At 34.3% G+C, this 72,089-nt stretch overlaps 2 protein-coding genes across 2 annotated transcripts; both read right to left on the reverse strand.

The window, feature by feature from the left end:
* Nucleotides 1–497: 497 nt before the first annotated feature.
* Nucleotides 498–1,432, reverse strand: LOC119640735 (single-strand selective monofunctional uracil DNA glycosylase). Its single transcript, XM_038038939.1, has 2 exons — nucleotides 1,083–1,432; nucleotides 498–1,025 (listed from the first exon to the last, which is right to left on the reverse strand). The coding sequence occupies exons 1-2, from the start codon at nucleotides 1,392–1,394 to the stop codon at nucleotides 498–500; spliced, it is 840 nt and encodes a 279-aa protein (XP_037894867.1). The 5' UTR covers nucleotides 1,395–1,432.
* Nucleotides 1,433–7,532: 6,100 nt separating this feature from the next.
* Nucleotides 7,533–57,349, reverse strand: LOC119640737 (mucin-5AC). The gene is made up of 3 exons (XM_038038941.1): nucleotides 57,242–57,349; nucleotides 8,728–15,032; nucleotides 7,533–8,028 (listed from the first exon to the last, which is right to left on the reverse strand). Exons 1-3 carry the CDS (start codon nucleotides 57,285–57,287, stop codon nucleotides 7,741–7,743), a joined length of 6,639 nt encoding a protein of 2,212 aa, XP_037894869.1. The 5' UTR covers nucleotides 57,288–57,349; the 3' UTR covers nucleotides 7,533–7,740.
* Between the last annotated feature and the right edge of the window lie 14,740 nt (nucleotides 57,350–72,089).

The raw sequence follows: 72,089 nt of genomic DNA on the forward strand, positions 1-72,089 counted from the left end.
GCTTAAAACAAAAACGAGAATGACGATACTGATAGAGACATTACTATTAAATCTAAAGGATCATTGTTCAATCAGAATTAGGACTAGAATAATAAAGCACTTTCTCCCACTCTTGCAACTTCGTATTTGTTGTTCGTATGATGGCACTTTCCATATATTGTTTTTATGGTAGGGTAACACGTTTAAAACAACGCTGTGAAATTCTGTGATTTGTCAAGAAAATTATTCCTATTGAATTTTTTTTGTTGGGATTACATTTCATCTGTGAAGGTAGTTTTTTTTTTTAAACCTTTATTCTTCTTCTTTAAAAACATATGTTCTATTATTTCATTCTTCTTCTTCATTATTTTTGCCTTTAACAAAAAAATTAGCAATTGAATCTTCCACACAAAATTTGGTTGAAAAAGAAAAACAAAGCAATTTTGATGCAACTGTCGGGGAAAAAAGATTATTAATACAGGTGTAGCTTATGACTTGGACGGAACTTATATTTAATTTTACAGTTCTCCACGTATATATGGCAACAGTTGTTCGTTGTGAAACCATATCTCAGCCTTTTCTGGCCAATTTTGATTACCAACGGCTCTTGGACTCGGGTGCGGCAATTTCATAATACGTTTGTTTTGGCAATTTTCGGATTTTTTTAAACATTGGAATACGTAATCGCCTACAGCTACTATAATTTCGCAGTTCACTAATTGTACTAAAGATTCCAATGTCTCCAAACAAACGTGTAATATTTCTTGTTTGTAATCTCCTTTCAGTTCATTAGGTGTTATATTTTTACCATGTTTATCAAAATATATTAGGGGACAGAAATTGTACACAAAACATTGCTTGAAAAAAGTATCCAATGAACCGTCAGCTAGTTTTTCAAGTAATGGCCATAAACGTTTTCCACTAGGTTCTTCGGTAGTATGTTGTAAGCCATTTACAGGTCTTTTGGGGTGTGTTCCGTTGGGCTGCTCTACAAGGCCAGAAAGTTGCATTATGTATTTAACTGTAGTTATATTGCCAAAAGGAACCTACACGGATTTTTTTTTTTAAACTTTTCAATAAAAATTATATGTCTGTCCACTTACACCGGTTTGTCCCATTCCATTCGCGCCAGGATTCATGCCGACGAATAGAACCTTTTTGCAACCATTTAAATATTTTTTTAAATACTCGCAGTGCACTTCTTTGGCATATTCAACAGGGTTATAAATATATTGTATAGCAGGCGGTTTTGTCATTTTGGACAGTTTTTCATTTAATTCTAATTCAATTTCATAGAATTTTTGCCAAAATGGTTTAGCAAACAAAGAAGAGGTTTTACTCTCATCAGCAGCATCATTTTTCAAAGTTTTATTTTCTTTAGCTTTTGCTTGTTTTTGTAATTTTCTTTTCAGCATTTTTGCCGATATTAATATTTCGTTGAAGAATATTTCAACTGTCGCGTGCTTTTGTTTAGAGTCTTCCTTTAAAAATCTATAGTGTTGTAAATATTACTTAATTTGATGTTTTCTTCTTCTTCTTTGAAGTTTATCCGCATTGATAGCAAAAGAATAAAAATAATGGATCCAATAAAATTATAAATTATTGAAGCTTTTTTCGATTTCAACAAAAAAAAAAAAAACAAAATCTGTGCAATTCAAACACAACTTTTGAGGGGTTGCCTTTTTGGCGTTGACTTGTTTTGCAATAATAGATTTTCGTCTTTCTCTGCTCGATCATTACATGGCATTTAGTGTTTAATTCTAAATCGATCTAGATTTTTATTGACATCCTTTTTCCAATATTATATCTATATATAAATTATGATAAGCTGTCATCTTCAAATATAACCAGGGTATTGAAAGTGTTTTGAAGCAGTTTGGAATTGAAAGTGAGCCAAATTTGCCAGCGGATCCTCTCCTCTGATTGGGAAAGCAAGAAATTGGATTTTCCTTGTTTATATACTAGAGAAGAGAGCGATGAAAATTTTCGCGAAAATTCTACGCACGGTTTTGTAATAGTTGTAAAAACAAGTGAAAACATTATAGTCGGGCTAGGCCATAGAATACAAAAATTAGGTTTTGTTTTCATATGAACTTATTATTACGGAACTATATCTTAAAAATTACACCTCTTTGCAAATAAAGGCTTACTTTCCTTAAGAATGTTTGTGTCCAAAAGATTCAAAAATTGATATTCGTGTTCAAAATACACCACAATCAATTATACCCATATCACTTGTAATACAAGGTATATTAAGCTTGTTCGGATGTAACATGCAGAAGCGCTTAAGACAGACCCAGCTTTTATTATACCAATCGATTGAGCAACAGTTTCTAAATTGATCTAAGCCTGTCTGTCCCTTTGTCTGTCCGATTACTGTCCAAGTAAAATTGTGTTGAAACTTCAAGTCGCAATCTTTGAAATATTTTGATGAATTTTGGTAAACTGCTACTGTTATGAATCAAACAAAAAAAAAATTTTCAGGCAAATCCTTATACAGGGTAGGATGCAAAAATGGGCGTGATTCAAATTTTTCAGAGTTCATTTTTATATCAAATATTAATTATAAATCAATTTCCATTATAATATATTAAAATTTACACTTACCTACCCTAAAAGAGATCAGTTTTCGTGAAAGTCCTTATATGTGGTAGGAAAGAAATTAAGCCGAGAATGTACAGTTAATTTTCTTGTTTTTTTATATATAATAAATTACTGTTATAATCTGGTTTCCATTAGCAAAAATTGAAAATTAGACTTTTGTTTCTTATGAACAATATATGAGAAGGGGTGTTAATAAAATGCCAAGCCGATCGAAAATTTTTTTAGAATGCCGAAATGTCACTTTAGCGAGAAATTTTAAAAAGTCCAATTGGTCGAAAAATTGAACCGATCCAAACGCGACTTGTAGATTGAACAAAAATTTACATAGACAGATATCAGATGAACAGACAGGCTTGCGCAAAATCATTTTCTGAAAGGATTAAGATAATAAAGGCTGGGTTTGTATTAAGCCTTTCAATGCATAATCATTTTCTGAAAGGATTGAGATAATAAAAGGTGGGTTTGTATTAAGCCTTTCTGGGTGTTACATACGTCCGCACAAACTTAATATATCCTGTACCACAAGTGGTGTAAAGTATAATAAGAAAAATTTATCAAGAATTAGAATTTCATCTTTCCGACTTTTTTCCCTTTGCAACTAAAGAGAGCGACATTATTATTTTCTTACTTGTTATTACTTGTCTTTGGCTACCTTCTTAGAAGGTTATAATTTATAAGTAATGAAATTGACCGTGATCTGTTAGTTTCTTGTTCTTAATCTAGAGTTAGATTAAGTCTTGCAGGTTAAAGAATCGGCTTTGCTTGATTACAATTTTTTAAAGCTACAAAATTTCAATACGAAATGGCGCCAAAAAATTCAAACAATAATCTACAGTTCTTTATCAAGCTATCCAATGCCTGCTTCTATACGTTTACAACATAGGTGTCTTTAATAAAAGGAAGCAGTTTGAAAACGTGTACCTTGAAATTCAATTATCTATGTGTACACTTGTGTCTTGATGTAGAGCTTTTGTATGTGCCCACAATGTATATAATTCTTTAGTAAGAAACAAAAAACAAACCTTCGATTTCTTACTAACTATATAATAATAGAATAATAGAAATGATAATAAAACAGAAAATTTCTTTTATCTCTTGTTCCTCGTGGTGTTATTAATAATTTTTCCTCAAACTGATAAAAGTTACGAGTGCCAGTTCTACTGATATTTCTTTTGTTTGGCTATAATATAACAGTTTCCCACAAGAGCGCGAGTAAATTTTCCTAGACAACCACTGAATATAATCTTGTAGTAAAGATTTCTACCATTATAAACTTCAGTGCGTAAATTCCATTCCATGACGTTTCAAACTCAAAACAAAATTAATTTTGAATAATTTCATAAACCCACACACCCACATCACACAAAACCCTTTAATAAAATATTTCCAGGATAGAGTAGCAAAATACAATGAGCTGGAATGGGTAAAATCGAATGCCACGCCTATAAAAATTGTATAAAACTATTGAGGAGACGTACAAGGGGAGATGAATGCATATTTTTGATACATTTCTATAAAAAAGATTATATATTATATTTCAAGCCTTGTATGAATATATATGGAAAGAATTATCATTTTTTTTTGAAAATAGGGTAAAATCGAATGCCACGCCTATAAAAATTGTATAAAACTATTGAGGAGACGTACAAGGGGAGATGAATGCACATTTTTGATACATTTATCGAATCGCTTTAACTATGTGTTATCTATGTAATATATATCAAAAATGCAGGCGCAGCACACTATAATTTATTTTGATTTATTTTTTTAAAAGAGCAATGCCTCTCCCATTATAATATGCCTAAATCTTTTATTAGTTTGGGGAAAAAGAAATCCATTATTTTTTCGGTAGATGGCTGCACTGATAGATTTCTCGTAAAGTATCGATCAAACAATTTCCGATACTGTACATTTACATACTGTACATTTCGCAGTAAAAAAAATTCTTTTGCTGTTTTTTGTTTGGTGCATTCAGTTGTGAGTTACAGCGTGTTAAAAATGGAAGTGAACAAAGAGAAAATTCGGTACATTTTACAGTTTTTCTTTGGCAAAGGCGAAAATGCAAGCCAGGCGGCTAAAATTGTGAATGGTGTTTATGGTTCCGATACTGTAACAGCCAATTATGTGCAATTTTGGTTTCGTAGATTCCGCTCAGGAATTTTTGATGTTAAAGATGCACCTCGCACAGGTAGGCCGGTCGTTGAAAATGTCGATAAAATCGGAGAAATGATCGATGTTGACTGGCATGTTAGCAGTCGTAACATCGCCCAGGAGCTAAAAATCGACCATAAAACAGTTTTAAACCATTTACACAAAGCTGGATTCAAAAAGAAGCTCGATGTTTGGGTGCCACACCAATTAACAGAAAAAAATGATGAATCGAATTTCCATCTGCGAAGCCTTGGCCAAACGGAATGAGATAGACCCATTTCTTAAACGGATGGTGACTGGAGATGAGAAATGGATCACATACGATAACCCTGTGCGAAAACGATCGTGGTCAAAGAGCGGTGAAGCACCTCAAACGGTGGTCAAACCAGGACTAAGGCCAGGAAGGGATTATTTATTGTGAGTTGCTTCCATATGGCCAAACGCTAAATTCTGATCTCTACTGTCAACAACTGGACCGTTTGAAGATAGCGATTGACCAGAAACGGCCAGAATTGGCCAACAGTAGTGGTGTCGTGTTCCACCAGGACAACGCTATGCCACACACATCTACAGTGACTCGCCAGAAACTTCGGGAGCTTGGTTGGGAAGTTTTAATGCATGCGCCATACAGTCCGGACTTGGCACCAAGCGATTATCATCTTTTTCATGCATTGTAAAATTTCTTTAATGATAAAAAATTGGAATCTAGGGAGGATTGTGAAAATCGATTACTAGAGCTTTTTGCAAATAGAGACCAGGACTTCTATGAGAGAGGCATTTTGAAGTTACCGTTAAAATGGCAACAAATCATACAACAAAACGGTGCATATTTGACCCAAATCGGACAATCCGAAGCATGTTAAATAAGGTCCTGAAGTTCATATAAAAATAATGGATTTCTTTTTCCCCGAACTAATATTTCCACTGATAAAAAGAGAACAAAAAAAAAACACTAATTAAGAAGTCGAAAGAAGCTTGAAATTTGATGGATCGGTTTCACAAAATTTTATTTCAATTCCTTCATATACAGCGGAACCAAAAAGATAATACGTAAGGATATTACAGACGGGCGAGGGCGATCGTTGGGTTATTCACCCATTTAGGTAATAACGCTCCAAAAATTGTAGGTAATTTCTATGCAAAGTTCCACTTTTCGTAAAAGTTTTTGATAAAAAACTGGAAATTAGAATTTTTCATGGTAACCCTTATATATAGTAGGATGTAAAAAATAGACCCATTTCATCCAAATTCCCTTAATTTTTTTTTTTTAATTGCTAGTAAAGACTATGTCTTTATATATTATATGGAATGGGGCCCAAGAAATGAATCCACGTAGTTTAAATTTGATCCATTTAAGTTTTGTGTCAAACTACTATAATGAACGAATTTTAATTATAAAACGTTAACAATTAGGCCTTTCCTCACAATCCTGGTCCAAATTCGGCAAGATTGATATCTTTCTCAATTTACTATTATGAACCAATTTTTGTAATGAAACACTAAACATTATATCTTTTTGTTATGCCGTTAAAGATTCAGGTTCCGTAGGAACGGTTATATGCGAAGGGGTTCAAAAATGTTCCCAGCCGAACAAATTTATTCATTCCCACTTAGAATGTCGAAATACTATTATTCAATGACTGTTGTCGAATAATTTTAAAAATTACAATTCCAAATAAGGACCTTTTAAAATAGGGCGCTATGGGGGGAATGATCGAAAAAGTGGTCCGATCCGAGGCATTCTCAACAGCTTTTGTCCTTGGGTCAAAGCACATCATTGCGCTATATTTCATCAAAATATCCCAAGAATTGTGGCCTGTAGTTTGAACATACAAAAATACGTGGACAGACATTCTATGGACAGGTAGAAACGGATAGAAAAGCTTCATAAAAAGTTGGTCTGGGGTTACATACGTCCGCACAAGCTTAACATACCCCACAAGTGGTCTAGGATATGAGAAGCATGGTGATGAAATCAACATACACGGATTCAAATTCCAGTGCAGCGCGGTAGTCGTAGCTATTGCGAGTACTCAATCGGTGACGGTGTAACATTTACAGGACGGACTTTTAGGCTTATCCTATATATAAAGATTCAGTTTTCATAGGAATGGTCGTATGAGAGGGGATTTAAAAAAGTTGCCTCAGTCGAACCAAATTTGTCATATCAGCCTAGAATGTCCAATTACTGTTACAAAAAAAGAGATTTGTCGAGAAATTTTGAAAATTGCATTTTTTTCCATAAAATGATTTTTCATAATAGGGCGTTATATGGGGAGTGGACCGTTTCGAACCATGTTCAACAGCGTTTGGGCTTGGGTCAAACTACGTCAGCATACGAAATTTAATCAAAATAGATCGAAAATTGCGACCTGTAAGTTGAACACAAATTTAAATGGGCAGACAACACATGAAAAGACGGACAGACAGGCTCAGAAAATGATACTGAATACAATTTATTGATAACTCGACTTTTAAAGTTTATTTTAATTTAATTGTCATTTGCTTAAAGAAATGAAAAATTTTACACTTGCGATATACAATTAATATTTATTTAAAGTTTGACTTTTCTATGAACTATACGTAATACTAAAATAATTATGGCATGTAATTTAAATTAAAATTTTTAAATTATGTTTTATAAAAAAATTTCGTTGTTTATTGCATGTATTTTGTTATTTACTTATTTATTGATTTTTTTATCTTAGACTTTAGACTAATGTAACTGAGGCAATGCCAATTAGAATAAATACCAACACCAAAAATTTTTATTTGAGCATTTTACGCTTAATCCCCAAAACTAGAAAATTTGTTAAACTAATATGCAGGCATGCATGAATCGTTTGTTATGCCCTTAAATAGGATTTATTTAACTACGGTTACCGGTTGCGCTTTAGCCTAAACATTAAGGACGGAATATATCGCATGCACAACAAACAATTTATTTTTATTTTGCATTATGATTTAATCTTATTAAAGGAATTTAAACTATTTATAAGATTTTCACTATATTTTCATATTTCTACGTTTGCTGCCAATGTTAATCCATTCTACCGGTATTGAGTTATTAATTTCATATCTTGTTGTTGGGCAATTCGACAATTTATGAATACGTTCACAGCGTCGACTTATAGTCCAATATGCGAAACCCTTTGGACATCTATAAATTTGTCCTTCGACGCGTTGTGATTGTTGAGAGTATTCACATTTTATGAAAAGTTGACTACAGCTGTCGTCGTTTAATGGGAAGTGGCCTTCATTAGGGCATAGCGGTTGAGTAGAGCGCACTTTAATCTGTTGGGAAAATGATAAAATATATTTCTTCTTTTTTAACATTGTATTCAAGCTGAAGCGTTTATTTTATGTTAGTTGCCTTTAGCTACTAAGTCGACTTCGGATTGATAGCAAAAGAATCCGACCTTTCCTTTCCCGACATTTGATGGAAAGCTTAAGTAATCTTTGTGGTTTGATAGGATATTGAGATTATTTCATTGATGAAATTTTAAATTGGGTTTTATCTGACTGTTGTTGTATTAAGGGAAAAGTAACAATGCATTTTGAGGTGACATCTTGCAGGTATATATTCTAAACTTGTAAAAACAATTGAGTTTAAATTTCATATACACATATTTCATAAGTATTAACGTGATAGCGCATGTCTTCAGTTGATTTCGTAACACAATCCCAATTAAGAAAATTCAGTGCTTCTATTTTCATTTGCCTCAGAGTGGAGTTTTTCAAGATTTAGCTGAACGGACGAATATAACAAATTTGATACTTTTCGTTGGAACGTTGGCACTTACTAAGAATTATTTCGATTCATCAATAATAGCTACTAATTTATATGTCATCCGCTTGAGATAAACATATCCTCATTGTTTCGAAAATTACCAAAGTGGTGTCACTAAAACAGCTGGTTGGAATTTGGTTTAAAGTAGTCATTCTACGAACTTATTGAGTGATATGTCAGACTTTGCACTTGTTCGTACTCACCATGTGATTGTGTTTGTATTCATCGTGATATAACGTATTCACTAATTCAGTCTTTAATTGACAGTTGTCACCTTTGCGAGGAATGTCACAGCGGTTCAGTGATTCATGGAAAACTGTACTCTTAGGACATTCGAAAACTACAATACTGTGATCATAACTTTCAGGTACCTCTGTGCATTGATAAAACATATTGCAGTTTTTCGGATGACGTTTGAATCCCGTCGGACAAACGAAGAGGTATTGCCCTTCTTGTGTATCTGGGCATGGAATGGATGTGTTTGGCCTTTGAGTAGATGTGGTCTCCGGAATTGCAGTAGATGTAGTTTCTTTACCTTTGTCCGTCGTTGTAGTCTCAGGTTTAGAAATAGGTGTAGTCTCTTTAGGTCTTTCAGTAGTTGAAGTCTCTGGTTTGTAGGTAGTTGTGGTTTCTGCAGGTGCCTCGGTAGTTGTAGTTCCAGGTCTAGAAGTCGTTATAATGGTTGTAGTTTCCGGCGTATGGGTAGTTGTAGTTTCTGTGGCGTTTTCGGTAGTTGTATTTTCCGGGATAGCAGTAGAAGTAGTTTCTTCAGGTCTCGGTGGAGTTGTAGTCTCCGGCCTAGAAGTAGTCGTGGTTTCTTTAGGTGTCTCGGTAGTAGTTTCTGGTCTGTAGGTAGTTGTGGTGTCCTTAGGTTTATCGGTGGTTGTTGTATCTGGTCTATAAGTAGTTGTAGTCTCTTTAGGTTTCTCGGTGGTTGTGGTTTCCGGTCTGTAGGTAGTTGTAGTTTCCTTAGGTTTTTCAGTGGTAGTAGTTTCTGGTTTATAAGTAGTTGTGGTGTCCTTAGGTCTATTAGTAGTTGTGGTTTCCGGTCTATAGGTAGTTGTAGTGTCTTTAGATTTTTCAGTGGTAGTTGTTTCCGGTCTGTAAGTAGTTGTGGTTTCTTTAGGTCTCTCCGTAGATGTGATCTCCGGTCTATAGGTCGTAGTATCCTTAGATTTTTCCGTAGTTGTTATTTCCGGACCGTAGGTAGTAGTAGTTTCAGGCCTTTCCGTGCTGGTTGTAGTTTCTTTGGGGCTTTTAGTTGTTGTTATTGAAGTTGTTTGAGGTCTTTCGGTTGTGGTGGCTCCAGAAGAACAGTTGCTGGAAACTTGATCGGCGTAGTTACATGTGTCGAGAGAGATATCCCAAACGGTACCCTTGGGACAACGGAAACTATAGACTTGATAATTTCCATTCGTCTCTACATCAACGCAACGATAATAATGATTGCAATCCTCGAGATCTGGGAAGAAACCTTCCGATGTGCAATTGTAATTAATTGATTCCAGCGTGGTGCTTTCGTAAGCATCAGTGGTTGTCGGTTCCGTTGTCGGCACGTACCCTGGTTTGTTCGTGGAAGAAATGGTAGACGTAGACTGAGTTGTTGTCGTTATCGGAGAATCAGTAGTGGTTACAGGTTTCATACTTGCTGTCGTACGTTGCGTTGTAGTTGTTGGTGGAAACTGAGTAGTTGATGTTGGCATTGCTGTGGTTGTGTGTTGCATTGTTGTAGTTGTGAGTTGCATTGTTGTTTGCATTGTAGTCGTTGTAGGTTGCGCAGTTACTGTTGTGGTTTCCATCGTTGTTGTTATCGGTTGGGTGCTTTGCGTTAAGGCTGTTGTGGTTGACGTTGCTGTGGTTGCCACTTCAGTCGGTTTTGCTACTGTTGAGGTGGTGGTTTCATATGTAGTACTTGTAGTTTCAGGGCTTTCAGTTTGGCCTATACATCTGTCGACATTACCAGCATGATCGCAAGTTTGCTTTTCTTCGCTCCACGCTGTTCCTCGACCACAGACAAAGTTGTGCTTTTCATATTTATCTCCACTCCTAAAGCATCTATAGAATTTTCGGCAATCATTGGGATCAGCCATAAAACCTTCAGACTCGCACTTTGTGCCTGGTGGAAGATTAGGTATAGTCGTCGTTGAAGTAGGTTGCGTGGTAGTGGTAGGATAATAATTTGTACTTAATATTTCCGTTGTACTTGATGCTTCCGTTATGGTAGATGAAAATATGGCCGTAGTGTTCGAATACACTGCAGTGGGTGTTGTTGGTTCTGTGTTGAGAGTTGTGGTAGTTGGTTTTCCTGTGCTTGTGGTACTTGGGTACATAGTGGTTATCGCTGTTGGCGTCCGACCAGTTGTTGTAGTTGATATTTCAGTAGATGTAGTTGTTGGATACATTGTTATATCAGAAGTTGAAGTTTCAATTTCTGGATTTTCCGTATGGCTTTCACAACGTTGCACATTTCCCGCATAATCACATGTTTGTTTCTTCTCACTCCAACCCGTGCCCTTCGCGCACATAAATTCATGTCTTACGTAGCCTTTATCAGTCTTTTCACAACGATAGAATATTCGGCAATTATTTGGATCAGCCATGAGTCCTTCCCCATTGCATACGTTGTCAGGTGGCAAATTTGGCAACGGGGTGGTGGACGTAGTTGATATTGTTGTAGATATCGACGACATAGTCGTTGTATCATAAGATGTTGGAGATGTTTGGCTGGTCGTTGGCATCGTAGTAGTTGTTATTGGCCTGGATGACGTTGTTGAAGCTTCTGCGGTTGCCGCAGTTGTATGTTGTGCGCTGCTGGCGTTTGTTGTGGAGCTGTGTTTGTCCGTTGTAGGTTCGTATTCTATTGTCGCAATTTCTGGCTCATGCGCCTCGATTTGCTGTTGACACCGTTCGATATTACCAACATAATCGCAAGTCTGTTTTTCTTCACTCCAACCGGTACCGTTGGCGCATTTGAATTCATGCTTTTCGTAATCATTGCCATTCTTAATGCACCTGTAAAATTTTTGACAGTTCTCGGGATCTGCCATAAACCCTTCACCAGCGCACTTTGTGCCAGGTACTAGATTAGGAAATGGCGTTGTGGAGGCTATTTGCTGCGTTGTATTGTATATGTTTGTGGACTCTGTAGTAGACTGAGTCGTAGTAGGACTCATAATAAGTGAAGTGCTCCCACTGACAGCTGTTGTGACTGAGGTGGCAGTTGTAGTGTGACTGCCATTAGAGCTTTCTTTGTGGCAGTTGGGGTCAGTTACAGCACTGTGGTGGTTACAAGCTTCAATTTCTGCATCCCAAATGGTATCATTCTCACATTTGAAATGATGCTTTTCAAAATCTCCTTTTTTGTTGTCCACACATCTATAGAACTTTTGACAATCCTCGGCGTCTCCAAAGAATCCTTCTTTTGGACATTTGCTATTTGCAGTTAAAAGTGTATTTGATTCAGGTTTCATCGTCGCTGTAGAAGGCTTAGTAACTATTGTTGTGGAGCTTGGATATTCGGTTGTATTCATAGGGTATTTAGTTACTGTAGTAGTTTTAGGTGGCACACTTGTGCTTGTCGTTGGGGTAGTGGTAGGATGAAAGCCTGGTTTGTTGGTCGTTGGTTGCGACTGGGGCTTGCTTTCGTCGTTATTCAAGTTACATTTATTCATGTCGTGATTGCAAGTTTGCAAATCGCTATCCCACACCGTGCCAATACCGCATTTAAACGAATACTTGGAAAATCCTCCTCTACCATTGTTCACGCAACGATAGAATTTCGCGCAATTGTTTGGATCGCCAAAGAAACCCTCCGTTTTACAAATCGCTTGCGGTCGCGGTGAGGTAGTCGAAGTGGCGGGTTTACTTGGTGGTATTGTCGATGTAGGCTTTTGTTCTGCAGGTCTACTAGTAGTTAGGGAGTTAAGAGGCGGTCGGCCTTCAGTGGTAGGTGATTGTGAGACATTGCTACCGCATCTGCGATTCTTAACTGCCCAGGCATGATTGCAAGCTTCGATTTGACTATCCCATACGGTACCGGGTCCACAAGTAAAAGCTACTGTATCGTAGCCGCCTTTGTTATTTTGTACGCAACGATAAAACTTAGCACAATTTTGTAAATCTTCTAAATATTGTCCATTACTATTGCAGCTGTCTGTGGGACTCACGCTATCAGAATTTTGATTGTTTGAACTTGAACTGGTATGTTGCGTTGTTGAATTTGTTTGAGCAGAAGTTGAAGCTATTTGGGTAGTAGTGGAACTTTGATTATTGGAGCTTGTTTGAGAGGTGGTATTTTGAGCGGCTGACTGAGCGGTGTTGGTTTGTTGAGAGCTGCCATGACTTGTTGACGCTGGTTGTGAGCTAGTAGACTCTTGATGTGACGCTGAGGACGCTTGTGATGACGTAGAACCAGTTTGGGAGACAGTGTTTTGAGCAGTGGATTGGGTTGCGTTGGTTTGCTGAAACGAAGATTGCGTTCCGGCGTTTTCTTGAGGTGCCGATGAGGAAGCTTGTGACGTTACGGAACTAGAATTTGTATGCGAGTTACTAGAGGTAGTTTCATTTATGTTGGATTGATGTGTGGTATGATTGCTGGTCGAGTGTGATTCCGACGAAATCGTTGTTGATGGCATTTTACATTTCAAATTTTGTGCTTGTCCTGGATGGTTGCAGCTGTTAGCCTCAGGATGCCAAACGGTGTTAGGTGGACATTTAAAAGCAACCATGGTATAGCCACCTCTGCCGTCGTCGACGCATCTATAGAATTTTGTGCAATCAGTTTTATCATCTAAAAAGGATTCTTCACTTTCGCAATATTCAGCAGGTCTGAATGGTTTCGTATTCGTAGTTGTAGTCATTTGGTTTGTAGCAGGCATGGAAGACTGATGTGAGGAACTTGTACTAGTTGCCAATGAATTGTTGGACTGAGCAGTTTGCGAAGTGGTAACTGATGTTTGTAACGATGTGGAATTTTCGCTAGTACTTGATGATTGTGTAGATTGACTTGACTCAGATGCTTGTGATGAGCTACTTGATTGCTGCGCGCCTTGAGATACATGAGAATTTGCAGTTGAAGGTTCTTTTTGTGGTTTTGGGACGCCTGGTGATTCTGGAGATGGTCTTTCATTGGCCATAACCCTGCATTTTTCCTTTTGCACATCTGTAGGATGATTGCAACCTCTTGCAATTGGATCCCAAACCGTACCGGGAGCACAATCGAATCCCACTATAGTAAAGCTACCATATCCGTTATATACGCAACGATAAAAACGTGAACAGTCGACTTTGTCTGGCAGATAAGTTTCAGAATTTTCACATTCTCCATCTGAATTTGCAGGTTTCATTGCGGTGGTGGTATGCTCGATAGCAGGCTCGGAATTCGTCTCATTATTTGCAGAAGTACCTGACGGAGATTGATTTTGATTAGCAGAATTTGTTGAGTCCGCCTGGGCTTGTGACAAAATTGTTGAGGTTGTTTGATTATTGAAAGCATTGCTGTGGTTCGTGCTTGAGCTAGTGGAGCTCAACCAAGAAGAAGAAGAAGAAGAAGAAGAAGTAGAAGAAGAATTTGAGGAAGAACTAGAGCTTGATGTACTATGATGTTGTTGGTTCGTCGATGTATTTGAAGTATTATTGCGATAACTAGTTTTTGATGATTCTGTAACTGAACCTACCAACTTCAAATCTTGTTGTTCGTTTTGGCAGCCTCCTTTAGCACGTACTTTAAATATATGATTACAAGATTCTAATGACATATCCCAAGCTGTATTTTCTGAACAGCGAAAACCAATTTTATTAAATGTGCGACCATTTGATATACAACGATAAAATATAGTACAATCATTTGGATCACTTATGAATCCATCAACTTCACACTCAGGTCCATCATCATCGTTATCAGCATCCCCTGCATGACTAGACGAACGTGCTGATGAAGTCGAAAAGGAAATTACTGAAACGCCGCTTAATCCTGTTAGGCCATAATGTTTCCCTTGATTGTATATGCCAACCAAAGCATTACCATTATTTGCAATGCCGCCAACAGCATGCATCCATCGATTGTCAACACCACCTCCAATACCTCCATTAAAAATAGTTCCCCTAACATTTACGTCATCCAAACTGGCATCAACAACATCCATACTACCATTAACATCGTCGTTTGGCGTTGTATCGATTTCGTTGATGTAATGTTGACATTCCTCACGATTGGCCAGCAGTGGTGGCATGCATAGCTTTAAATCACGCGAGAATACCGTACCCCTTTTGCACGCTAACAAATATGCCTTTATGTTGCCATTTGTTTGTACTTCACAACGATAATAGTATTGACAGTCATAATAGTGGGCAAACAGACCTTCAGCCGGACACGAGAATACCTCAGGCATGTTGTTATTACTGTTGGCACTGATAACGTCGCTGTTGCTATCGCTGCCAGTCATGGCATCACTGTCGCTAAATATTAAATTTTCCGTGTCATCGTGCTGGAGCAGTGATGAGGGAATGCCTGCAATGATGATTTAAAGTAGCACAAAATTTTAAAAAGAATTTTTCTTGATATGCTTTTAAGAAACAACAAAGAACTTTAAATAATAAAAACATCTATCACATTTATTGAGGCAATCAAACAACATACTGCAAAGATCAAAATTAGGCGGGAATGGTGATGTAGCCTTATAATACATACGTTAGAGACAACGAGGTTACGCGACTCCTACTATCAACAAAATTCATATTGATTTTAAAATCGCTCAAACCAGTGACGATAGGATAATATAAATAGCGATGTAAATATTCATTTCTAATTACAAAATCCATAGCACTTGTGTGTGAGTACGCATTTAAGCTTATTATACCGATCCAAAATAGCGAAGAAAGAGACTTTATAAAAAACAACCGGCTACTATTTTCGAAAAAGTAATGATGAACAATGAACACTAGAATGTTACAAACAAAAGCAAAGAATGCGAGTTGTAAAAGCTGCAAAGGCGATTGAATAGAGAACAAGTAGAAAGTAGTGGACATGCGTAAGGCAAGCGCAGCCAAGACGGAAAAGATGATCTGAAAATGACATATCAATTATGAAACCAACAACCCTTCTAAGATAGTGAGTATGGAAAATACATAAGTGATTGAAAGTTTGGTTTGAATAAATTGCTTATTTGATTATAGAAGAGAAAAGAAGAAAAAGAGAACAGCATAAAGAATCATATACAATCGCACAAACGGGGACCAATTAACAAAATGCTTAGGAACACATAAGAAATTTCCGCAACAATTAATTGAAGCGAAGTAACCAAAATGCCCTAGCTCTAAGCTGTTAACGTCTCAAGATGGATTGCGAAGATTTCGAATTCAGACGCGTTAGTGAAAAAAATTTATAAAGGCATTGACAAAGATGACGCGTACTGTACACATGATATCGGCAAAAAAAAAAAAACGGCGAAGTGGTCTCCTCTTTAGGGAGCAAGGTCGCTATTCACGACGGTGGTAAATATGGGACAGACATCCTAAAAGGGATCAAAGGAGAATGAAAAGATGTTGAAGTGATACAGTTTGGAGAGAAACAGCAAGAAAGTTCAATGCGGCAAATGGCGGCAACATCAATCAGCGGATGGAGGAGTAATAACCGGTGCAAGCGTACTGGAAAAATGAATATAAGCAAATGTCGGAGGGTAGAGACCTAGTGAAGACTTGAAGAGCATTGGAAGGAAGGACATATGATCTGAGGAAATTTAGTTGCAGTAGAAATGATCGAAATGATATACAGTAGCATTTACTAAAGACAACAGCAGCCCTAGAGGAAGAAGAAGCTTATTGATGGTACGCTTCGAAGGTATGGTACCGTCGTGGACAATAATGTGTTTAGTGAAAATGATGGAAATAATAAGATTACTGATTGTCGGCATCTGTACAACTAGTGGGCCTTTAGAGAATAAACGCATATTCGTTCTCAAACATTCAACAGGTCTTTATAAAAAAGCCATCGATGCGAGATTAATGTGTATATTCGTACTCAATAACAACTAGTTTAAGTTGCACTTTCTCCAAACATATGCAGATTCAACGAAAAGCTTTATTTTGTCGCACACTTAGACAGGAAATGATTTTATTAAAAACGAAATTCGGTGCCGTTTGATTTTATGGAGCAACCTCACAAATGTAATAAAATCGATGCAAACAATAACATTATAAGTATAAACAATTTTGTTAAATAAGCGTCCAATTTGTTTACAATTTTTAATAATTGTTCAAGTATTTGTATAAAAATTGCGTGCATGCGAGAGTAAGCGTATAAAAATTTGCCGCTAACTGAAAATTATCCAAGTCACCTTGAAGCTGATGTAATTGCGATTCAGCAGAGAAGGAAGAAAACAGTTTCGCATCATCAGCATACATTAAGATCTGGCTGGAATTAACCACCGGTGGAAGATCATTAATGTATAAACTAAATAAAATGGGACCTAAGTGACCTCCTTGAGCCACGCCAGACATAACGGGGAATTCATCCGAGGTGATGAAGTTAAACAAAACCCTGAAGGATCTATTGTGCAGATAAGAGCTTATCCATTTCACTAAATAGAAAGGGAGCCAGAGGCTTGGAGTTTAAAGATAAGTAAGTTATGGTTAACCATAAGTAAGTTTTGAATTATATTGAAACGAAATCATAGCTGACTGCTTCTCTTATGAAATTCGTAAAAAAAAAAAAACAACCTAACAGGACAATCAATGTATTTACGTAAAAATTTACAATCGACAATTGCATGGAATTTGAAAAGTCATTCGGCATTTTTATACAAGATTAAGTCAACAGCGTAACGAGCAATCGAAGCATGAAAATTTTCATGATTTTTGGAGTTTGACGATTATTATTAAATAAGTGTTCTTGTTTTTGTTGTTGTTTCTCTTTTTATTTTGAAATTTTCAAGGTTCCGCGACATGTATACAAAAGCCCAACGGGAAATTGTCAGCTATCAATGAATTTTGTCATTTTTGAAATGAAGCACAAAAAAAGCGATGAATATCTAACAACGGCCTGACACTCGTTTTATATTCATTGTACGAAATGTTCTTTTTTTTCCGTTTGCTCTGTGAAACTTGCTCTATGTGCACTGAAATTCACTATAAACTGATAATTTATAGTCATTCAAAGTGTAGTGGCTTTTTTTTTTTGCGCTTCTCTTTTCGCTTGTTTTTATGCGAGTGTGACATTTGTTGTTTTCTGTTCGGTCGTATAATAAAATTTTATTTATGCCCAAAGAAAGAAAGAAAAAAAAACAACATGGAAGGCACATTTATATAATGTTACGAAATTTTTGTTTTTCTCCATCTCTTTAGTATTGAGTCAATTGAAATTTTAAACGGTTTTCGGTTTGATTCATGTTTTAACTGAAGGCGTGCTTAAGGTTTTTGTTGTTGCAGTTATTTGTTTGATTTGTTTTTTTTTTTTTTTTAAAGCGATTTTTATACCCTACGCCAGTGGAGAAGAGTGCACTTGTGTTGTCACTATTCTCTTTCGAGTAAGGAACACCTTGTAAAGTAGAACTTGAAATTCTGAATGCATCAGTCCGATTGTCCGCCTACAAGTGAGAAGAACTATTGTGAATGTTAATATCAAATTGAAAGACTAAACTTTGTCACATTTGTTAGTTTGCCAATTAATACGTCTTGATAAGTTTTAACAATAAGCTCAAGCGGCTAAGAAACACGTCTGGAATAAATAAAAAAATTTCAACTGGTACTCTTGTTGTGTAAGAAAAACAAGTTGTAAAAGATATATTTGCTCGAGAGCGAATCTTGGATATCCACTAATTAATTGTAAGCGTGTTAATCAAATTGTAAGATTGGTGTGTAGACGTTAGCTAAGGATTTATATGCTCCGATATAGTTTTCTATTTCAATTTTTGGTTCGAATCTCAAGTGCGGTAGACTTTTTAATAAAGGCGATAGTCTTAGGCGTTAGTGATTTAAGACATTAGTCTTCGAATTTATTCCTCTGGCTAAATTGATAACAACATTTCAAGTTTTACTCTTGTCAATATCACATCATTCACAAATGGCCAGTCAAAGGGAATTTGGGTAACTCTAGAAGTACGGATGTTTTGTAAATACCTATTTCAATCGATTGGGATTATTTCGATCCCCTTTTTTTGTGGAATGGCCATAGTTGTAAAAATTCAGGAAATTCAGTTTTTCGGAAACACATTCACTGGATTGAAAATTATAGATGAAAATAGGAAACAAGTTTTCGATGTTTTTTGAGTTTGGCTTGGTTTCTTATCCCTTGTGAGCGTGTTTGCGGGAGGTTCACATTTATTTTCTTATAATTGTGTCCCGGCTAATCAAGGAATGTTCGTGCTCAATTTCGATTCCCTATATTCATTTTTCTGACTGTGGCAATTCCATTGAAAAAGAAGATCAAAATGATTCCCTTTGATAAACGTAATTTTATGTCGATTATGCCGATTTATTGTTCTCTACATCGAATAAATTGCATTTTAATTTGGATATGTCACTCGGCAGCAATTTTGTGTTCAAAAGAATTTTCATTCGAAGAAAAAGGCATATCTTATCGAGTGCTACAAACTCTTTTACTCCTTGCAGTGAATCCATAATCGTCAGCTATTATAGTTCACTAGATTAAGTTTATTCAACACTGAAACCTTAAGCCGATTATAGGTACGGAATGGTCTTTTTAAAATCGCCAAAATTTTTCGTACTCGAAAGTTCTAATGTTAAAATCAATCGAAATCTTTCACTATTACGGAATTTGTAATTTTTAGATATCACTTACAAGAGTTTTAGTGAGTTATTGTAATAAGTCCTGAGCCAGTACCTGCTTTTAAGTGAATTTGTGTTGCTAATTTAAATATAAATGGGTTACGGTTGCTTGCGATATGGCAGCAGACGGACTTATATTGATTCAACAGATCCTGTTTTGATTAGGAATATCAGATCTCTAAAGTCTTCCAAGTAGAATATAATAAATCTTTAATAGGTGATCGGTATAGAGAGAAGAATTAAAAAAAGAGAAATCGACAATCGTGAACTATTTTTACTATTTTATGCAATAGTAGTCTTTAAAGTACGGTCCCACTTCATTAACTGAATCTTCCATCATAAAGAAAATTTGAAGAGAATTTCGCATTTACTTGCATTTATTTTAAGCATTAGATATGCAAGTCGTTTTAAGTTTTGGATAAGGACTCATATAAATCACAACAGATGATGCATTGATGTTTTCACTTTCCATACAAAATTCGTCATGACAGAAAGGAGAAAGCTATAGAGGTTTTAAATACTATTTTCTTCAGTTTTCTTCAGGATATAGAGTCTTTTGTAGGCTTGCTTACAGAATGTAATTGTAAGGAAGAATCGCGGTCACCTGCGAAGAAAATTGTTAAGAAGTATTTTATATAGACAGGACTTACTGTTCCAATATTTTTATATATGTAAGGATATTTATAATTAATTATATTATTAATTAATATATTAAGACGTAAGACGTAATATATTAAGACGTAATATATGTAAAACGTAAACCAAAGGCTTTTCATTTATTCATAAGTGAAGTCTAGGGATAAAAAGCGGTTTGTTTCCTTTTTGTAAAACTCAGAAATATACATCCAAAGCCTTAAAAGCCCACAACTTTTTGATTCTATTTGTCCATTTGCTCTTCTCTACGTTCTTCTAAATGCGTTATCCTTCGTCTGTTTTTTTTGTGCTTCTTGCTCTCTCTCACAAAATTCGAATTCTTTTACACAAGTGGTGGGTACTGAAAATTCGTCTCAAGACAATTATCATTTTCTTGCCCGTTTTCATATTAATCTTTTTTCGACGTATGCCTTGCTATACACTATTCTGGCCGTGACGTTATGGAAATTATATTTAAATAAAATTGAAAAAGCAACAAAAAATAAAGGCTTTTAAAAATCGCAACCTGAAAACCGTGTTACTATCCTGACGTTGCGTCGGTTTTGTAACATGTTTTATTTTTTTTTTAAATCAAATAAAATAAATTATTTTTTTTTTTTTGCTTTTTGTAACTTATAACCCGACAGTTTGGCAGCTCTGAATGGCTCCAGTGTTTTTCGCAATATCAGTCAATTTTTATTTAAATTGCCTTAAAAATGAAATAACGCTAAAGTAATTAGTTAGAAACAGGAAGGAAATCGGTATATAAATTATTTAATAATAATTAGAGTGGAAATATTGAGTAATGATTTTTATTGTTTTTTATACTAATGTGGCATTGATTTAGCATAAAGTTTATAAACACATTTTACTAAAGTTATCTCAATAAAGAAATGAATTGGCATATAAGTTAAGAAAAAAAAAACACTAATGATTATTAGTTGGCAAGCATCGGGCAAATAGGATCACTGGGTTTGAACACCAGCTCACAAGGAAGGAATTCATTTGAATAATCAGTGTGTGATGTTTAGTCTTACAATCATATTCTTAGCAACGTTGCAGAGACATTTGAAGTCAGAAGAATTTTTATTGCGAGACTATTGCTCCGAAATGCCAAACTTCATGCAAAGTTACCAGACTGTGACAATAATGACTTAACTGTGACACATTTGTCTCTTGTGATTAGTCACTAATCTGAATTCCGGAGGGCGGTAAATGTGTTGTCTTCAAACATCACGCAACAGCATAAGTTAAGCTGCGGAAGTATATAATTGACTGAGTAGGTAACGGTCTGGTGTGTGTGCAAAAAGAGGAATGAGTGTGGCTTAATTCCAAGTAAAGTGCTGCTTAGTCGCGGCGGATGAAGGAAAATAGACTTGACTCAATACCGGAAATCAAAACATGGTTTTGTAGATCAAAGCAGCCTTCAACATTGACAATAAAGTGAAATATGCTTAGTTCGCTCATTTAGGGTAATTAACAGGGTGTAAAGTATTACAACCCGACGAAACTATAATTGCTGGCATAACGTGACGTACGCAAAGCCTATGCAAGTAACATTTGCACCACTGCCTTGCCATCTGCCATACCATTCGCTGTATCCACCAAACGTTGCTCTTTCTGATTAACGTCTAGTTACGCTGATGACTCGTTGCTTCTCTGAACAAACCTACGTTGTTTATGACATCCATGAAAGAGATTCCTTCTCTGACGGATACTTAGTTAGAAAGATGATAAATGTAATGGTTAACCAAGGACAATATCTTGAATAAAGTATCTTTAGATCGCTTATGTTAATTTATTTATTTACTTATCTTGATTGAGTAACCATTCAAAGTATGTCCTTTATACTTGTAGGCACAGTGGTGATCAGTAAGATTTCCAGGCAGGGGAGGAGGAAAGACGAAGGTGTGTTATGTTCATCTACAACTCTTTTTACTAAAAAAACAGGCTTCCATATAAACTTATTCACATACCCAATACACAAACTCTTTGTATGATGATTGGTATATCTCAACTTAGAGATAATCTGGTCCCACTAACTACACCTAACTACACGTAATTTTGAGTGTAGTAAATCAATCTGCAAAACTCAGTTCGAATTCAATAAAGAAGTCATCTGTTTGCAAGCTCTGTTCATATTCATTCATTCGCGAACTCTGTCTCAGGGAATTTTATTTATAGTAATTTATTTATTTATTTTTTCTATTCCCTGTAAGAAGTCGCCTTTTATTGCAACTGTTAGCAATGGTTCCGTCTATAAGTAATTAATGTATGCAGTAATTTGGGCTGTAGAAATACACAAGCAGTCATCATCAGAGCGTTTTCGGCTGCACTTAAAGAAAGTCAGACCTTAAGTTTAGAAACCTTTTGTGAAAATTAAACTTATTATAAACATTTATGGAAAATTCTCATAAAACGTTTCCCGGAAACATTTTAAGTAATTTGAAGAAAATTATTTTTATAATTTAATAAACGGAATATTTTTTTTTTTTTTTAAGCATCAGACGGTGGTTTGGAAAAGAACATGAAAGTTTTAGTACAATATAAGCTAAAGCCTCGAAATTGTGGTCTATTAAGTTTAAATGTTAACTAATGGTTGGGAAAGTGAAAATTCCGCCATCAAAAATATTATAATCAACAGCAGCTATACATGAATGTATTTAAGAGCGAAAATATACATCCATGCGTATATATGCATATGCATATTGTGATTGTATATAACTGCACGTTCTGGTTTGTGTAATCAAGTATTTTTAAGTATAATTTGCAATTTAGTCGCTCGACGGCCCAACGACAAAGGCATGCAATTAAATATTTATTGAGCTTACATAGATTTTAGGAAAAATTTCATTCATGTGCGCGCGTGTATATGAGTCTGTCGCATACATACACATACAGCTACAACGATCTATACAATATGAGGGTTATTCTCTAAGGGTTTTGTGCGCTGAATAAAATGTTAGCGAAATTATATTTTATTATGTAGTTTTAAGCCGACCCAACTCAGGCGGAGGGGATGGAGGTGTCGTTTGCAACATTTAAAAATTTTGAATTTTTGATTAAAATTATTGGGCTATTTCGGCCCGTTCATCCGTTAGTCCATCGTAAGGATATTTTAAAGCAAACATTTTTAAAAAAGAAAAGTGAAAATTGTTTCTTCTATATCCACTTGCATTCTATAGAGCAAATTTAAAAACATGGTCACGACCCGTCTATTGAAAGATTGGCAAAAACCAGAGAACCGGAACATCTTCAAAAAACGAGTCTTATAGCGATTCAAAATTTTCCAAAAGTTTTTCTGATTTACATATATTTTTCATATAACAACTGCTAATGATAATAAGTTAGGTTAGGTTAGGGCTAGATTAAGTTAGGTTAGGTTAGCTTACGTTACGTTCGGTTAGGTAAGGCGAGTGTAAGCAAGTGTAAGTTAAAAGCGTGCAAGCGCGATCAAATCTTTTCTAAAGCCAACAGTAGAACCATTTTAAATCGACAGAGTTTTCAATAAGGTCCATAGCCTTATTGTTAAATTAACAATAATAATAATAATAATGAATCGTTCTGTGTAGACGAGAATATACACTATAAGGGACAACTTGGATGGTTGCGCAGTCTTTGCAGGTTTGCATGTTAAGTTCATGCGAGTGTGTGTGCAGCACTAAGAAAGTCTTGGGATAAGTATATCTCTTGTTAAAAGGTGGGTCTGTGTGTCTGATATGCTTTGAGGTATCCTTCATCCTACGAGTCGTAACTTTTCGTGACATTTTTATGAAATTCGGTACACTGGCTTGTTGCGGTCGAAAAACGAACTCTATAGATAATGATTTATATTGAATCATTATTACGACCGATCCCTATATAAAGCTATATTTTGAAAAAGTGCTTGCATGAAAGACAGACTTCTATGTTTAACATTTCTCCGCAAAAATAAAAGAAACTTAATATTCTAGAACGAATGAAAAGAATATGGAAAATTTTAATGAAATTAGACCATCTTTGGAACATGCTTCTATATAAACATTTTTACATATAGTATTATATGGCAAAGAAGATCTTTATGATGAAAATTACTACAAAATAATCATTTAGCATCGAAGTTTACTGATCCAAGTTTGAACTTTTCATAAAAGTGAACCTTTGCATGGCAACAATATATAATTTTTCGTAATTTTATAAAAAAAAATGAACTTTTCCTTTGCATGTCAGCTTTTTGGGGCTTTTGTAGAGAAGTAAGCGTTTATAGGACAAGAGGCTCTAGTTATTGGACGAAAAATAAACTTTACAGGTTCACCTTTCCTCCGTATCCGATTATCGTGAAGACAGTAAAGAGGACAATGCGTAGTGCAAATGAGATTATGATCAAGAATAAGTATTCACGAGGCAGTCATAGGCGGATCTTAATCATGTTTACAGACATCAGACAGACAGGGGGAAGATTGTTAGTAAACACAAGAGGTACTCAAACGGCAAAGTTGTGTCCCTTATATGTCCATGATTATGAACAAAATTTCTCCTTATTAATGTACCACATTTGCTCAAGATGATTAGTATCTACGGCTCGTCTTAATGTGTAGAAGATTGTCCTACTTTCCTCCTTTTTACATCCGTCATCAAAGTATTTGTCAAAATGTTTGCAGCGCCCAGAATGAGGCTTAAGAGATCCCGCAAGGTATATAGCAGGCTTCAAAAACTCCATAATGTATATAAATCCTTCGCCATTTATTCGGAATGCACTTAAGCATGTCCGTCGGTCGTAGTATCTTTGGTAAACTTTCTCCTGTTCGCAAAAATGAAGATATCGCCAACAGACTTGAAAAAAAATTTGAAAATGACGCAAGCTTTTCAAAGGACACGCCTACAAAGCCCACATGCGTATGTGAAGATGTTTCCTGCGTGTTACTCATATAGTAAACGTCCACCTTCCAAGCCAATATTGTACAGTGTGAAAATTGAATTCATTTTCTTCTTCTTAGTCTTTTTTAGGATGATGACGGTGATGGGTATAAAATATTCGTTCACAAGCGAACATAACTTCCTTACTTGTTGTTTTTTGGTTTTTGGAAGTAGGAGGTAAAGGCCGCATACGCAATTTAGTTTAGTGGTTTTGTCCATTATTAAATTATGTTTTAATGTATAGTCATTCATAAAACACTTTACGTAAATAATTTTCATGAAATGAAAAGAGCTGAGGGATTATTTCACTTTCGTTCTAAAATTAAACTCAATGGAGGTTGCTGTTGAATATGAGCTTTTTTTTTTTTCTTTTTTTTTTTTTTTTGCTTGTTTGTTTTTGCAAATCATTACAAAACCATTATGTTACCATAATTTATTGCACTGCCGCATTAATATCAAACATAATATAAAATCATTAATGTATTGTTTTAAAATGTTGTTGTTGTACACACCTGACAGCAACTGAAACCAATAGCAAACAGACTGCTTTATGGTTATCGTTAAGATTTCTTCTGCTCACATGATAGAAAAACTTGTTTTTTGCTTAAGATATAATACAAAAGAAAAAAAAAAAAATAAATAAGTAAATAAAAAACGTCATAGTTTCTTGACTGACTTTACCACCGGTTTAAGTTGTTTATGCTATTATGTGTTTATTGCACTTGACTGACTTGGCTTGGCTGACTAGTATGATGCTAGTGTGTATGTAAAATAAGTAAACTTGACATTGACCGTGAATGCAAAAAAAACTTGATTTTGTAGTATAAACAACAATAACGATAACAAAGTAGTTGTTAAGGTAGGTACGTAGCTATCAGTTGCAGTCAGTTGTCGTCGGTACCATTATCATCATCATCACCATCATCATCATCATCATCATCATCATCGTGATCATCGTGATCATTGTTACATACATCATCATAACCGTCTATCATCAGGTGTTTGTTATAATGGTGTTGATATAAATACACGTTTTTGTTTTCCTTTTTTCTTTTATTATTTTTATTACATAAATTCTAGTAATTAATGCTTTTAACGATACTGCATCCGTAATAAATTGGAAATTGATTGATTTTTATGTGCTTGAAGTATTTTTCATTCTTATACCTCTCTCTCTCTCTCTCTCTCTCTCTCTTTCGCCCTCACTCTATTCTTACATTATATTAATAAGTTATGACAGAATACTATTTATTTTTTAATTTTTATTTTAGAGAAAAAAGCAAAAAACAAATGTAGAAAAACTTACATAGACCAACTATAATAGCAACAACAAGAAAGTTAACAACATTACAAAATGTTTTCAGTTACAATCATTTCAACTCAATTAAAGTTTATTAAATTAAATTATAGCTGAAAGAAAAGTAAATGCAAGATGGCATCATGTTTCTACTCTTGTTCACGCTTTCGGAACTATCAACAGAAACATAGCGACACTAAACGACGGCAACGACAAGTGGCAACAACTAACTGACTTTTCTCTTTTAGAAAAATGTGCAAAAAAATTTAAAAAAAATTTCTTCAGATTTCTTGTAATATACTGCCCGGTATTACTTCCTACTTCCTTCTACACAGCAGTATCTTGTAATGTTAGCAATTTTTACTTGCAGGCAAATACAATGTCTAGCGTAATTAGTTAAGACAAAAGCATGACACGCTCGAAGGATATTAAATAAGAAACAATGTAAGAGACGGCGAGAGCAACGAGAATACAAAACGTTATGCACATATTGACTCAGTTGCCCTTTTCTTAAACTAATCCATACAATTTTAAAAAAAGTGGTTCGTTGATTGTGTCGATTGCCGGTTGTCGGCCGATTCAGATTATTTTCAAAATTCTTTCTTAAAGTGCTCTAGGAACTCATTCCGTGCGATTTTACGTTAACATTACCCTACGAGTTGTAAGAAATGCTTTTTTTCTGTTTGCTGTAGATATCGATGACGACGACGACGACGACTGAATCCATTCAGTCCTAAGATATTAATTGAGTCTGAGTTTGATAATCTATCGGCTATGGCGTGGTCGGGGGTTTAGGACTCGCCAAAAAGACTGCCAAAAAAGAAGGTTTGTGAGAATTGCATCGGCTTAGTATTGCTCGAGAAGCAGAAGACATTTGCGATAAGCCTGTGCCAGAATCGGCTTTTAAGCTTTTCAACATAAGGGCAAGGGAAACGGCTGCGGAAGCTTAAGCCAGGTTATTAAAGCTAATAGATAGCAAGAACAATCTAAAGGCGAGATTCACGACGAAAACGTTCAACTGTCTGGAGCAACCAAAGTAGTGTGACCTTCAATAACGATCAAAGTGATAAACGTTGACCACTTTTTCGACTTACTCCATCTAATTTACTACGATCGAGTTAGTCGAAAGATGAAAGAAATAATAATGCGGAATATATACATGGAAATATAAGTATGAATCTGGAATTTTCGTATCGAAACTTACGCCAACGATGTAGTTTGACAATTACTACTTTTACGGCTAGGACCATCTTATGGACATATAGCGGTTTCATATTTATTGTGACATGATTTATAATAAAGAAAACCTTAGTCCGTCTCAAAAAGCAATATGCGCGCACGAACAAATAAATAGTACGCGCTATACAATGAAATAAAATGCAAAGACATTTATAAAAAAGTACGAAACATGTTTTTGAACTATCATCGTTATTGCACTTGATTACTAAAAACTAGAAGGATCAGTTCAGCACATTCCATATATATTCGCTGTGCATTACTCGTAGTTTCGTTATTTAGGCGTTGGAAAATAGATGAGCAGGGCGTGTTTTTTAAACGACTAGGCTCATTTATTCGAACAACAACCTCTCCAAATAGGACCAGTGATAACTCGTTTTTTTCTCTCTTGGATAAGGGGCGAAGTTGGGCCATTCATTGCCTTTTGAAAATGATGTCGAAATACTGCTGTTTTTCATTGTCGCCGTCATTCTTTGGATGGGCACGCAGTTAAGTTTCAGAAAGCCGAAAAACTATCTCCCCTACGGCTTGGAAACGGCTTGATTGATTGTTTGATCTCCGGTTGCGAGATAACATAAATTAAATTTTAAAATATTTGAGCGAATAGAAAATGAGAAGTTACTTCATAAGAATAATGTCAAAAATTCTTGAAAAGTGCAGGAAGCGAAAATTTCCTGGCCTGGTAGTATCTTAATGAATGAAATGGAATTTTTCAAGTCTTTGTCGGTACAAAAATTCAGTAGTTTTTAATTTTAATATGACAATTAATAAAATCCTCTTCTACATGTTTTTCCTAAGAAAAATATATGTGAGGAACATTCTCTCATTCATCTTAAAAACAAGTAAGAACTTTGTAGTCAGGCATAACCGACAATTAGATATGCTACATCAATTAATTTAGTATTTATTTTCATGCAACGGCATATCTTTCATAAAAGCCTGCATATTCGAGGATGTACCCAACTTCAAATGATGTGATTCAAATTTCTAAAGTTGTGGTTCGTTATACGAGGATATGGGCGAAAAAATGAAGCGAGCCGAACCGTTTTCAATAGCGCTTGTCCTAGCAGTAAAGCAAGTCAGTCAGTGTACAAAATTTCATCAAAATATTTTAATATTTTTAGTTGCGATCTGTAGCCGGACGACCACGGGCAGATGGTCTGAGGGACAAATGGATAGACAAGCTTCACAATCATTTTCTGACTAAAGCTTGGAGTTATACCCACCTGGGGTGAAGATACCCACAAACGATGTGGGGGCATAAAGAAACTCTACACGGAATCTTTAAGGAGTAAATGTATGTGTAAAGTAATGTTATACTCTTACGTGTACACATAACAGAAGAAAACTGAAAAGAGGTCGCAGAAAAATCTTTCTAAATCGCAGAAGCATTACAATCAGCTAAAGTTACTTGGCTTACCCATAGAAAGTATGTGAATTCGTGTTAGTTTATATAAAAGGTATGTATGTGTGAGTGCGTGCGTGCAGATATATGTGAACTTTATGCATGCACACAACAGTGCACACGCTAACAGTAATTAAGTTAAATATTTAATTTAATTGCAACACAATTATGTTAAAGGACAAAAAAAGCGCTGACTATGTTACAAGTCAAATACAAAAGGATATATATTAGCAGCCAAGACATATCGTACACAGTTAAGAGGACATATGTTGGGAGTGTGCGTATGCGTGTTTATTTAGCATGGTTTTTAAAATTACTTTTCATATGTTATTCTTCACTTTTGTGTTTTTCTTGGAAGTTCTCTGCCTTGTTTTATTTGCTTCTTTTTCTTCTCTTTAGAGAAACACACACATGTTCAGTATTGAATGACAAAATTCGAAAATTTTTAACACACTCCCATTTTTATTTTTTCTCGTTTTTTTGTTTTTTTGCTCTTATTTAATGTCATTGTAGTTGTGTCCACAAACGAGCACATTCCAAGGCTTTTATATTCAAATTTAATGACAACATTTATATGTAGACCATGTACTGAAAGCACATGTAAAATATAGTGAAAGTAAAAGCTATTAACAAGTTTCCCTTTCGAACAGAGTTTTCCTTAGCTCTCTGGTGTGAACAAGGGTTATAAAAATTAATTTTTAAATTATTTAAATACAATTTGTGCAAATGAATTGAAGAAGTATTTTGGTGTAATGAAATTTGTAAAGTGCCTATGCAGGAGTAGGACTTATTTCAAGTTGGCTTATCAAGCTATAATAATTTCCAAAATTAATTAGAAAAAATGTCTCTATTCAGAGACGTTCTATCAATTACTTTACAAAGACAATACAAGCTGTAACACAAACGTTTCAGATAAAGGTTTCGAGATAAGTTAATTGTGTTAATTCGTGGATTTGTTTTTTTACGAATGCGAATATTTATAAAAGTGTTTATTTAGACAGCGTGAAAAACCAAGAGAACTTTTCAAAGAGAAGAGCACTGCGACATCTAACAAATACGTTTACTGTAAAAACAGTTGCTAAACATTAACACCTTACTCTTGAAAATGGAAACAATCAAGTATTTTTTTGATTTACCGTCGCTAGAGAAGCTTAGATTTGTTTGAGATATTTTCTTTATGCGCGATCTATTCAAAGGAAGAAAAAGCACTCCGCCTCTATTAAGTGAAATTGACCTTAACGCATCCCGCCACGTAACTCCTTGATTTAATTTTATTAAATCTAATAAGTGTAGGTTCAGTTTTGGTTTATTTAACTGTTTTCGGGTTCGATGTGGCAACTTTAATAATCTTTATAACATAATTTTCTACGAAGCCAAGCTAAGAATGCGGTGAAAGAATTCCTGCTTCGGCATTTTTAACTTTCAAGTAAAGGATGACCAATCATTCACCCATTTTCGCACTTCTTCAACTTTGCAGAACCTCGTGCCAGCCGGGCCACGCTGCCGCAATCTGAAGAAGTGGTAATCAGTAGGCGCTGTGGCTGGTGAATACGCTGGTTGTGGCAGAAGTTCCCATTCGAGCTGCAACAGTGTATCTGTGACGAATGTTACAACGTATGGCCGAGCGTTGTCACGCAAGAAGACGACTTTGCGTCTTTTAGCAACCATTGTTAGTCTTTTTTCTAACAACAAATCGTCCAATTTATTCAACTGATGTCAGTAGACATCATGCTCGTAATACACTAAACCTTTTTGATTCCATCATAAGCACAGCAAAGCTTTGTGGTCGGGTCCACTTCGGTAGGGATGTGGATAGCTCTTCTGCAGTAACCCATGACTTTTTGCGTCTGGAATTGACTTTTATAGCCAGTCATAATGCGCCACTGAAAAATCTTCTCTTTTTGCCTGGTAAGCAATGAAACAACGGTCTTGCAACTGTTCGAAAGGGTATTTTCAGTCAATTCGTATTGTAGCGACTTTCCCTCCATTTGGACCTTTGCCATATCATATAAAGGTTTAGAAACACTTGAATATTCACTTGCTAAGCTGTTCAAAAGTCGTTTGAAAGTTTGAGTTGAGTTTTCCTCCATTAAGTCTTACAATTCACTGTCTTTGAAGTTTTTTGGATCTCGCAGTATCTCGTGCCCTGTCATTGAAATGAAAATCACCATTTCTTAATCGTTAAAATCAAAACTGGCAAGTAGGACATGATGGAGCAGCGTTACCATAAGCTTCTAAAAGTGTTGGATGGGCTTTGGGAGCAAATTCCTCCAAATCAAAAAACAAAAGTAATGTGTGGCGAAAAAACAATTTCGAGTGTTTCGTGATTGGCGTCTGTGTACACTGACTAACTCAGTAATACTAAATGAAAAGTGGTTATTTTATGTATTTTATGTGAACGTCACTGATAAGAATTTTATCATCTTTGTTTCTAATGATAGCCAGAAATAATTTCAAGAAAAAAATAAACTAATTTTTAACAATTTGACAGTTGCCACGGTTGAAGTGCCGGTAATTAAGGCATAAGCGCGTGCTTTGAAAACATCTGATCAGTAGCGGTAGTTACTACCACAAATACATTTCTTATTATCATCAATAAATCTTGCATTTTCACAAACACATTCGTAGAGCACGTGAAAAGATTATAGTTGGATAAGGCCGTACAAGGCTAGTGGCGTACAAAATGGAGAAATTATTAATAATTAGTAGTGTGTGTGCCAACAATTACTTACTCTTCGGAAAAAAATTTGAAAAAGACAGTTTGAAAAATGGCCCTATAGTATTCTTAACTTTTTTCGTCAAAGAAGAAAGACATATAAGAGCAGTTCCTAATTTTGAACAGAGGTTATGCAAAGTTATTGCAATTAAGTTTTTTTTTTTCGTGTCTAACGAACTGTTTATTCTTTACTGACTTTTGTCATTAACTTTGAAAAATTAATCAAAATTTTTTAACGCACTTTCATGCTTTCATAAAAAAATTAGTTCTACTTAACCCAAAGATAGTGCGTTTAGTACGGTCTTTCGCCAAACAACATATTATTTAAAATTTATCTGTCAAAGGCGGAGTTGCTTTCCTCCTGAGAACTCTTTTTTGGGTGCAGGTATAAGTTTGGTACTATAAGTTAGTGACTGTGGTAGCATCTCAATTTTTAAATTAGTGACGTTCACTCACTTCAACAGTACTCTCTAATGAAACAGGGATATACGAGCTCGACTAAAAAGATTCTGCAAACTTAAGTTTTAAACAAAAGCTATGATGTTAATTGAAAGAACTTGACCACTATCGTGGATATATATAAGATCGGACGAAATAGTTTTCTTCTATGATATCAATGTCGAAGATTATTGATAAAAAATTTAATAAAAGAAATTTTGTAAAATTCGAGGATACAAGGACCTTGTAAAGAAGAAAATATTTTTTAATTCCTAATATTCCATAAGGTCTTATGTCTATATTAAACGAAACTTTATATGCCTGCAGAAAAATTTAAGCACAAAAATTGAACCAAATTTAATATAAGAAAAAAAAAAAAAGATGAAAATATCCTTTCTCTGCATACGTTCGTATGTGGTAGCAGTAAGGTGCATCATTACAATCAACATGTTAGCATAAAAACGAACACACCCAGAAATACTTACAACAACTGCATATAAACATAACCAAAACGACGCAATGTTGCCGACAGACAAAATTAAGTTAAATTTCGAAATGAATGCAATTTTCAGTTAAGCCGTGCGCATAACATTCTTGTGTTCTTTTTTTTTTTTTTTTGGTTCTTCTGCGTTTTACGCTGAAGACCTGTAAAAGTATGCACATGTTAAATTGGTACGCACATGTGTATGTGTATGTATACGAATATGTAATAAACAGCTTTTGAAAAGCATTTGTACGTATGGTGTTATTGCAACGGAAAACTAGTTAAAAAGTCACAAAAATGATAAATTTATGGCAAATGAGAAATGAAATGGACGAAAATGAAGACGAACATCGTGGCCGTACGGGATGAAAGAGTGGAAGGACGGCAGAAAAACTGTTGAATTTAAGTGCAAACATTATGAAGGAAGTTTTATTTGAATTGCTAGCAAGTACTATAGATTATTGTGTGTGCGTATGTAGTTTGTGTGTGCGCGTATGCGCGGGTGTTCATGTACTTTGTGAAAACAAACAAGCATGAAATTTCGTTTCTTAAGTTAAAAACGAATCTTATGTACTCTTTTAGGTAAAATTTCATCCACAACACAAACATACACAGACGTACCTATACAAAAACTTTGTCATACTTATGGCTTAATCTTAAGTATGCAATACATTTACATAATAAAAAATAAAAAATAAAGAAAAAATGTCATATAATCGCTGTTTTACTTCTTATTCATTAACGAATCAAGGAAATCAAGGAAAACGAAATTTAAGGCATAATAAGGCTCTTAGGTAATATACATGCCTTAAAGAAAGAAGCCTTAGATAGTCACGGTCAAAGGCAGGGCAATAACTTTAGTAAACGGAAGTGGTTGTGATGAATGCAATAAGTGCTGGAAAGCGCACACGTTACTGCGCGTAGTATGAGTGCATGAAAGTGAGTGTAAATAAATGAACGTTTCGGTTTTTGAGAAAATATTAAAAGAAAATTGTGTTAAGCGCTTTTTCGAGTACCAATGCTCCCCGCTTTCCCCTTAACGCACCCCGTAGTTTTCAATTCCAACTGTTAACGGCGGGGCGAAGGGAGCAAGTTGTGCGTGCGAACGTTTAAGCAAAAGATTATTATGTGCGATAATAATGGTATATATATGGTGTAGTCCCCTCGCTCGACCACGTCTTACCTTATTTTCGTTAACACATAGCACATAACACACATAGGGAGTGTGTACTTGTTCAAGTCTAGTAAAGTGTAAAATTTAAAAACCCATAACATAAGCGATTTTGTAGATATATGCACCCCAAAAAAAAAAAAAAATAAATAAATAAACAAAAGAAAATAATTCGTTTAAGGTTTAAATAATCACAATTTTGCTATTATTATGTGTTTGCATCAAAGAAAGTTATATACGTTCGTCTTCTCAAGAGACTATGCATAAATTACCACATAAGCCGTTGCTAATGCAGGACCGATCGAAAAGGTTTGTCAAGCGAAATTCTTTTGATAGCGCCTTATAAACATAATTTTGTAAACGAGAGGTTGCTGTACTCGTTTAAAGTTCATTCAAAGTAAATTCGTTCAGAAAGAAGAAAATCCATTTGGCTGAAATGGCCTGCTCGGCAACCCAGAAGCTCCTGAGCAGACCACTTACATTTATTGGGTTGCCGCTGAGTATCTCTTCGAATTTTATTGAGAGCCCTCCGGCTTCTAGTGTACACACGTTGAACGTTGAATTCGACTGAAAGGCACCTCCATTTATCTTATGAATTCTATTTTATTATACCCAACACTGTAAGATGGGGTTGGGGAGATGAACTATGCTTTGATGAGAAGCATAGATGTGCCGAAACTCTCACCTCCCAGCGGTGATCCCCGGGCAACGGCTTCGGCCGGCTAAGAAGAGTTTAAGGTTTTGGGCTGCTAACTCGGCGACGAGTTTCTGAGAGATGGTGGAGGGGTTGGCTGGAAGAAGAGCTCTTACTCAATAAGCTAGTTACTACCGAGGAAATATATTGAATGGTATTTAAGTACAATGAAGGTAGTAATCTAGCGAGTGCATGGTAGAGTGCATTAGACTAGTCTACCATGTTCAGTGCAATACCCGAGACCTATATATCTTGAAGAAAAGTAGTTCACTTGGGGCTGGCAACCAGGAAAGTATGGAGAATCGGAAGCAAGTACGGTTGTTTTTAACAACCGCCCAAAGTATGCCATAAGGCTTTGCAAAACAAACTGGGAGCCACGGGGGTCAGGAAGCTCGCCTCACAAAGCCACGTATGCCTGCGGGTATATGATGGACTTTGTCCTTAAGTCGTAATAAATAAATAAATTAATTATACTATTAATGCAAAAAGGAATTGACGGACGGCCTTCCCTTTGGCCGATTGATAGGAAATGTCTGGTAAATTAATTAATACATGCAAAAATGGAAAAGGGATATGACGAATAAGTTTTCCCCTTTTACCTATTTTTACTTTTGAACACATGTCACGGATGCCTGCGGGTAATGGTGGTAATTGATCAACAGCACAGTGGAAGCCTTATGGCGGAAGCAGTCAGTTGATCAATTTGTGAGTCCTGACTGCTTGGGTGCGGCCCTTCGGGGAGTACTCGTGGTGGTTGTGGTTGTGGTTGGCGAGTTCCTAGCTAAAATGGAACAATTGAGTGCAGCTAGGCCTCGCCATTCACCAGAGTGGGGTTTATTGTTCCATACACAATAAACTGTTCTGGACTCTGGTGCTGTTTAGACCCCTACTCTGTGGGGATTGTCTAACTCGCCAGGGGGCGTAGTACGCTTAAAAGTGGCTTGGGCCACCGTGGGGTTAAGCCTTTCAGGCAGGAACCCACGTTAAACCCTTGCCACAAAATTCTGTAAGATGGGGTTATATTCGTTTTGTTTCTTTCCATAATGTCTGTAACTCCCAAAAGGAAGCTTCAGTGACACTATAAAGTATACGTATTCCAGATCAGCGTGAAATTCTGCGTTGATTTAGCCATGTCTGTCCGTCTGTTTGTCTGCGTCGTGTTTGCTGTAGGCGCTCTCCTGGTCGCAAAATTGAAGGTTTCAACATTAGTAGAAACATTAGAAGTTGCTGCACGCAGCTTGTTACTGAAAATGGGCCAAATCGATCGGAGCGGAACCGCACAGTGGAGCGTAAACTGAATGTAACTCCGTTATATTTAACATAAATTTTTGGATTTTTGCTCGCTACTCGGAAATCATTAAAGTTAGACGGCTGAAATTTTCACACATTTACTTTACAAAGCACTCTACACCTTACATACAAAAATGGAAGACATCCACTAGTCCCACACAAAGTTATAAGCGATTAAAATCCTTTTTTTTACTTTTTATGAAGTTTTATGTTTATTTATCGTAGAGCAAACAACCCCGAATGCTTAAAACTATTTTGCACACTCTTCAAAAGAAGATATATTATCTGTCCAAAAATGGACTAATTTTAAAATGAATCCGGTAGATACCGCGGTTAATTTTTTTCTTAATAATATCAGGCACATGGGTATCAAATAAAAGAGCTTGAAGAGTAGAAGGCGAAAAACGTAGTGGTGGTTAGGCGAAATTCAACCCCCGCCGAATATAACTCTCTTACTTGTTTTAATTACGAAAATTATGTTTTTACTATTATCGTCATTAAGTTGGCCAGAGACAAGACAGGCTTTATTGAAAATTCTATCGCACTTGAGATTTGAGTTTACGACCGTACAATTTAACATGATCGTGAACTTATCTTTTTTTTATCATTCTTTCATTTCTTTAACTCGCGAACTTCCCAGGTTTATGATTCGTCATAGAAGAAGAAAGAAATCCGTTATTGGCCCCAATTTTGGAAATATTTCGATGAAATGTGTATTTTGGGTCAAGTTAATTATCAGGCCGAAGTTATAAACAAAAATTAAATGGAAACACAACGAATATAAGATAAAGTCTAAGGAGCAGAGCTTTACAATTTTGGCAATGAGAACGTTATACAAAAAACCCTTCATTTGATTAACAATTTTTTAAAATTTATGTGGAATGGGTGGAACTTGTCGTAGATCGCATTTGATATATAGTGGATACTGAAACATATTGGTTTAAAAAGGTGAAGGATGACAAAGTAGACGATTCTAGCAATAAGTTTTAAATTTATTTCAAATTCACCTTCACGAACGACTTCTAAGACTATATTTATCTGCTTAGATTTGTTTCTCTTTCGAACGTGAATACAGTGTCAGATTCGTTGCTACCTACGTGTTCTCCCCTTTGAGAAAATGAATACATGAGAAGGCGGAATCGCTCCGATAAGGACTGAGAATTACTATTTTGTTCTCTTTATAGGAAAATTTCAAAACTGTTTCTATAAATTCCTTCCGCAGCAAACTTGTAAGGAACAAAGCACGGCTTTTAACACTGCCTGTTATACACTATTGTAACGTAAATCGTCGTACCGCTGAATTATTATTTTTAGAATAGCATTGAATTTATTTACAATTCTTAGAAAACTTACAAGGACTTATATTTACCACCATTTAATTGTCGTTCTGGTCGTGTCCGTTCGAATATTGCAACTCAGTGCCGCAAATATTCTGCTTACGCATCCTTTTACAAGCCAGTTACCGTAACCTAAATTCATCACCACATCTTTAATCTATTAATCAAAATTTACCGCTAAATTATCCGCCAACTGTTGTTAATTTTTCCGCCAGTCGACTGCTTCTTTGTGAATATGTACTTGATTTTCCCCTTTCTCTAGAATTTTCATGAAACCTCAATTTTTTGAACTCAAAATTTTGATTTGATTAGGTTCAACGCAAGTTGTAGTTCTCTCTGTTGTAGCTAACGCGATTGTGGGCGATTTATACCAATTTTTGGAGGGAATCCTTTAGCACTCACTATATGGTAAGATTTGGTTTACAATCTATATTTGTTTGGCACCATGGTGCCAGCAGTAACAAACGGTCGGAGAGACAGATATATTTAAAGTGTCTTTGGATGCTCAGTCAATCAAGAATGCAGATGTTATATGTATATAGGTGAAGGACGAGGTGAAAGAGCGTGTCTAGTGTATTTCTATGCAAGTCGAGAACTTTTATTAAGCCACGATAGTCAAATATGCAAAAGCGCACGAGACTACTTCACGAAACGTTTATTATTAGAAAAAGCCGAAGGACGTTTATCATTCATTCTCTTACGGACGCTTGTGTAAGGGCTTTGACAAGCAGTTGCTATCAAACGTCGTCGCCAAAACTTTTCGTTGTTACTGTTTTTATACAACTCTTAAAGTTTAATAACATGTAGCAAATTTGGTGGTATTTCCTCTTGTTATGGTTTTTTTTTTGCAAAAACTTTATTATTGAACTTCTAAAGAAAATTAAAGAAATGTGTAAAACTTACGAGATATAATACATAGTCAAGCTGATTGAAAGATGCACATACTTAGACATTATAAACTATGCACACAAAATGCTGTTTTCTTCAACTTGGTTCTCTCCTTTTTTCAAGGATTTATATAAAAACTCAAGTTTCTGTGCAGCGTTTCAAAGAAAATTTGTTATGTGAAAAACGAGGTACTATATGATGGGTAAGTAAGGCGTAGGCAGAGAACTTGATATACATATTTTTTTTCGAAAAATTTTACTTGCAAAAGTTTTTCTTTTCTCCTTATTATTAAAGTTGTCTAGGATTTTTTTTATATATATTTGTGAAATTTTTAACAAATGCCGCGAACACATATTTCAACCATAACAATAATAGTTAAGCTTCTAAGCTTGTTTACTTCCAATACAGTTAATAATCTCGTAAAATCCCTTTAGATTATTTTATGGAAATTCTGTCTATAGTTAAATATGCTCAGTTCTCTTTTTACACGATAGATATGTTTACAAAAAATTCTGGCTAAATAGAAAAATAGTAAATCAATTCCAGATCTAAGAAAGCAACTGAAAAGTACAATAAGCATTGTATGTGTAAGCATAATTGAAAAATTTTTGTTAGATTTCGCTTAAAAATTCTTTATTCGTGCTTACACCTTTTAATTCATCAACATTAGGTTTACGGACGTCCCTTGTATACATATCTCTGCAAACCACGTCAATGTGACGCATGAACCAATACATATAACAACACTTAGAAAGCAATGTAATTATACACTATAAGTAAAAAATTAAAATATGAGATATATACTAATGGAAAGTTTTTATTATTCAATAATTTTATTATCCATTATTCCAATATTCCATCTTTTTTTAATATTCTAGCATCTTTTACATAAACACTCAATTTTCTTTATGCACTTTCCGCAAACAACCTTTTCACATATATTACAGGTGTTCTTGCCCCCGTCTTTTTTACAAAAGCCAATTTTGCAAATCATGCATTCTTCCCAAGTACTAGGTAGCACTAGGTGATGGGTGATAATAATCTACGTTTTTGTATTTCTTCTTCAACTGAAATAGAAAATCCTTTCTAGATAATTTTGATTGAGTACACTCTGTGTTTATTACCGCTAAATCTAAAATGTTGAAGACCACCTGGACAAACAAACGAAAAGATGCTGCTTTGGTGGTACATTTACGAACTATATGGTCTACCACGTCGCCTCCAAACTTTGTCTCATTGTCATATGCTATTACTTCTGGGGTATCTTTCCCATTGTCTTTTATTGTTACAAAGGTATGCTTAGTGCTTAGCACCATCTTAGCACCTCAAGACTTGACTTAGCTTTACATATAGTGAATATGCATTTCTCTGATTTATAATGTTCTGGAGAATACAACTTCATTTTATTTTTGCTGATTTTTTCTGGCTTCGGAAATTCTCTCTTGTTGGCTCGAATAGTTCCAACTAAAATGGTTCCTTTTTCAGCTAGAGGAATATTGGTGAAAAATTATCCATGGTTATATTTCTGCCTTGATGAAGGTATATTTCGGCTAACTTTAGAACTACAAATTCTCCTAAGGGTGTTGAATTTTACGTTTAATCCTTACCTAAGGGAAGGAACCCATTTACTACTACTACTACTAACGTTATGCAAAATTTTTGTCGCTTATTTGGTATATATTGTGTGAATTTGCAGCGGGAACAGTTGCTCGTCTATTGAAATATCCTCGTATGGTTTATGACGGCATTGGCTATTGTGTATAAAATGATTCTATATTTCAAATATCATTGCCAATTTGTCCGAATCCTCCGAATTGAAGAGTTTGCACGAATTCATCTCGGGGCATTGTATTATAAAAAAGCTGGTCCTTGGACCACAAATAAAAAGCATTTAGCATGCACGACGTGCTTCTTCTTCTATGCAATTCTCAATTTCGTCCTCGTTTTGAATCACTTTTTCATCCTCTTCAGAGCCAGAATATTCCTCACAAATACTGACTATGTTTTCAGACAACGCAGATAACGGATCAAAGTATTGTCAGTACATTCCTACTTTTTATTGTTGTAATGTTTGCATGGGTAGAACTAATTTACTAAAAATTTTGTCTACATTACGATCGCGTCAAATTGACGCATATCCGTACATGTAGGTATATCACATAGGGAATTTCAATAGTTCAATACTTTTGAAGAAAATAGACTTCGATATATATATACATCGTTCAATGGATAAAATTCAGTACAAGAGATATAATAAAAATTCAAACGGTTTTCTAATTTTCCTTATAAAATTCAAAATGCGTCAAAGTGGTGTTTCTCTTGGACCTAATGCTGAAAAAAATTATATTTTGAAAACCCAAACTAAATTCCACCGCTCATATACGCATATCATCGATATCTAATTAAATTGTGGAAAATATGACCCTAAGTTACAAAGCATGTTTAACAAAAAAAAAAAAAAAATTGGTCGGAAAAATTCATTAAGAATATTCATGAACACAATTCACGGAATATTGAAAATCGGGTTAAAAAAAAACCAATTCGTGTAAAAAGAGATTTTTTTCTCTTTTCAACTCGTGTTAAATCAAATCTTGTGGAAAGAGAATTAGGTATGTACTATAAGGCATACAACTTTATCTACGATCTGTTGTTGCTTCTATTTTCACTTGCATGTGAAAAAGGAGAAAACATAAACAAAGAAAGGAATAATAAAAGATCACGTAAACAAACAAGTTAAATTATCATTCTTTTATGCTAACCTACAGTTTGCTAAACAAATTTCAAGTATTTTTAGATCTTAAGGTGTTACGCACAACACTATAACCATTAATTCTTAATATTATTAGTGTCTGCAGACGCAAACAAACAATTGGCAGAAATTATGGAAAAATCTATTTATAGATCGGCTAAGTCCTAAAGCCCTACTTAACAAACATGTAATTGAATATCACTTATGAAACGAAGTGTATGCATTAATTTAACGCAGACGCACGCAATAAAATCCGTTCACTGCAGTTGTTAAGTGAAACTGAAACCGAAATAGCTAGCAGACGTAAAGGCAGAAATCTCCTGCTGTTCCACCGACTTCCAGATAAATAAATGTAAAGTTACAGCAAGAACAAGGGGCTTGAGGAAAAGAATAAACAAACATGCGCACACGTTAAAGTGTTAAACTACTCAGCACGTTTGTGGTCTTGCAATCAGTTGCAATATTTGTAAGCATTCGTTTTTTAACGACCAAAGGCATTTCTAGTGTTTGAGAAGTGTTGTAAACACATTTGTCTACTGCAGCCAACGACAGAAAAGGCAACAATATCACACAGTATCACATGGGTAGGCGATAAGTAAATAAGCGTTACTTTGCTTGGTATTGAAACACATAGGCGATCTGTTTTTTCATCTCGTTTGTAAAAACTTGAAATAGGCTTTAGATCGATCTAAACATTTATCTCTTCATTTTTATGTGCTTTGGGGGTTTCTGACTGTCCATCGGTGTGCTGCTTCGGTTATCAGCTTGTTCCCAGGTCTGCTGCTCAATTTGATCATTCCTTCGTTCGCCCATATATCTAGCAGAATAATCATATGTTTATCCCACTAATTGTTTTTTGACCGCTTGTCTTTGCCCGCCCATATATTTGTATGTCCTTCCGCTCATACGCCAATATGTCCGTTCATCGGTCTGCTTCTCCATTTGTGTGGCTTTAATCGTTCGTTCGTCCATATGTGTATCCTACCATCCACGCGTTTATCCCATCTCTCATAATGTGCCTTTTTTCGTTTGAATATTTTCATTAGTTCACCGGTCTAACTCTGCTTATCCGTCTGTCCCCACGTCTGTTTCTCAATACGCCCATTATTTTATCCACCCATATGTTCAGCCGATGATTCACATTGGTATCGACTAGCTTACCCCTTCCTTCGTCTATCCACTCGTTCTTCAGTCCGTTTGTTTCCCTTCGCCTATCAATTTATCTATATACTTGTTTTTTTATTTTTATTGTCGAGGCTTTGTTCATCTTTTTCTTATTCTGTCGGTTCAGTCATCGTCCTGTTCGTCGTACAGTTTAACCGTCTGTTCATGAGGTCGCGTTCAATCGTGTTCGTGTTGATTGTTCAATCGTCCATCCATCAATTCATCTATATTTTCCTTGACAACCTTGGCAGTTGGTCTTTTTAGAATATCTTAAGCATAGAAATTGGAATAAAATTTCAAACAAATCATTTTACTCTGCCTAAACTTACTGCAAAGAACTTAATCAAGTAAGAAAATTATATTCGGCCCCGACGGAATCTTTTATATCCATCGCAGTTACCCCAAGACATCCTAAAAAAACGCTCATTATACGTTTTCTATGGGTACAAAACTCTCAGCCGAAACGCCCATTGAGTAGGTTTTATTTAGGCACAAAATAAAAAAAAAAAATTAATATATGACACACTATAAAATTGAGCGAGAGTGGCCTTTTTTCATTTTTATACAGGGAGTACAACATCGCCTAAAGAATATATGTTCACATTGTTGTAAATTTTCCTTCTGTAGTATATGAGTAATGAGCAAAAAACCAATTCTTTATTCCTTTTTGAAAAATAGAAGTCTTCACTTTACGTATTTTTCACTACGATCGATTTGGTCCACTGCCAATACTAATCTACGTGCAAACACTATCACTGTTTCTGCCAAATTTGTAGCCTTTGACGAAATTTTTGTGGCCAGGAGAGTGTTTAAAACACACAAGGCACAGACTGACTGATGTCAGACGGACATACTTAAATCGATTCAGAGTATGATGCTGATCAACAATACATATACCTCGTGGCGTCTCTGCTCAGCTTCCTTCTGGGCGTTGCAAACATTTTGACAAAATTAATATATCCCTCATCTTTCTGTGATTGGTATAAAAATTGTTGATTTATGTACGGAATGTACATTAGCCTCAGCGGGTTTGGTGAAGTGCCTATAGGTAAGAAAAAAGCTCACTCACACCTAAGAATCGTTCGTATTCAATACATGCTTTAACGCATATGTAGTTCCTTCACTTGTTTATTACTTATGCCAACATTTTTTAGTCTCCATCGAGTTTATTGTTGTTGCTGTTTGTTGTGCAAGCTTTACTACTAACAAATTGATCCGCTTGTACTGGTCTTGAACTTTGTTGTCTGGGTTCTTGTTACCTTTCGTGCCTAATCGTTTTCAATCAGTAACATGAGCATATAGAATTTCTTCTTCTTTTTTTGATTGTCTAGGTTGATTAAGTTTTTTAGTTAAAGATTCCTGCCAAAGATGCTGATGAACTTTAGAACAAATGAAGATATATTTCTCATATGTTGATTACCTTAGAGTTTAATTGGTTATGAACTGTTTTTTTTTTTTTTTTTCTTTTTTATTGAAGTATTGGCTTCATTAACAATCCTTTTTAGTAGATATATGAAAAAATAAGTAAATTCTTTTCTTTTTTTCCATTTTTTCTATTGTTACAAATTGTTATCTATCTGAACTCACTTGTGATTATTTTCTATTCGAATGTAAAGAAATTTCAATTAGGAAAATTACAATTGTAGAGAAAAAGAGAAATTTCGACGAAAAATGAAAAGAAAAATCATAAAATACTTATGAAAATAAAAACTATATGCAACTTTTTCTTTAATATGAATGAAACAACAAAAAAGGAAAACAACGACAATAGCGATAATACATAAAAAGAAATTTGAAATAAAAGTCAAAAGGACATAAAGCATACCAGAGAAACTTTTTATATAAAAAGCAGACTTTTAATGCTTGTGACGAATGATTACAATACCACAGATAAATTCTTGAAAAATACGTTCAACGTGTAATCGATTTTCCCGGATTTTTTAAGTTTCCCTAACTACGTAGCGAGATAATCCACGTGTTGCTCCAATATCACCACAGCTTGCGAATTTAAATGCATTGAAAGACACGAAATTTTCGCCTCTATTTCGATTGGTACGATGTTAGTGTGTACATAGTTTTTTTTTGATCAGTAGATAACTAACTTGATTGTTTTTTTCTTTCCAAAAACTATTTAAAAATTAATCCTCCGTATTTATTCAATTGTTTTTTTGGAAGGAAGAGAAGGATAGAAAGAAATAAGACGACGGTGACCGTAGCCTAGTCGAAATGCGCGTAATCAGTAAGTGCTGTTGCTTTACCGAAGTCATCGTTTTCGCTACTAATAGAAGACGTTTCCATATGGGAAATAAAATCCCCGTGTCTAGTATAAACATATGTAAAGCTTTGCGTTTAGTTGACGTTTAAGGAGTAATAAAGTTAAAGCGTCAAATAATGGGTCGGTTTGATATGTTATTGGACCAAATTTCATCAAAATATGTTTAAAATTACGACCTGAAGTTTCAAAAGGTCCATCTGAAGCTCTTCCGCGTATTGCATATGACTGTACAAACCACGGTGTAGGGTACACAAGCGGTGTAGGGTACAGTTAACACTAGGGAGTTTAAATATATAGATCTACTTTTTAGACGCTAACATATCTACATAATTTCATTATGAAAAGCAAGGCTTTATATGCAGAGAAAGTCTAGTTTCTAGATTTTTATGACGGAAAGTGAAAAACAATGAACTTTATGGCAAGAAAACTAAGTCTGCTAAATTTGGATTTCTCCATGTGATATTTTGCATCCTCCGACATGCGAGCTTTCATGGAAAGTATGCCTTTGCATGAGAAGAATGAGTGAATAACTGTATTAGGTGAGACGACGTAAGGTATCAAATGATCTTGCCCGAGTATAATCTCCTTACGTGTCTTTATTAATTTTATAAAAATATTATTAATTAATTTATAAACACATAATACTGGATTTTAGAAAGAAAAGGGTGTGTGTAAACTCGAGCTCTTATTTTATATTTTTGACGCCGTAAAATGCAGGCAAAATTATTTACGTAGTGGTAATAAGATCACAGCAAGTTTGAATTTGCATTAATTTCTCGTTGCTTATTATTTATTATCTTATTCTTATATATCAAGAAGAGCGAATTGTCAAAATTAAACACTTATTGCTTTCAATGCTGCGTTCAAGTAAACAGATTTAATGAAACACTGACGTCACCATCACTGTAAACGCCACATAACTCTCTTTTTTCAACTCAGTTCGCGCTTCCTTTCCGATAAGATCGGTTGTTAATTATTTTGCTACTGTTGAAATTATTGTAAAAATTCGGTTCGCTATCCTTTATTTAAAAGTTTTCCCATAAAATCGTTAAGTAAATGATTAATTGTCGGATTGTTATTAAAAATATAAAAATAATTTCACAGTTTTTGTGAAAAAATATAAAACATAAAAAGATAGAGTCGCCAATCGCAAAATATCGTGTATGTGCAAGCACTTGTGTTTTCTTTTCTTTTTTTTTGCTTGTTAAAAAAAGAGTAATAAGTGTTTTGAATAAGCATTTGTGAGCTCGTTAACAGTTGATTAAAGTGCAGTAGCAGGGAGGTTTAAATTTAGAAGAGAGCAAACAATAGAGAATAACTCTTGTAATGTGCAATGAGCAGAATACAATTATGTAAACAAATGTTAATGAATTGGAAGGAAACTTTCGCAGCCACCAACACCTACAGGAATTTACAACGGTGAGTTAAGACTAAAGATAGCTAAGAGTAACAGAGAGACATAATTTTATTATGACAAACTTTATTAGAATTTGTAAGTATCCAAAATTCTCCACGATGCGTGGATGGATTGCTCTCCCCCTGATTTTTATACTCTTACCAAATTGTGGTATAAGGATATATTAAGCTTCTTCGGATGTATGCAAAAGTCAGAAGAGGGGAAATCACCTTTTATTATCCCATCGTCTGTCCGTCTTATTTTCTAATGTTCAACCTACAACTTGCGGTTTTCAAGATATTGTGTTGAAACTTGGCACATCGATATTTTTTGGCCCAAAAGGGAATATTGTGTAAGATGGTTCCAATCAGAATACTTTTCGACCACTTGCAATATGAGTCCTTATTTCGAAAAGTCGTTATGTTAACAATTTCATTAAGAGAATTGATTTAGGGATATAATATTGGAATGTATTCCACTATAGAGTTTTTCCTTTTCTTTTTATTCCTTTCCTTTTGTAGCTTTATACACGGTTTGCTTTATGTGTTGACTATTAACGTTTATTTATAATCACTCGACTCAATTAATTAACAATATCCAGTTAATAAATGTCATAGCTAGGTAACGTTCTAATTTAATCATGTATTGGAAGCGTATTTATCACATCAGTTAGCACATAGGTCGGCAACCTTTTTTGGCCACGGATTGGAACCAATCAAAATGTGAGTATTAAAAAGACGTTTGAGTGAGAGATATTTTCGTATTGCAAAAGTCTTCTAATAAATAATACAATATATTTCATTAAGAACATTTTTACAAACGTATTTGAATGAACTTTATTTATAAACGTTCTCTTCGATATCAATGGCTCTCCTGATGTTGAACTTGTGACGTTAATTTAGTTGGTGTGGTTTATAGTTAGTCGTGTTCACTTTTAATCACGAAAACCCTACTTTCGAACATATTTAGATTCATCGACAGTTTCATGTTACCTTTGTAACAAGGGAGAGAAATGAAATTTTTTAGTTTTTATATCACTTCCAAATAATGTCAATTTTGAAGTGAAACTCTTCCATTCTTCATACATTTTCAAAATTGAGCGATTACTTCCTTGGAGTGGTACGTTATAATGCTTCATTATGTCTGTTAAAAACCAAAGTTTTAAAAACGATTGTTTATCAATGATTTCAAGATCATTTTCAGCGCTTTCGTGACGAAATATTCGTATATCATCAAAGCACTCCCCAGATCTATTAAGAACTTTGCCTCGACTTAGTCGTCGTATTTCAGAATGTAACATCGAATCTCTATATTTTGATTCAATTTCCTCTAAAGAAGCTTTAAAGCGCCTGTGCATCAATGCTGATCGCACTCTTATCATGTTTACGATCTTAACAACCTTTTTCAGTACATCCTTAAGTGTATACGATCCATGGTAATCGAGCTAAAATGTTGCTCCTAGTATCTGTTCTCAATTTTTTTTTAATCTCAAAATGTTTCTTTCACGTGTATGTTTTATAATTTGTTTTTATGTATTATATTTTGTTTCCGGAACTACAAGAAGTCGCTCGAAATTATCAAATGGGTCATTCAGTGGTCGCCGGGTCATAGGTTGGCGACCCCTCAGTTAGCAATTGCCCTCTGACCGATATAGTCATAATTTAATTGTGGATATTTTTTCACAATAGGAAAATTATTTATTTTCAAACAAATAGAAAAAAAAGAAGTGTCATCAATTCCTTTTAATGGCTTAGATTGTTTGATTCATTGCGTGTATGTGTGTGTCTTGTTTTTATTAAAAAATAACAAAAATAGTAAAAAAAAAATTTTTTACGCCATTTTAACCAAAGTTATTGTTTTAATTTTAATAAAAGTTATACAAACAATCTGGAAAAAAGTGACCAACACACGCACACAGTTCAGTTCACATGATTGCAGTTATAAACTGTTACGACCATTAAATGTATAACACTTTATAATTTCACAGACCAATGAGTTGGTATTTGTGGCACCTTGGTTAAAAATTGAAAAAAAAAAACTCTTAAACAAGAAAAAAATAAATAAAAAATAATAAACAATAATTTAATATGATCATACATTTATGTACGTGAGAGAGAATCAAAATAAAATATTACAACTTAATTTTTTAATTTTGGCTTCAAAATTGCAGTTGGCTATGAGGAAATAAATTTTTATATCGTTTTCCTAGTAATTTTTATGATTCATTACCAATTATTTGAAATCAACCCGCAAGTCTATTAATGATTTAATAAAATTTATTGAACTTGGTTCGTTTTTATACCTGCCAGCACAGTATGAGAATACACTGACCATGCGATTTCGTTTGCAACAACGATTAACATTCTCTAGAGATGTCACAAGATTTCAAATCGTTATGTTTTTATGTACGCATGTTTTTTCGTGCGAACTTTCGCAAGTTCTCATAAATTTTAGATCGGTCCTTTCCACCGTTTGAAACTTAATTGGCTGCTGTGGAAGCTTTCAACAGCTAGCTTGAGTTCACATGCATTTTATAAATATTCATGCTTGTCCATCCGTCCGTTCCTTCGTCCGCGGCTCGTTATTGGAACTTTTTTAATAAAATCAGGAAAGTGGTTTAGCTAGGCATGTCTGGCTATCCTGACAAAGTCTCAAAAATTTGAATAAATTCGGAGTCACTTTTGTTCACTCATTCCTCCCTCTACACTTTTATATGTTCGTTTATCCTTTGATCGCGTATTATTGAAAATTTGCCGCGATTAAAAGTGGGTAAAATCATGAAAGCAACTTTTGTTACGATATAAGTAAAGTCAAATTTACAAATCTGAGACTAATCTAAAAAGATTTGCTGTAAAAATTATGCTGAAAGTGTGACTAGTATATCCAAAATTTCGTAAATAGAAATTTTCGAGAATATTATGGATTTGCTTAAGATGAAGTGCATTCAAGAGTATTCAAGATTCGCATAAATGCGAATACTTGGCCTCACAACTCGCGAACATAAGATATTTTTGCTTATAAAGGCAGAAAACATGTTTCCGTTTCCGTTTCATTTTTTTTTGTTGTTGTTTTTTTTTTTGTATAAAAAATGTTAACATTTAATTGGAATGCAATACGCAATCATATAACACCAAAAAAAAAAAGAGTGTAGATATGTATGAAAATTCTCGTAAACGTTAATTAAATTGAAAATATATGAACAGAAAAAGGTTGCTTACTAAATGAAGAAAAACCAAAAATGCTTTTTATGTAAAGATGAAAATTTTATTGTATTCAAAGGATAGGTTATGTTAGGATTACGTTCATAGTAATTATAGAGAAAATTTTTATTCGTATTTGTTATCCTTTTTCGTTGTTTTGGCAATTGTGGTTATGGCATAAAATATCCTGATTTATCTTTCAAACGATTACAGCGATCGTCTGCAGTTGAGTTTTTTTTCCTAAAAAAATTATCAGTCAGTCGACCAATATCTTCATGTCGTTTGCTATTTTGGATCACTCGCGATATATTAACACGTTGGACTAGCTTTCATTGCTTTCCAAGAAGTAGTGCAAAGCGCCATGAATCGAGTCATTTCTGCACCTCAAATACTTAAGCATCCTGCATTTCTTTTTTCTAGAAGCAAATATAAAATTTTATGAAGAAAACGGCAAAGACTTTCACTTTCTTACTTCCTATGAATTCTCGATTTTACTTGGATTCGCTTTATTTTTTTCATTTTTATTCATTCTTGATTTGCAATTATATTATAAATATATATTGGCTTGTATCGTGGCAGATAAGAGAGTTATATATATCAAATGCACAGCAAATCGTTTAAAGTCTTTATCTCTAAAGGGGAAAGTAGTATATAGTTAAAAAACAAATACACTTCGTTACTGAAGTATAGGTAAATAGAACGATGGACAGAGCGATAGGAAACACCAAACCCATCTTGGTAGTATATCAGTATATGGCATAAGCCTCTTTTACATTTCACAATTGACTCATTTCAAGTCTCAGATTTTGATTTTCCGATTGGTGAAATATTATTAAGTTTTGGAAATTTATATATAGAAAAATTGGTACTTTACATATACATATTATACTCTTCTTATCAAATTCATTCAAAGGGGCTGAAGTTAAGAAATGTTTTTAAATATTTTTTTTTAACACATTTTGCGGGACTCTTGGGGTCCCGGTATAAAAGTATTATTTATAGATACAACTAAAATCACTTGATGTCTAAGAATCAGAATATAAACGAACTATTTCTAGATACAATGAAAATCTGTTGATCTGCTGACATCCATTCAGTTTCTTATATATGATCATTGTACCCCTCGTAGCTATACACTTTGGGCTATAGTTTCATAGTTACAATAATGATAATATATACGAGTGTAAAAAAATTCATTCTCTGCTATAATCAGGTATCTGCAGTGCAACAACAATTCGTTGCCTATGCTTGCTCTTTATTTTTTAAAGTTTAAAGCCCTTTAGGAATAAACTCTTTGAGGATTTGGCAAAAATTGGTTAAAGAAACCAAATATTCAACTTTTACGGAGGGAGTTGGTTAGTAGCGTTCCCTTTGCGGAATTTTGATAATTAATCCTTTCGATTATAATTTTCATCAACTTCTTTTCCCTTCTAATATCAAATAGTAATTTGTGAACATACATATAAGCGATGAATTTCCAAAGACGGGATATTCTTTTTCTTGCGCAAGTTTTTTGTTTTTGCTTTTTTTTTTCTATTTTTAATTTTTGCTTTGACTCTGATTAACTAAAGTGAAGATTTTCTCTGGTGTGTGAATCATTATTCTTTATGAATAATGCATTTGTCGTAGCATGTCGTCGTCACCGTTAGTTGTAGCCGGTGGATGCTTTGGCAGCTAGCCATACTCATCTGCAATACTAACGCAAAGCAGAAAAAAAAATACATATACATATAGAGAGACGGACCATAATGAATATGAAATACCCTGCGTTTAGCATTAAACTACTGCTTACGGCGATAGCCCTCACCCTATGATAGCGGTATTTAGAATCGAGAGTCAATTAATTTCAATTTCAAATTGTGGCCGTTCTTGTCTATTCTGAAATCAAATTTGATATATTATGAAGGTTTCTTCTTAACTTATCGACAAATTTTTAGACAAACTTTTAAATGCGATATGAACCTTTATTCAGCAGTCCTATAGCTCTTTCCCTCTTCCCTCTCCTCCCATTTGATTCGTTCACCCATATAAGCGTGACTGTCTTTTTATAAATCCAATAAGAAAGCGAATCAAAAACAAATAAGAAAAAAAATAAATAAAAATTGTTCTCTAATTTGTTACCATCTAGCAGTGCTGTGAACTGAAATGTCTGTCATTTCGAATGCTTTGCAAACGATATTCATAATGTCCGTTATATGTCATCAACTATGTTTGCTTCCGCTACTATGTAGAAGGAAGAATAAAAAAAAAAAAAGAAGAGAAAACCAACTATTGATAATAGATAAGGTGACAATGGAACGTTAAATGAAAATGAGCAAATCTAACGGGAAAATATTGTTGCATGCTGTTGCTGTTATTGCAACCGTGACTATATAGAAAATTAAAATGCTGAGCGCGTTTGCTATGCAAATGAATTCAGTTTTGATGATAAATTTCGTGGACAAAGTCTCTTTAAATTCAAATGTAAAGTCAGTCGGAGAATTTCAGTTATTTCACTATGTGTGACATCAAAGAGTCGCTTTATCATTTCATTTCATTTCAAAATAATTTCAAATGCAACTGCATTTATGCACTCATCGCCAGATGATGAGGATATAATAACTTTGCTGCTGATAGACAGAGAGTTTAGCGCAGCAAAACGTATTGTACAGTCTAGATGTGGTCGAATTCGGTATATGATTGCTCGATTTTTTTGCTGAATGGCTTTGCAGATTACCGTGATAAAGTTGTCAAAGTAAATCTTGTTTTGAAAGTTATTCTACTTAACCCTTTGTATACCTAATTGTTATACCCTACATCACTTGTCGTATAGGTTGTATTTAGTTTGACAAATGTAACACACAGAATGGCTTAAGATAGACACACCTTTTATTATTCCATTCAAAAAATAATTCCGAATCGATCAAAGCTCGCCTGCCGCTCTATCCGTCTCTATGTCTGTCTGTCTGTCTGCTGTCCACATATTTTCGTGCGGCAATTTTTGAGATAATTTAATGAAATTCAGTGCACTGATGTGCTTCGATCCAAGAACGAACGCTATTGAAAATGGTTCGATTCGGTACACATTTTCGATCACTCCTCATTTAACGTCTTGCTTCGAAAAGTCCAGAAGAACAGAAAGTACAGAAGACATTGTAATATTCGAAATTATTCGAGAAAAGTCTGGTTTAGCTGTGGCAAGTTTTTGAACCCCTCTCATATAATCCTTCCTAAACAAACTGAATCGGTATATGGTAAAAAGGTATAGTTTTGAATTTTTTATGGTGAAAATTGCTCCGTAATATTAAAGGGATATAGAAGTTAACCTTACCGAATTTGAACCAGGTAGGCCTATTTATGAGATACTGCCCCATATAAGGATTCTCAGGAAATGTAAACACCTGCCGAAACCTATGCCAAAAAGGCCTATTTGTCAATATTTTATGACGAAAATTCCTTCATGATAATATAATAATTTCACTTGAAAATTAAGTGGAACCAATTTGAAACTTGAAGATTGAAAAAGCTCCGTGGTAGGAATTATACCCCGCACCACTTGTGCTGGTTAAGGATACAGACAATACTCAGAAGGACATGAGATATATCGATCTTTTATTGGACTGATCGATGTAGAATCATTTTCTGCAGTTTGTCTATCTGTCCACATGTCATGGGCTAAACTCATAGATGGCAATTGTGGAAACATTTTGATGAAATTTAGTACGCTCCCGTTATTTGGCCTAAAGACGAGCGCTATTGAGAATGGTTCGAATCGGATGAGTTTTTTGACCGCTACTTGCATTGTTCTTTATTTTGAAAAGCCGTTATATTAATAACTACATTATGCAAAGTGAAGGGATTTAATAGTTGGTCGTGGCCGACTACAATGGTTTCACTTGTTCTTTGCCTTAAATTTCTTAAGACATTTTGTGGAAAGAATGCATTCGAAGAAGATATAAGAAAACGAAGAACATTTGCACTCGCTCTCTTGTATTTATAATCCACCATATATAGCCTCATCTGACTACACAGTGATCGTTTGCCATGTTGTAGATGTTTTCTCAAAACAACTTTTGCCCGTATGTAGGGCGTTAAAGTGTTCGTTTTAAACAAATCTCCATTATTCTCTTATAGATAGATATATAGTTCTATGTACGCAAAGCTAATTTTATATTATTTAAGTGTGAAAAATTAATATAAATATTAAATATATAAAATCACATTTTGTTTTTGCTTTATATGAGAATAAAAGTTTTAGAAATTTTAATTTATGGAATTTTAATTAAATGTGCGATAAACTGAATTGACTATAAAATGAAAATGTGTTTTTATTTGATGTTTTTTTTTTCTTTCTATTTGCCATAAATAAAAATTTAATTAAAATACGTTTATCTGGCTAGATATTTACCGTAAAACACTAATAAACTGATTAAAGTTTAGAATTTAGAAAATTTAATTCTGTTTTTTGTCGTTTATAATATTTATTAAATAAATTTTAATTTATAACTGCAAAGGAAATAGGAAAGACCGCATTACTCATAAAATTAACTACGAACAATATGTAAAGAGTTATAATTTTCAAGGATGACCTCCTAGTGCGACAAGTTTAAACGCAACGTAGTCTGCGTGATAATTTTTTTATAACATAACGTAGAATAAAGAATATCGTTGTGATTTGAAAAGTGTTTCGATCGATATTTCAAAAAATTATTTGCATGCAGATGAAGAGTGACAAACTGATGGGTTCGAAGGTAAACGAAGCATGGTTTACGTGTCGATTGGTTTTTGACGAAGCTGACCTAACTTAAGAATAGAACTTGAGCACTTTCGAAGGTGAATTATTTGTTTCAACAAGGCAGCCTATTGCCAACCTAAAAAGGTTTCGTTTAAAGAGTTTTGCTTGAATTAGATGATCATAAAAGTCAAGAGATATAGAATCGTTTGGAGTTTTTCATGCATCTTTCCCAACAGATAGAGGGGGTGAGTTTGATGGAATTCTTGATGCTTATTCGAGCCCAGAGAGATAAATGAATGCATAAATATTTTAATTCATTTTATTGTAGAGTGTATGATCCTTTTATCGATCAATTCAATATATTGTGTTATTCGTTTATAAATTTATTTTATCGAGATTTTAATGCATATTTAAGAAGATGGCGAAGAAGATGAATTAATGGGTAGTGCGATCAAAAAGCGAACAATTTCGGTACGAGGGTCAGCTAGAAATCTATTCGCTACACCTGAGAAGTAGATTTCCAAATGTCGTTATCAGTAACTTACGGTTAAACAGCAGTGGTCGATCTTAGCAAAAATATGTAAATGAGCTTCAAAAACAGGCTAACCGGCATGGCCGCAATTAAAAAAGTTCTTAAATCTGCTTTTTGTGCAGAACGTTGGCCATAAAGTTCGGAAAATTTCAGTGGGTTATAATTTAGTTTATTGGTATATAGACGCTATCGTAAACAGTCTTACAAGACAATCTCCTAATTGAATTGTGAAAGAGGGAGAAAACCACCCCTGCCTTTCAACTAAACTTACTTCCATTACTAAAATTTAATGACTTTACCACTTACCTAGAACATCAACGTTTCCACTACATTGTCGAATATATTGTAATCGAGACTTAGGCCGGAATTTTTTTTCTTTCCACGCCTTCTACTTAAACGATAATTACTGGACTTCAGGAATACCTTATTCTCATGAAAAAGGATTTATTAGTAAATATATCTGATGAATACCTTGTTACTGCAAGTACTGCGCAATAACAATTCGCTCTAAACCGTACTTTTGTTTTTTGGGAAATTGTATCTGGTTCAAAGTGATAGTGAATCCTTTGCTTTTACATTAAAATTGGCCCAATTCGAATAATATTTGTTTTCAAATTACTTTTTTCCCCCTTTTCCAACATAATATGCACCATAAAGTCTAGTATTATTGTTGCGTTAAAAAAGCGAGTCGTTATGGTTTTGGTTTGTTTTTTAGTGCTTTGAATTTTTTAAATAAAATTTTCACGTACATGTTACACATATTGTTTTCATTTATTTATTTTGTTTTTATTCTGTATCTGCTATGTTTTTATGTTATTTCATATAATAGGAAAGACTCGACAAGCGTTAAATTTGCATTGTTTTTGAAACGGGCCACGCGAAACTCATATGTTATAAATACAGATATGCGTATAACACGCTCAGGTAGCATATTTGTTGTTTAGTCGTAATTTTTTTTTTTTTTTGCGAAAATCTTTACAGATAAAACGACATACAAAAATGCTATAATTTTAATTGCAATTTGTTTTTACTGAATATCGTGCTGTGCCTCTTTAGATTAAAACTCAACGTAAATTTATATTCACTTTGGGAACGAACCTTGAATACACAACATTTGATAGTGAGTATAACAAAAGGTACATAAAGTACAAAATTGAAGTGTTAATTGAGGGCGTGATAAATAGGATGGAGGTTAAGACAATTTTGCAAAGCCTCATAAAAATTAATAGGAATATTTTCATCGATCTTTGCCATAGATTATCATTTGCAAGCTACTGGTTTTTAACGTGCGGCGTGAATAAAATTCTTTCTACACTTTTGATATTTGCTTACGCTATACGCTTTCTATATTAATTGTTGCAATCGGGAAGAGGGAAGTCGCAAAGTAAAGAATGCAATGGCTGTATAAACATTTTGTCCAAATTATTAAGAAATCTTTTACTTTTCAAAACTTTGTGGTCATCAAGTCGGACAATGATGGACGGACATGGACACAACGCAAAAATTGTACCTAAAATCAAGGAACCTTTCATCCTCTAGTCGACACGAAAATGTAAAACCCTTGTTATCACCAAATTAGATAGATGGACGGGCATGGACGAAACCCTGACAATATTACCTGAACTTAAAGAGGACAATGTAAAAATCTTGTTGTTACAAAGCTAATAGCAGCTAAGTATATTTTTCTTAACAGATAGATGGACGGGCACAAACAAAGCAACTTGGAATTTAACGCTGATTAAATGTCTGCGCATAAGGCGTAGGGACATACGAAACACGCTAATGAAATGCCAAACGTAATATATCCACGTCCCTTTGGTGAAGGGTATACATTGAATGGACAAGAATGAGTACTGTTGCATTAATGCTGTCAAAATAAAAATAAACAATGAATAACGATTCAAATTTACAATCTTGAAAAAGAAAAAGAAGATGCGGAGCTGGGATAGGTAACATTATACAAAAACGATGCCGTAAATTAAGCACTGCTTTTTATTAACTATTATATATATAACTAATGCTTACGAAATAATGAATTGCAAGCAATTTTTCTACTTGCACCAGAAATTATGAATCTGCTAGCTTCTCTCTTATGCCATCCGGAAGAAAAATCATCAAACTATAGATAAATGAATTGAGTTGCGCTTTTGGATTCTCCATGTTTGAGTCGCTCTGCTGTTTGAAACGAAATTGAGTGTTCAAGTGTAAGTTCGTCTCGTTTGATCCAGAAGTAAAGAAAATGAAAAGATTTACGGACTTCTTTACTTCGCTTAAAAAATATCGGGATGATTAGGAAGCTCGCAATAGAATAATCAATGAATTTGTTCGATAGTTTTATTTTATATATTCTATCACTCTATGTCAAGTTTATGGCAATTTATGCTTAAATGGCGATTATCTTCTGAATTGTATTTCCTCTGGTCGCCTTTGCGATGTCGTTTCCTCCTAGAACGAACACCATGGGCAATGATTTGGATCTGGCCAAAAATCCTATTCTGAAAGGGTCATCATAAAAAAATTTTCCTTTTTCCTGGCAAGTCTAGGAAAATGGAACCATCTATTTCTATATAAAAGCTCATGTAAAAATTAATCCTTTCTACGAAAACAAGTTGAATGTTTTGGAATCAAAATAATCCCAAACTAATGACAACTGTGACATAAAAGTTTACTATGCTAAGTTTGGATCGTGGATCCATTTTTCGGCACTCTTAGCATATAATGGAAAATGTGGTGGAAAAGAGCTATGAGTTTTGCCATTTTATGGTAAAGATAGCCGTAAAGTTATGGTAAGCTAACGTGTACTAGCTAACGAGTTTGTCCGACTGTGCAGTTTTAAACATCTCATGTTTTCATACCCTACTCTACTTGTGGTACAAGCATGTGTTACGGTTGTTGAGGATGAATACAACGCCCAGAGGGGCTTGGCATAGACCTCCTTCTTACTGTGTCGATTGATTAAGAATTACTTTCTGCACCGATCTAAGCTTGCCCGTGCGTCTGTCTGTCGTTTTCTTCTTGTATAGCTCGCAATTTTTCAGATATTTTCATGAAATTCCTAACACCGACGTGTTTTGGCCCAAGGACAAACGCTATTGAAGATGATTCGGATCGGACAATATTTTCAATCATTCAATTGAATAGTTTCAACTTGTTGATTTTCACATTTTTATCACTTTAAATGAGAACTGCGTTCATTTTAATCAAGCAAAGGTAGATAAAGAATATTGAATGCCTAGGCGAAGAGACAAGCCGCACATTCCAGCATCCCTTATTACATAGGCTTTTCTATTTTTTTTTTTTTTTTTGCTTGCGCTTCTTAAGTTTACCGACTTTTCCAGTTATCTGAAGTGAATTAGATAGCTTTTCAAAAATGAAAAAAAATATAAAAATATTTTTGTTTTTCAATTTCCTTGAACTTACCTTCCGCTTTAATTGTATCCACAAAGAAATTTGTCATCACCAGCATTAATAAAAATGTTAAAAATTGAAAACACTTTGTCGTTGTAGTTTTCGATGACGTTTTAGTGTCTGTTAAAGGAAATGGCGTCACATTTGGCGCCATTTCAAATGCAGGATATTGCAAAACGTATTATTAGGAGTCTAGAGATTGCAAACACTGTAAATTCACAAGAAAAATAGAAAAAAAGAGAAAATTCTTATATATATCTTTTCTAAATTGCTTTTTGCAAAGAAAAAAAAAAAAAAAAAAAAAAAAGAGAAGAAGATATACCTACAAACGTAGATATACATAAATATATATGTGTTTAAAGCTTACTAAATTTCAAACCAATTTACTTAATTAACTGATAATTGCCGTTGAACAGTTCTTCTTGTAAATTGCTTACGCATTCCGGTTGACAGGATTTGGCCGTGTGCGAGTGTGTCTTCTTCAATCTCTTATCTTTTAGTTTTTTTTTTTTTTTTTTGTTTTAAATTTTAATTTCTTCTGCCACCTTTTACTCGTTATCATTTTGCATCCACCAAAAAAGCAAAAGTCCTGCATTAATTTTCTTGTCGTGTTTGTGACATTAGCAAAACAGTCCTTAATTTATTTAAGTTTTCAAATAACTTAGTTCATTAATTATTTTTTTGGAACTTTTATACATTCTTCGCAAATGGCTTGTTACCTTAACATTGTTTCTGTTGGACCATCTAAGTGTTTGTTGTTGTCCATATGTACGAAGATCGTTTCATCCACTATCCATTTATGTCTGTAGCCAGCCGACCATCTATCCGTCTATATGTTTACTTTTTCACTAGCTTCTATCGCTTCTCGGTCGATATATGCCCACATAAAGCCCTCTGTGTTTGCGTCAAATTTTTCGCGTGTCCGCCCTTCCGTTTGCCTGTACGTCTAGCTGTCGATTTGTACATTGAGCCATCTTTTAAACTATCTGTGTGCTGCAGACTAAACTTCATGTCTAATTGCGCGTCGTTGCGAAACACTCTTCCTCGCTACGTCTTCAATCTACCCTCTTTTCATATGTATGTACAACAGTCAAGTGATGTAGGTGGCCTTTATCGCATGCGTCCATCTCTCTAAGAAATTGCAGCAAGCCTCTACAGACCGCTAAATGATCACTTGACTTATTGCGGCTATTTTGAAATATCACGCAAGAATGGTTATAATTGTAAGAACACTGAGACAATATGTACGAAATTTGAAACCACTCTTTTTGATAGCTTAATCATCTATTACATAAAATCCTTCGTAATTTTTAGCAACATTTATTACAATGTTTCGTGGAGAAATGACATTGACAGATGACAATTGACAAATTCAATGAATTTCCTATACATATATATACATATATAACTGTTGAGTATCCAAGATTCGTTTTAAAACGAACTTGATTTTACACGTCATAATTTTGCTTTCAATTTCATACGAAATCCGATTACAAAAGCATCAAGATCTTTTTCTTTTGCTTCCTTCTTTTCGTTAACTAAGTCAGCTAAATCATAAGCGCAGTTTATTTCAATTGTCAAAGGAGTACTTTAAAAAGGCATCGACTTCGTTAGGGTGAGTAAAAACTAAATATTGACTGGTTAGAGGGAATACATAGCTTGCTTACTCACTTAAGCCGTTTTACAAAGAATTTTCACTTAATTTCTTGCATTTGCTTAATGCCTTGCTGGACCAAGCATTAATGTAAAAGCAAGCATAATGTAAAAAAAACTTTTCGAACAACGCAATAGATTACTTAAAATTTTCTTCCTAAAAGTATGCAGTGTAATTCTACATGCTATCGCCTTAAGATTAGATTATTGTTTTTGTACAATTTATGTCTCATATAAGCTACGTTATAAACGTAAATTTCCAACGCAAAAATGTATGCGTCATTTTTTCTTTCATTCACTAATAAACTCGATTTCACGCGTTTTTCTGTCACTGAAGCCCTGAAACTATTTTAAAACTCCCAACTGTCTACAGGCTTGTAAAAAAAGAAATCGCTGCTACAATAGTCTAAGTAATATGTTAATGTTTGTTTGTGACCTTCTGAAGGCGGTTAAAATGCAAAATTGATTATATCAAAATTTCTTTATCAATGAGGAAAACTAAGAAAATCTTTCCACATATACTTTATGCTAACTCTATGCTAACCTGTTATGCAGTTATTTAGAATCCTTATCCGAAGGAAGAGATGAGACTTTATTTTTGCTGACAATTTTTTAATTTCGTTTCTAATCCTTGATAAAGATTTTTTAAAGGACGCCTCAGAAACTCAGCATAACTTTTCTTATCGCCTATAGTCGGCAACGAGAGGTGTGCGTTTTTCAAATTTATATGTATTTCCTTTTGACATAGGAATAGAAGTCTTCGGTAGTTTTATGCAATTATTGTTTTATATATAAATACTAACACTTCAGAGACTTCGCCATAGGATAAAGGAAGAGAACAAAATGAACAGCAAAAAGCAAAAAGAAACTAATTTTAATAAGTTAATTGTTCTGCTTGTTCATTTTCTTATGACTCTTGAGTAAAACAATTTTTCGTTTACTTATCATTTCATTTCTAAGAGTTTTTCCAACAGAGAGTTTTCTTTCTTTTCTTTTTGCAATCCTTGCCGACATAACTACTTTACTTTACTTGTTCTTTTACTTCGTTATACTCTCACATCCTGTGGGTTTCCTGATAATCCTGTCATCACTTTTTGTGCTCGTTTGTTAGCAGAATTTATTGTATTATCGCTTTCGGTTATAAGGCCCAGTGGTTAATACACAAGCGTTATTTTTGCTCAGACGAAGGACTGTAAAAGAATTCGTGGCAGTTCATACCCGTAGCCAAACTGTACTCAACGTGCAGTTATTTCCCATTGTTGTTAATTTTTAACAGCTTGCTGTGCAGACAGAGTGACAATTAGTACAGCAAGTAAGCATTTATTAGAATTACTTAACAGCATAACAATTTTTCTTTAGTATTAAAGGACTTTTTCAATTTTTTTTTAAAATAAAGATTCCTTTAAATGTTGCTTTTCATTTAGAAATTTTTTCCCTTTCATTTCAAAAGCAAACCATACAAAGTAATTATTTTATTCGGGAGAGTTGCTTTTTGTCGTGTAAGAGTTTTCCATTTCTTTCCTTTTAAATGGGAAAACTTGAACTTCTATTTATACTTTTAAGTACGTCTTCACCTTTTAATAGGCTAAAAACCTTGTACAGTCCTATTGAATTCTATTAACGTCCGACATTAGTAGGAAGAAAAATTCATTTTGTAAAATTCATTAAGATTTTCAAGAGTTGGAAAAGAAAGCCTTCAGAAATAGAAAAGAAATAGTAAGAAAGATATATTCGGCTGGGGCCGAATCTGGCATAGCCATCACAATTAAAATCGTTGGCGTCTAATGCTTTTCATTTATGGTTGCGGAAAAGTGAATGGGATGAAATTTATCTTCCACCTCTTAGTTCGATAAAACATTTAATCCGCCACGTTGAGACGTCCACCATAAATAATATACCTGGCTTGTCGCACTCTACTCTCTACATTTTTTATTTGATATCCACATCGACGGTATTGCGATAAAAAAATGAGTCCACCATATCGCGGTGAGCACCATATATATATATATAATCACTTGTAGCTTTGTGTAGGCATGGCCGAGTTTTTCCATTTTTTCACATCAAGAGCAGACGTTTCCGTAAACTAAACGTAAAAACTTTCACGATTCTTTCATCATTTGTAAGTAGTGAGCGGAAATCTACAAAGTACGAAGTTACGTTCACTTTGCGTTTTGCTATGGGCGTGTGCTTTGATCAGTTTGACCCATTTTTGATATCAACGGGTGTGTAGGAGCTTTCAAGTATTTCTGCCAAAATTAAAGGTGATATCTTCATTTCTGCGGCCAGGACAGTGTCAACAACACACACTACACAGACAAACACAAGCGGACAGACATGGCTTCATCGATTTAGAATTTCATGCTGATCAAGAATACATATACTTTATAGGATCTGTGAAGCTTGCTTTTTGTGCGAAAATTTAATGTGCATTAAGGCGAATCGAGGATATCCAACACTATTGTAAAGATCTTATTCTTTCATCATTATATCATTATCCGTTGTTCAGGCATATTGTCCTATATGATTGCTATTTTCATTTGGCAAGACCATAGAAGGGATGTAGTGAACCATCTGTGGCATTTTTATATACATTCTTGCACGAGCACTGTTTCAATCAAGTTTTCACTAACAGGCTCTATGCGAATACGCAAAATAGCAACACTCTTCTACTCTTGGATTGCTTTTTTTTTCGATTGTGTCTACATGTGTATTTTTATCTGAAATCTGAAAAAATCAGTAGATTAACGCCTAACATGGTGCTCTGTACAGGCATGTCATTCTCTTCGATTTTGGGCAAATGTGGTTAAGAAACGATTCACTGAGAACTGAAGATAGAGAAGTGCGGGTAGACTTTCATTGATCTGCCTATTTGCCGTCTGTGTCTCTGCTTCCCTGGCATGGTAAAATATTTTGATACATACTCGGCATACTAATTCACGACACGATAAAGGCGTAATATTTACCGTGTGGACACATATCTACAAAGCTGCGGCCACCTCCCTATCTCCTTCTTTACATCTTTTGGCCATCATCACATTATACTTAAGGCGGATATTCCCTGTGTGATTGGCCATATTAAAAAGCTATAAAAGCTATATACTTTCTTTCGATGTTCACTTGTTGTTCGTTATTAGCGTTTGATTTTGTTATAGCAATTTACGGTTTTTATATTCTACACTACCTGTAGTACTGAGTCTATTCAGTTTGTGCAATGCTCGTACTTTTAATGCGTATCCATGTACTGTTGTGTTCAATCCCCAGGTCGCAGTTAAGGAGATAATTTGGAGAAATTTGAGGCAAACTCACAGCGCATTGAACCAAGAAAAAACCCTGCTTCAAAATGAATGGAAACAGATCCCTTTTTACGACAAAGTGCGAATTGATGTAGGATATTTAACAGTGAGCCATAGCCCACTATAAGGTTTTCACTTGTTTACTTCTAATCGCTGCAGTACAATATCGAACTTATTATGCTGTATATATTCTTATTCATACTTTTTTGGCTACTACTTTGGCATAAAGAGAATGAAAAAACTCGGGCTTTCTCAGCTCTTAGGTATATTTATAAAATACAAAATCTTGAGAAATTGAACAGAGAGAGGAGAAATATTTCCACTTAATTATAGATTAACCTAAAAAGAAAAGCAAGTTATTTATTAAAAGAAGAAGAAAAGAAAAATTTTGAATATAAAAAAATATTTATTTCGTCTTTTACCTGCAACCGTGCAACATTACCTTTGAACAAAACAGAAAAAATTAAATAAATAAAAAAAATAAAAAAATACCGTTTCGTGAAAGAAAACTTCCAGGCTGGCATTTACACATGTCACATATTATCGTGTTGCTTACAAACGAATGATTGTCTACTGAATTGTTATTGCAGTTGTTGTTGTTTTTGTTGGTATATATTTACATTAAAACTCTTTAGAAAAAATCTCTTTCAATCGGTAAGCATACGTAATTATTATTATTTACCTTACTTAAGGCAGTGTTCTCGAGACGGTTAGAGTACAGGTAAATAGGCGAGTAAACGATGCAGACTGTCAAAAAGCGTATAATTGCAAGACTAAGAGCTTAATAATAACTTCTCTCAGGCTTACTAACTTTCGACTGGCGTCATCCGATTAACTTTTAAAATGTGCCTGGCACGTTAAGGTCGCCTTAACTCATGCGTCATTGACAAATCTTAGATTAACTGTACTTTAGTTCTGTAACCCTATCGTTGGCGTTGCAACATTTTGAGGCCGAATATCTACGCAGTCTACCAATAGCTATTTAATCGTCGGATTTGATCGGTGAAGAGCAAGTAATATGTTTGCCTTCTTATTTTAAGGTTCAGAAGGAGACTCGTTCGTTCCTTTGTTTTATCATGTTCCCTAGTAGGTTATTTACATAACGCAAGACTTGATTGGTAACCGTTACGGAAAGTGGGACAACTTTTACCAACAATACTACCGTTTTAAGTCCCAGATGCATTTTATGCCAAAATAGTTGTTAAGTGTGCTGTGTGGTAATGCCGTCAATAGTGATTGTGGAAAGAAAGCAAGATCCAATAATCGTAAAACTCCTGAGCGCTGAAGCAACGTAAGCTGTACAGTGTTTTCTACAAAGTAGGGCAACTGTTCGTAACTAAGTTTCTTAAAGTGAATGTTTTCTACGCGTCCTCGCCTGCTCGCGCTGGCGATGCACTCATACACTCGCCAACACACAACCGTTACTTCTCTTTGCTAGCCTTTGCAGAAAATCGTTGCTAAAGCAAAATGACTTAATTAAAAGTCACATGAAAGCTGAGTTTCTAGTTCAAAAACACTGCCTCGTGCGAGCAGTCGATACAACTCTTAGTTTGTAGGGACCTAGAACACTTGTTCTTATTTGCACAAAAGTTTTTAAATACATCAGTAGAAGTCGTAATATATTCTTTATAGTACCAAATGATAACTAAAAGGTATTCAGGATTCGTTCAGAATTCTCCTAAGGAGAATCCTTTTTATTGACTTTTTTCTCGTGTGCACAATATAACTTTTATCCACCTACGTAGGTATATGTATATATATATATGTACATGCATGTTTATGCATATATATGAGTGTATTTATCCACTTAACGGTCAGCTGAACATTTTTCGCCAGTACGACATTGCATGATCTGACTTTTTATCTTGTACCATGTTGCTATGGTTGATGTTGTTATTGATGTTGTTGTTGTCATGTTATATTAATGCGTTTAAATGCATTGAAATCGGGAAATGTTTTTATCGGCCATTTGCCATCTCATTACCTTGTCAGATTTTACACTTATAGTAAAATGTTATCAAATAAACACATAAGCGCATGCATATATGCATACATACGCTTGTATGTATGTGTAAAAGTTGAAATCAAGCTAAATGACGTTCATCATTGTTGTTGTAGCAACTTTTCACAATATAAAGGGTATATAAAAAAGCGAAAAAAATGCACAAACATTGCTACGTGTATGCATGCATGCATGCAAGCATGCTTGCACTATAACTGTCTGTATGCACAACATATAACGTGCATTACCTGATTCTCGTATTGGACGTACGTAAATATATATATATATATATATATATATATATATATATATGTATGCATGATTGCAAGTATATACCCTATATACCCTATTAAAGCTAACAATACGAAAAGGTTCAAGATAAGTTTGTGTATACAAACATATAAGCACACGAACATCTATTTGAATAGGTACATATAGGTAAGTCCATTCCATAGTATGCGCGCGATTGTACTGTTGTGACTGCTTGCGTTTATGTATGCACGCACACGTCGTAACATTGGTTGCATATTTTAAAAACGTCATCATTGATTGAGTTCTACAATAGCCATTCATGCGTACGTTTAATTGACGTCATGTAATGAAATTCAATTTACACGATAATATATTATACACATATACGCATATACACACATCCGCATGTAGATGCCTATAAACGTAAGTACACCTACATAGACAATAAGTGGCAAACGAAAAAAAAAGAGTAAAAATTGAAAAATTTTTTTTTTTAATATAAAGAATAACTTGGAAAAGCAATAAAAATGTGCCTTATGAATGAATGAATGAATGAAAAAACAACAACAAAAACAAGAAAATCTGACAACTCTCCTCTAAAGGTTATTTTATGTGGACAAGTTTTCAACTCAAGTCTTTTTAATTAGTTTTCTCTCCCCTACTTCTCATTAAAATCGTTATTAACCTTAGTGAATTTTTTTTATCTATTCATCATCTTTCGATTAAGTTTCTTTTTTTACTTTTTGCAGTTTCATAATATTTAAAAAAAACGGCATGAAATTATTATTAATTTGTAAAAGAATATTTTCAGCCGATAACGTGGAAGAGGATAAGATGGAAAGAAGATTCACTTTAAAACATATTTTTTAGAGGAAATTGTTTATTTTTTTAAAACACTATTAATTTTAACAAGTACGAAAGTCGTCTATTTTTATACAGATACTGTAGGATACACTAATTTTCATTGTTATATCTTTCTTGATGAAAAAATCCTTTTATTTGCTTTCAAAAATAAGGATGGTGCTAGGTAATGTATCGATGTGGACTTGACCTTCGGCAAACTTCGGCAAACTTTCATCATTAACTTATGTGAAAGCACTTTCTCTCAAATTTGAAGCCGATAGCTCCACTGTTGCGATCAGGAGAATGTTTTCCCACAGACAATACAAGGGCAGCCAGACAAGCAGAGGAACGTGCAGGCAGATAGATGGGCAGAAAACTAGACAAATAGAAAGACATACAGAAGAACAGGCCAACAAACAACAAAAAACAGGTCTATTATAGGTGGTGCCGTGCGCGTGCCCTCCAACCGATTTGACCCATTTTCAGTACCAACCCCCGTGTAAGAACTTTCACTATTTTTGCCTAATTTGAAGTCGATAGCTTCATTTTAGCGGCCAGGAGAATGTTTACGACAGACAGTATACGGACGGGCTGACAGATATGGCTTAATCAAATTAGAATTTCATGCCGGTCGAATATGTGCACTTTGTCACGTCGCTGGGCATTGCAAACATTTTAACAAATTAATGTACCTCTCATCTTTCGCTGATGGGTAGAAAAATATCATGGAGGTAAAATAAAATTATTATGAAAGTAAAATAAAACTATCATGAAAGTAAAATAATTTTTGGACTTTTGCTTGTTACTTGAAAAGTATTAAAGTTACAACCCTGAAGTTTTCCTCATTTACTTTTCGAAGCACTCTTCTCGTTACGCGCAAGCACTGAAAAAATCAGTCATGCCCACACAAAGTTACAAGTGATTTAATTTATGTTTTCCATTTTTTTGTTCGTCTCTCCGCCTTATTTTTTTTCTTGGTCTAATTTTCAAGACTTAGAACTTCTTTCTTACCAAAGCTTGGATTATATAATAGTAAAGTTATAGTAAAAAGATTAACGCCACTTGCCAATGGAAATACGTGATGGCCCCAATAATCGCTTTCACTAACTAATTTATTAAGCAAAAGTTTTTCATAGCCCTAACGAATATTTCAACGTATCGTTATTATTTATTGTGGATGAAGTTATGAATCCGCTTTATTCGGAGCGGCCTTTTATTGACCCCTTTTTTTACAAGTCCATTTATGATTTTCATAAACTAAGAAGCTTGTGCTAGTGCAAAATTGTCCCATCAAAAATTTTTTGGTTCAAAACTTAATACAGCCTACACATCGTTGGAAAGGCTATTAATAGAGGACTCACTATGCATTAGTTTTATTTTTTCCCAGGACATGATTTGGCCACAGTACCTACGCAAACTTTCGCCTTATCAACCTCATTTATGACGTAGTGTAAAAATGTTATGCTTTTGAATTTAATTAATTTGCATAAAGTCATGTTTTGTTTATAATATTTTGCAAAAACTTCTGGCAAAGTTCTATTTTACTTGTATTTTGAGTTCAATCCCTCCGAGAATTCGTTTAACAGAATTCCGTTAACGGCTTCACAGAGCTCTGCAAAAAAATTTTAGTTTGTGTCTTTGCTATCTATATTTAAATAGAACTTCACACCCTTAAAATAAAATTTAAATAAATAATGGCTAATAATGGCCAAAGTCGCGTTCTCTAGCAAATAAATTCCTTTCTTAGAGACAGCAGCAATCAAGTTCGCATAGAATTAGTATTTTTCCCCAAATTCGGGAAAGAAGAGAGAAGGGAGCATTTAGCTTCTCGTCAACTTCCTTCACGTACCACCTCATCTAGGGGTGGAATCTTCGAATCGAATGTATCTAGATCTGCGAACTCCCCCTTTTTCATTTCAAAGATTTGCATAGTGTCCGTTCGTTGTTGCTCGTTCATGTGAGAGATAACACAGCACTTTTCATAAATGCTTCGAAATACTGCATATTAGCTCTACGAAAAAAGTTCCTGAAGGCGATTTAGACGGTTTAGACTCACAAAATTGTGCCTAATTTCTTTTGAAAATCCTTAATGTATTGAAAGGGCCATTGCCCAATATAATTTTAAACATTCAAACTTGATCATAAGTCTTCGCGAAAATAAAAGTTTTTCGTTTAGTTTTAAGTTTATATTTAACCAAAATTAAAAGTAAAATAGTACTTAATACAAGGCAAAATCGCTCAACATTTGCCGAAACTTTAGAAAATGTTGAAAAATTGCAAAAATAATTTTTGTAAGCGAATTCCGTTTGTCCTGTTTATATTGGAAATTCCAAACAAAATTATTCGTATCTACGCTCGGTCTTTTCAAGTCTGAATACTTTCACCTTGTCCTTGTAATTAACGTCAATTTATATTTTAATAGATTAATTTGCTATAATAACTCAACTGACTTACTACGAAGAAATCTAATCATTAATAGTTTAAGTTGCTATAATAACTCGACTTACATATTGTCTTGGGTAATCTTTAATCGCTAAATATTTGAGTTTATAGGAAATAGCCCCAGCAACTATAATAACTAGACTAACGCATTATGGAAATCTAATCGTTTAATCGTTAAATATCGAAAGTGTGCACTTAATCGCTCTTTGACAAAGAGCGAATAGTTGATCTTTGACTTTTCTTAAATAAGGTCGTGTTGTGTTTACGGTAGTTATTGTGTAATAATTTATCACTTGCGCCGGCACAAAAGATGTATCTATTGAGAAAGAAACTTTTCGCAAATTTTTTGAAACCGGTTTACTTGAAATTTAGTGAATTAATTCTGTTTCTAATATAATTAAATTACCATAAATGAGTGAAATATTAAAAGTATATAATATATGATATAAATGTATTACGTATGCGCTTCTAATAAAAGAGAAAATAAAGAGAAGCAGAGACATCACGTGACATCGCACACAATCATATAATATGTATCAAAAGTAAAATGTTTTGATTTCAAAGGAGAGGTGAGAAACAAAAACAGATGTACGTTTTTGTTGTTGTTTTTTCGTTTTGCCATGAGTGCTTGGAGGAGAGTCTCTCTCTCCTTTCTGACCGACTTCAATTATTTTTATGCTACGTAGAGTGAAAACAAGGAAATTATATTGCAATTTTGTCTTTTATTATTATTACCGAATAAGAGGAAGAATTTATTTTAAAGTTGTTTTTTTTTTATTATTTTTTAAATTTATATACTTCTTATACATGAGCGGTTACATGTAGATGGTTGTTAAATTCGTGGATTAGTTCGAAAAACCCAGAATGCGCGGTGTGCCATGTTTATTTTTGGGATTTTATTGCGCAAAGAATTTTAAGCGTTGATGCGGTGCAAGCTCATTTTATATATAAACATAAACATCAAAAATTAATTGTATGCAAATCTAGTTTTTATATTTATCGTCTATATGCACATATCTGGTTGAGCGTGTGGTTGTTTACCGTCATAATGGCCGCGTATTTACAATTCATTGCATTGGCGGTGGTGCAGGTTGCAGATTTTGGCTCATATGAATAATATAAATTAAAAACACAAGGGAAGCGCAAAACGTGAGTATGCACACAATGCAAAAAATAATATAAAATTAATTTAAAAATATATGAGCGAAAAACTTTTTTAAAACAAAATATTTTAAAATGATATTTCCTAACCTCCTTTATATACTGGTCCATGTTTTTTTATTGCAAATTTTTTATACCCAGGGTATATATAAAATTTGGTAATAAGTTTTCGAAACTGAATCCGATATTTTGAAACTTATCCACTCGGACTAATAGCTGATTGATAGTGTTAAATAATGGGTGTTTCACTGTAGGAGCTATACGCACCATGTTACGTATAAGCCTTTAGACGTTACGATCAATCTTTTAGCGACGTCCGGTTTTGTCTACGAAAGGATTGAAGTTCATGCTCCGTAAGATGAATTGCATATATTAATTTTATGATTGCATTTCTAAATTCTAGAGAGCATCTACGAGACCACAGTCAAACTCCCTATATCAATCTAGTATTTCCGTCTAATCCCAGAGAATGCGAATGAGTAATTCATTCCATTAGCTTTATGTATTCGTTAAAGGCAGCCAAGCATAATATTCCAAGATCTTTTCTTGAGATTGAAGATAATTGAACTAATTTCAGATCTAGACATTTCTCTTTTAGTTTTAATATTTCCTACTATAGACAATTTTTTGGTGGAATTTTTGCAAAGCAAAGGAGGTTTTTCTGCTTTAAACAGCCTTTTTCAAAAGATTTTTTTAACCCCATACGTAACTCATGTCAAATTTTCGTATCACTTTATCGTAAAATGTTGGTATAAGCTGTAGAAGTAAACAAACAAATAAATTATATTTTTTCACATGTTTACACATATATACTTAGCGAATAATGCTGCCAACATAAGCAGTGACTGACAGGCTATTTTGCTAATCGTCGATTCGGATAATGACATAGCGATAAAAGGCATAAATGAGATTAACATCAATGTTGGCATTAACACGAGTTAGCTGACAAATATGGATAGTCAAGCTGGCAATGGTTAGTCATATCATATAATGACGATGATAATGATGATGATCAGATCTACTAATGAATTTTAATTAGTCTGCGTGCCTTTTTAAATGCATCAATGAAGGGTAAGCGTATTCTAGCTTTGCTTGATTGTGTTTAGTGCATGAAAACCTGCATCCCGTACCTTCGGTATCACAAAGCGTACATAATCTGGGTGGGTTTTAAAGAATGCATTGATTTAGTTACGTTTGTCCGTCCGTCGACACCCTTCTATAAGATGAACTGGTGAAACTTGCCATAAGTATTTTTAATTTAAGCGTAGAAATAATATTTGGATGTTTGCAAAAGCTGACTGAATGAGTGTTCGTCGAAGAACACAAACTGAAAAGGCATAAGCAATATTTTTTGCTAAGATGAAGATTGTCGAAACAATTTTCCTTCTTATTTTTGGTGGAAAAATTATCCTAAAAGACATAATACAATGCACTAAAAAACTTCCATTGTTATCATTGTTATCCGTAAAGAATGATGGATACTAATAGGACAATAGTTAATTTATGATAGAAGTTTAAGATTTTTCACTTTTCATTAGTGACTCGTCTGACTGAGCTTTGATTTCATTAAGCTATAAGTCGGACGACTCTCAACTTGAAGAGAAGTGTCCCGAAAGGTATTTTTTCATTGCAGAGCGGTAGCCGTCTTCTCTTGTAGGTTGAAAAGAAACACAAAATTATATCATCAGCACAGACTGTTTACGTGTGTAATCGCATTCCAGGTAAAGCCTGTCCTTGCCTTGATAGACAAACCGTGGACGGAAAAGCAGCAAAGAAGAAGAAGAAAAGCAGAATCTCCGCGTTACAATTTAGGATTTACCAAGAAAGGTTACTTTTATGCCTAATAAATCGCTTACAGCTCTTGAGGTTCTCCTCTCTAATTTGCAGGATTTGCTAAAACACGCACATTGTCATAAGTATTGTATCACGTACCACGTAATGCATGTCTGTTTTCATAGAATTTAATAAAAAATTTTTTTTTTTTTTTTTTTTTTTATTAATGAAGTTGTCTTTAATAAGAAAGCAGTTAAGAGTTTCTTGTAATAAGATTTGTATTGTTTTGCTTTTGGCGTCTAATTGAGTTAAATTTGTGTGGAGACGGAAAAGCCATAGATAGAAATGTTTGTTTTGTGCACATTTCCAATTGAGAAAATTGTTTCTTAATTTTCGGCAATTGTTACAAATGCGACGTCAAAGTTTTGCTTAGGCTGAAAGCAAAACTTTATTATTTTTAATTTCAATAAGATGGAAGAGAACTGAAAGACGAAGAGGAGAAAAAAAAAGGCAAAAAGGAAAAAGATATATTTATTAGTAGATTTGCATATTTTTGCTTCGGAGCTGCTACTTTTTCTATCTAAATTCATCTCTATTCCTTTTTAGTTAATTTTTGTGAATATTTAAACATTTTCTCTTCCCTTTGGTTTATGAAAATTTGAACGAACCAACGAACCAACGTTTGTTTTTTCTACTTCTTGTTGGATAAACTTTTTCCTTTTTTCAAATTTGTGGAGAATGTTTCCGTTTTTCCTTTTCCTTTCTTTTTTTTTTTTATATCCCATTCTCTCGGAATTGTTAAGCTGTACTTAAAAATTCTTCTTAGTTTAGAGATGCAAGATTTCTTTGATATTTCATGTTACGTTTTTCAGTCGTATTTTACAGGCAACAACAATAAAAATATAAGGATGAAATAAAAATAAGAAACGAGAAGAAAAAAAAAGAAACACGAAATTCAGATGACTTAAGACAAATTCATTTACCTATCAGGTTGAATGTTTGCTTTTATAGATGTATATATATATATATATGTATATATATATATATGCTTGTCGAGAAGACTAACGGTAAATGCATGTATGGTGTTGTGTTCTGTTCCCTGTCTTTATATTGCCGGCAATATTTCACTTGCAATACAAAAACCTTATCTGTTTGGTACATTTCTCTTTTTCTGGCATTTGACGCATGTCGCAGCAGCCATTTTTAGTGCCATGAAAATCTACTTAGCAGTATATATATATATATATATATATATATATATGTTTGTGTGTGTGAGAGCGCGTGTGACAAAGATTTGTTATTGTAAAATTTTAAGTTTTCTTCTTCTTTCCCATCTTTTCTGTACGATACAATTGCCAAGAGGGCGAATGCCTTGAATTGTTTTTTTTTTGGATGAACTTTAAGTTTTACTAATGAATTCGAGAGAAAACTTACATGCAAT

Source organism: Glossina fuscipes, unplaced genomic scaffold (assembly GCF_014805625.2).
Source record: "Glossina fuscipes isolate IAEA_lab_2018 unplaced genomic scaffold, Yale_Gfus_2 127, whole genome shotgun sequence".
Classification (NCBI taxonomy): Eukaryota; Metazoa; Arthropoda; class Insecta; order Diptera; family Glossinidae; genus Glossina; species Glossina fuscipes.

Coding starts and splice junctions, on each gene's coding strand:
- LOC119640735 (XM_038038939.1), bottom strand. CDS start 1,394: ATGCTGAAAAGAAAATTACAAAAACAAGCAAAAGCTAAAGAAAATAAA. Junction 1,026..1,082: donor ATGGAATGGGACAAACCGGT/GTAAGTGGACAG, acceptor AAATCCGTGTAG/GTTCCTTTTGGCAATATAAC.
- LOC119640737 (XM_038038941.1), bottom strand. CDS start 57,287: ATGCTGGTGATGACAAATTTCTTTGTGGATACAATTAAAGCGGAAG. Junction 15,033..57,241: donor GGATACAATTAAAGCGGAAG/GTAAGTTCAAGG, acceptor TCATCATTGCAG/GCATTCCCTCATCACTGCTC. Junction 8,029..8,727: donor AATACAAACACAATCACATG/GTGAGTACGAAC, acceptor TTTTCCCAACAG/ATTAAAGTGCGCTCTACTCA.